The following is a 72,089-nucleotide window of genomic DNA, read 5'->3' as shown; positions in this document are numbered from 1 at the left end:
ACACAGAGGTCTCTTAAATTCGATTTCTGTACTCCTCCCCAACAAGGGGAGTAGCGCTAAATTTGACATGGCCATGTCGAATTAGGGTAGGTGTGGATGGAAATCGATGCTAATAGCTCCGGGAGCTATCCCACAGTGCACCACTCTGTTGACGTTCTGGACAGCAGTCCGAGCTCGGATGCTCTGATCAGCCACACAGGAAAAGCCCTGGGAAAATTTGAATTCCTTTTCCTGTCTGGGCAGTTTGAATTTCATTTCCTGTTTGGACATTGTGGCGAGCTCAGCAGCACTGGTAACGATGCAGAGTTCTCCAGCAGAGGAGGACAGGGCAGCAAAGGGCTGATAGGATTGTGAGAATAAATAGTTGGCTAAGGGAGTGGTGCTATAAGGAGGGCTTTGGGATGTATGGCCACTGGGAGGCTTTCGGGGACAGACACCTGTTCTCGCGGGATGGGCTTCACCTGAGTAGGGAAGGAAATAGACTTCTGGGAGGGAGGCTGGCTCATCTTATCGAAAGAGCTTTAAACTAGGAAGTTTGGGGAGACGGTTGGGAGATGCACAGTTAATCTCCACGCCAGATTCCAGTATTGAAAAGGTGAGTGAAATAAGAGGAGACATAGCCAGGGAGATGAGATTGAACATAGGAAGGACAGGGGGGACGGACACAAAGAGGCCTGCAACATATAGTGCTACTAATGGGAGACAGGCTAAACAACATACATTAGGGTGTTTATACACCAATGCGAGAAGCCTAGGTAATAAAATGGAGGAATTGGAGCTCTTGGTCCAAGAATTGAAACCAATATCATAGGAATAACTGAAACATGGTGGAATGGCAGTCACGACTGGAACACAGGTATGGAGGGGTATGCACTGTTTAGGAAAGACCGGGACAAAGGTAAAGGTGGGGGGGTGGCATTGTATGTCAATAGTGAAATCAGCTGTAAAGAAATAATAGTTGATGGAACAGATAACACAGAGTCCGTCTGGGCAATACTCAGACTGGGTAAAAGGACTACTAGAGCCTCTCCGGGGATAGTGCTTGGGGTGTGCTATAGACCGCCGGAATCGACCCAGGATATGGATAAGGAACTATTTAATGTGTTTAGAGAAATAAATACTAATAGAAACTGTGTAATTATGGGGGACTTTAACTTCCCGGATATAGGTTGGGGAACAAACGCTAGTAGCAATAATAGGGCTCAGATGTTCCTAGATGTGCTTGCTGATCAATTCCTTCATCAAGTGGTAGCTGAACCGACAAGGGGGGAGGCCATTTTAGATTTGATTCTGGTAAGTAGTGAGGACCTCGTTGAGGAAGTGGTAGTAGGGGACAACTTGGGCTCCAGTGATCATGAGCTAATTTGTTTTAAACTAAATGGAAGGAGTAACAGAATTAAGTCAAAGACTAGGGTTTATAATTTTAAAAAGGCCAATTTTAACAAATTAAGGGGACTGGTAAGGGAAGTGGATTGGGCAAACATATTAATGGATCTAAAGGCAGAAGAAGCCTGGGATTACTTTAAGTTAAAGATGCATGAGCTGTCAGAGGCCTGTATCCCAAAAAAGGGAAAAAGATTACTAAGCAAGAGATTTAGACCGAGCTGGATGAGCGACCGTCTCAAAGGGGCGATTAGGAAAAAACAGAAAGCGTACAAAGAGTGGAAGAGGGGAGGGATCAGTAAGGAAACTTACCTTAGTGAAGTCAGAGAATGTAGAGATAGAGTGAGAAAGGCCAAAGGCCGTGTAGAGTTGGACCTAGCGAGGGGAATTAAAAGCAATAGTAAGAGGTTTTACAGCCATATAAATAAGAAGAAAGCAAAGAAAGAAGAAGTGGGACTGCTGAAGACTATAGCCGGAGAGGAGATTAAAGATAATCTAGGCATGGCACAATATCTCAATGAATATTTTGCATCAGTGTTTAATGAGGCCAATGAAGGTATTAGGGATACTAGCACTGTGACAGAGGGGCATACAGGATGGGGGATTACCGTATCCGAGGTAGAAACGAAACTTTAACACCTTAATGGGGCTAAATCGGGAGGACCGGACGATCTTCATCCGAGAATATTGAAGGAATTGGCACGGGAAATAGCAGGCCCATTAGCGATAATATTTAATGAATCTGTAAACTCGGGGGTGGTCCCGTTAGACTGGAGAATAGCTAATGTGGTTCCTATTTTCAAGAAAGGGAAAAAAGTGATCCGGGTAACTACAGGCCTGTTAGTTTAACATCTGTAGTGTGCAAGGTGCTGGAGAAAATTCTGAAAGAGAAACTAGTTGAGGACCTTGAGGTTAATGGCAATTGCGATAAATTACAACATGGTTTTACGAAGGGCAGATCGTGCCAAACGAATCTGATCTCCTTCTTTGAGAAAGTAACAGACTTATTAGATAAGGGAAATGCGGTGGACCTAATATACCTGGATATCAGTAAAGCGTTTGATACTGTACCCCATGAGGAATTATTGGTTAAACTGGAAAACATGGGGATCGATATGAAAATCCAGAGGTGGATAAGGAATTGGTTAATGGGGAGAATGCAGCGGGTTGTATTAAAGGGTGAACTGTCAGGTTGGAGAGAGGTTACTAGTGGAGTGCCTCAAGGTTCGGTTTTGGGACCCATCTTATTTAATCTATTTATAACTGACCTTGGAACCAATTGCAGGAGTGGGCTGATAAAGTTTGCGGATGATACGAAGGTGGGAGGCGTTGCAAATTTGGAGGGAATGGTTTAATGGTAAAACATAGTAGCCAAGGAATACCAAGCAATGGTAGGTAAATAGTATAATGGCTAATAGGGGTCAGGCTAGAGACTCTTGTCTACATGCTCGGGGTCTTACTGATCGCCATATTTGGGGTCGGGAAGGAATTTTCCTCCAGGGTAGATTGGCTGAGCCTCTGGAGGTTTTTCGCCTTCCTCCGCAACATGGGGCAGGGATCACTAGTAGGAGGGTCTCTGCCGATTGAAGTCACTAAAACACAGGATTGGGGACTTCAACAGCAGAGTCCAGGGAAGGGGTAGGGACGGTTTTGTGGCCTGCAGCATGCAGGGGGTCAGACCAGATGATCATAATGGTCCCTTCTGACCTTAAAGTCTATGAGTCTATGAGCAGAGGTGACCATGCAATCTCAGAATAGAAAGAGGGCCCCAGCATGGACTGATTGGGAAGTCTTGGATCTGATCGCTGTGTGGGGCGATGAGTCCGTGCTTTCAGAGCTGCGATTGAAAAGACGGAATGCAAAGATCTACTAGAAGATCTCAAAAGCCATGACAGAGAGAGGGTATAGCCGGGATGCAACGCAGTGCCGCGTGAAAATCAAGGAGCTGAGACAAGCGTACCAGAAGACCAAAGAGTCAAACGGACGCTCCAGATCCCAGCCCCAGACATGCCATTTCTACGAGGCACTGCATTCCATTCTAGGTGCGGCCGCCACCACTACCCCACCACTGACCGTGGACTCTGAGGATGGGATATTGTCGACGGCCGCTTCCTTGGAGATGTTAGCAAATGGGGAAGATGAGGAAGGTGAGGAGGAGGTCAAGGCAGTTGACAGCGCTTACAACACTGATTTCCCAGACAGCCAGGATCTGTTCATCACCCTCACAGAGATCCCCTACCAACCGTCCCCAGGCGTTAACCCAGACCCTGAATCAGGGGAAGGATCAGTCGGTAAGTGTTTTAAACATGTAAACATTTATTTTGAACAGAACGGGAATATTAACAGTGGGTTTTTCATGATTTGTTTGCCCTAGGCACTCTACTTTTTAGTCCTTGCCAGTGCAGCTACTGGAAAAGAAGGTCTATCTGTCCAGGGATAGAGCTGAAATCCTCATGGGACATCTCCACGAAGCTCTCCTGGAGGTAATTGGAAAGCCTTTGCATGAGGTTCCTGGGGAGAGCGGCCTTATTGTGTCCTCCGTGGTAGGAAACTTTTCCTCGCCAGGCTATCATCAAGTACTCTGGGATCATTGCTTTGAAGAGCATGGTGGCATACGGCCCTGGTTTTTGCTGGCTTTCACGCAGCATGCGTTCTTTCTTGGTCTCAGAAATTCTCAGCAGAGTGATGTCGCTCATGGTGACCTGCTTAGAATTAGGGGAATGTTACTATTGGGACTGCTTGCCTGTTCCTTTACAGAACTGTCACCGGAGGTTTACAGCCACGCGGTGGAGGCGGGAGAGGGGCAGCATACAGGGATCTTTCCCGGGGACAGCCGCGAGGGGGTGGGACAGGGGCAGAGTTCATGCTTGCCGGATTGCTGGCAGCAGGAACTGGCCAATGATAGGAGCATTGCTTTGAACGTGAAAGGAGCGCACCGCTATAATTTAAGTTTTAAGCAGCCAAAAGTCTACGGCTTACCATGTCAGCCTGCTATCCACATTCCGCTGTCCTGCCCCGCTTGTCTGATCTCCACTGCAAGACCCCAGGCACTGAATGCGAAGGCCAAAATATCGACCTGGTCCTGAGTGCGCATGTGATAGGTGCTGTGCATGGTCTTATTCACAGAGAAAGATTATGTTCATTGTTCACAAAAAATTATCTTTGTGAGGAATTCACTCCCTTTTTCCCATCCCACAGCTGCGAATGTCTCCAGGCCTACCCTGGCATCCCCCTTACAGAGTCTGGCGCAGATTAGGTGGAGAAAGAAAAGGACATGGGACGACATGTTCTCAGAACTTATGGGATGCTCCCGAGCCGATGCGGCCCAGCAGACCCAGTGGAGGGAGAACATGTCGCAATACCAGCGAGCACACAGCGAACGGGAGGAGAGGTGGCGGCAGGAAGACCAGCAGGCGACTCAAACGCTGCTTGGACTAATGAGGGAGCAAACGGACACGCTCCGGCGCCTCGTGGATGTTCTGCAGGAACGGAGGTAGGAAGACAGAGGCCCGCTGCAGTCTATCTCTAACCGCCCTCCCCCGCCACAAACTCCCAGACCCCCCTCACCCAAAGTCCCAAGAAGGAGGGGCGGCAGAGGCCGTGAAAACTGTCACTCCACCCCTGCAGACTGCTCAAGTACCAGAAGGATCTCATTCCCAAAAATTTGATAAGTCCTTTCCTTCCCGCCTCACCCAAGCCCCCGTCTTAGTTTCATCCCCTAACTGTGTAGTTGCTAATAAAAGATACGTTTCTGTTAATTACTGCTTCCATCATGTTCTTTTAGGGGAGAGTGTGTTTGAAGGGGGAAAGGGGGTTGGTAATTGGAGAGGACAGTCACCTTTACCAGGGTACAGACACGGGGGCAGGTTCAGCAGAAGGTCACACACACATTGCAGTCACTAGGCACCCTGGTCAGTCTGGGAGGTGGTTTTCATGTTCTGTGTGGGGGGGTCATGTGACTTTGTGGCGGGGGAGGGCGGATAGAGATCTTATGCAGCGGTCCTTATCCTGGATCACAGAGCCACGCAGCAGGGGATCTGTAACCGTCCTCCCCGCCACAAAGTCAAATAGCCCCCACACACAGAGTCCCGAAAAGGAGGGATGGCAGGCTCCGTTGAAACAACCAGTCCACCACTGCGGACCACTCTAGGAGCAGGAGCCTGTCATTCCTCGAGTTTAGAAACGTTCTTTCCATCACTACGCCCGCTCCCCACCACAGTCTGCATCCCAGTTTCAACACTTTACCGCGAAATCCTTAATAAAGAAAATGGTGTTCATTAACAAAGTTCCATTTATTTTATTTTTAAACGTGTGTTGGAAGGGGGGGACGGGGTGATCGGGGTATGTAGCTGGAGAGGATAGTCAACAGTAAGTGGGTAAAGAAATGGGGGCAGGTTCAGCTTCTCTTTAAACAAACTTAATAGTCACAGGTTACCCTGCTCACTGAGGAACCTAGCTTTCAAAGCCTCCTGGATGCACAGCATGTCCTGCTGGACTCTTCTAATCGCCCGGCTGTCTGGCTGGGCGTAATCAGCGGCTAGGCTATTCGCCTCAACCTCCCACCCCGCCATAAAGGTCTCCCCCTTGCTCTCACAGAGATTGTGGAGCACACAGCAAGCTGCAATAACAATGGGGATATTGGTTTCGCTGAGATCAGAGCGAGTCAGTAAGCTTCTCCATCTCCCCTTGAGACGTCCAAAAGCACACTCCACCACCATTCTGCACTTGCTCAGACGGTAGTTGAAGAGTTCTTTTTCAGTATCCAGGGCGCCTGTATAGGGCTTCATGAGCCAGGCCATTAGCGGGTAGGCTGGGTCCCCGAGGATCACTACAGGCATCTCCACATCCCCAACAGTTATTTTCTGGTCCGGGAAGTAAATACCTTCCTGCAGCCGTCTAAACAGACCAGAGTTCCTGAAAACACGAGCGTCATGAACCTTGCCCGGCCATCCTACGTTGATGTTTGTAAAACGTCCCCTATGGTCCACCAGTGCTTGCAGCACCATTGAAAAGTAGCCCTTTCGGTTAATGTACTGGCTGGCCTGGTGGTCCGGTCCCAGGATAGGGATGTGAGTTCCATCTATAGCCCCACCGCAGTTTGGGAATCCCATCGCGGCGAAGCCATCTATGGTGACCTGGATGTTTCCAAGGGTCACTACCTTTGACAGCAGTAGCTCAACGATTGCGTTGGCTACTTGCATCACAGCAACCCCCACGGTAGATTTGCCGACGCCAAAGTGATTCGCGACTGACCGGTACCTGTCTGGCATTGCAAGCTTCCGGAGGGCTATGGCCACTCGCTTCTGGACAGTCAGGGCTGCTCACATCCGGGTGTCCTTGCGCTTCAGGACAGGGGACAGCAACTCACAAAGTTCCAGGAAAGTTCCCTTCCACATATGAAAGTTTTGCAGCCACTGTGATTCATTCCAGACCTGCAGCACTATGCGGTCCCACCAGTCCGTGCTTGTTTCCCGGGCCCAGAATCGCAGTTCCACAGCATCAACATGACCCATTGCCACCATGATGTTCACGGTGCGGGGTCCCGTGCTTTGTGAGAGGTCTGTGCCACTCTCAGACTTCATGTCCTCACTGCGCTGCCATAGCCTCCTCGCCCAATTTCTCAGCATCTGCCTCCGGAAAAGGTGGATGATAAGGTGCGAGGTGTTGACAACGGCCATAACTGCAGCGATGGTCGCAGCGGGCTCCATGCTCGCAGTGCTGTGGCGTCCGCGCTGTCAGTCACCAGAAAAGTGCGCGAACTGATTGCCCGCCGGCACTTTCAGGGAGGGAGGGTGGGAGTGATGGTTGGATAAAGACAGTTACCCAAAACCACCCTCAACACATTTTTTTCCCCAGCAGGCATTGGGAGCTCGACCCAGAATTCCAATGGGCAGTGGGGACTGCGGGAACTGTGGGATAGCTGCCCACAGTGCACCGCTTCCAATGTCGACGCTTGCCCCATTAGTGTGGACTCACAAAGTCGAATTACTGTTCTTAGTGTGGATACACAAGTTCGACTTTGTAATATCGATTCCACATATTCGATTTAAGTACAATCGAACTACTCTGATAGTGTAGACATACCCTTAGAATCATAGAATCATAGAATATCAGGGTTGGAAGGGACCTCAGAACCTAGTCCAACACCCTGCTCAAAGCAGGACCAATCCCCAATTAAATCATCCCAGCCAGGGCTTTGTCAAGCCTGACCTTAAAAACCTCTAAGGATGGAGATTCCACCACCTCTCTAGGTAACCCAGTCCACTGCTTCACCACCCTCCTAGTGAAAAAGTTTTTCCTAATATCCAACCTAAACCTCCCCCACTGCAACTTGAAACCATTACTCCTTGTTCTGTCATCTGCTACCACTGAGAACAGTCTACATCCATCCTCTTTGGAACCGCCTTTCAGGTAGTTGAAAGCAGCTATCTAATCCCCCCTCATTCTTCTCTTCTGCAGACTAAACAATCCCAATTCCCTCAGTATCTCCTCATAAGTCATGTGCTCCAGCCCCCTAATCATTTTTGTTGCCCTCCGCTGAACTCTTTCCAATTTTTCCACATCCTTCTTGTAGTGTGGGGCCCAAAACTGGACACAGTACTCCAGATGAGGCTTTACCAATGCTGAATAGAGGGGAATGATCAAGTCCATCGATTTGCTGGCAATGCTCCTACTTATACAGCCCAAAATGCAATTACCCTTTTTGGAAACAAGGGCACACTGCTGACTCATATCCAGCGTCTCGTCCTCTGTATCCCCTAAGTCCTTTTCTGCAGAACTGCTGCCTACCCACTCGGACCCTAATCTGTAACAGTGCATGGGATTCTTCCATCCTAAGTGCAGGACCCTGCACTTGTCCTTGTTGAACCTCATCAGATTCCTTTTGGCCCAATCCTCTAATTTGTCTAGATCCCTCTGTATCCTTTCCTTAGCCTCCAGCATATCTACCATTCCTCCCAGTTTAGTGTCATCTGCAAACTTGCTGAGGGTGCAATCCACGCCATCTTCCAGATCATTAATGAAGATATTGAATAAAACCGGGCCCAGGACTGACCCTTGGGCCACTCCGCTTGATACCGGTGGCCAACTAGACATGGAGCCTTTGATCACTACCCGTTTAGCCCGATGGTCTAGCCAGCTTTCTATCCACCATACAGTCCATTCATCCAGCCCATACTTCTTTAACTTGCTGGCAAGTATACTGTGGGAGACTGTATCAAAAGCTTTGCTATAGTCAAGGAATAACATATCCACTGCTTTCCCCTCATCCACAGAGCCAGTTATCTCATCATAGAAGGCAATTAGGTTAGTCAGGCATGACTTGCCCTTGGTGAATCCATGCTGACTGTTCCTGATCACTTTCCTCTCCTCAAAGTTCTTCAAAATTGTTACCTTGAGGACCTGCTTTATGATTTTTCCAGGGACTGAGGTGAGGCTGACTGGCCTGTAGTTCCCAGGATCCTCCTTCTTCCCTTTTTTAAAGATGGATGTTCACACCTATTCATCCTTATCCTAAGCATTTCTTCTGGGATATCAAATTTAGTTACCCTGCCTGTATCTTGTGGTAAACTGTGATGTGTTCCAACAGACTGCTAGAACACACCAGAGCAGTAGTGCCGAGAAAATGTGTGGCAATGTGTGAATGCCAGTGCAGATGTGTGGTTTTGGTGGACTCTGTGAATATGAAATAGAGTGTTAGAATGGAGTAAAGAATCCTTGTATTCCCTTATCTTTATGACACACCTTGGGCCTCTGGAGCTGACAGTTGCAGCTGTTCTAACAGCCCTGAAACAGATGTTTTTACAATTCTTTCATAGATTTTTGATTTTAGAGCCAAGAGGGGCTATCGTGATCATTTACTCGGACAGTCTGCATAACACAGCCAGTTAAAAAGGGATCCATTACTCCTGTAGCTGCATCTGCATCTCTCCTTGGAACTCAGTATACAATTCTGCAAGCTGCTGCAACAGCCATTGGAGCAATACAAATGCATTTAATACAGTGAGAGTCAGTGAGAGTGGATGAATGATTGCGTAGAATTATGCTGGGTATAAGACAGTATAACAAAAAACAGAAAGTAGCACATTGTGTTAGGAATAGGTCAGATTTGTTTTGATCCTTGAGCCTACTACCAGTTCCAGAGGATCAGAGTTAAGATTGTCAGAGGGTGTGGTTTGATTAATTTCCTTTTTTTCTCCTTTAGCAGTCTGGAAGGGCATGAAGCAGCAACGGGCAATTTTAACTCTGTGTTACAGAAGTTTATTTGTCAGTGAATATAATGTAAATAAAACAAATTACACTAAGAAAATATGCAGACTCCATGTCACTGATTTCTCTTCCAACAGGAAACTGATCTGCTAGGCCTTGAAATCTACTACTGCTCAGAAAAGGGCCAACAATATTACCCAGAATAGATTAAACTGTTTTCTAAAGGCATATTAGATTTTTTTCTCATAGTGTCATCATAGGGAAGAGTTTAGGTTGTGCATATTCATATTTCAATATATTTGAATTTCTCTGAAGTTTAAACTTAACTTTGAATATCCTGGGTTTATTATGCTTATTTTGAAGTTTATTACAACATCCATGTAATGCTTTTACCCCACATTACAGATACATCCTCACACCCTTAACATTTCCTGGAAATTTCCTTCTTACAAATTATTGAAATTTTAACACATGAAGAGTAAAGAAGAAACCCAAAGAGAATGTTACCGTGCACTATTTCAAATGATTTTCAGCTATCCCCATTAAATCATTTGGTAGATGTAAATACAGCTTAACTGACCAGTGTGCTCCAGTTGTATTGCTCTTGATTTTTATATAGGTTTTTAAAACTAAAAAGAGAAACTGGAGAAACACAGTTCATCCCATCTTTGTTTTCTGTAACATTTTTTATGCTAACTAACAAAATGTTTCATAGAATTTAATAAGATATAAGAGCAGACAGAGAGAGAAAAAAATGGTAAAGGTGAGCATTTGTGATTTCAGATGAGATTTGAAAATGCATGGAGAGTCCACGAGGCAGAGAAATAAAGGAAGGTTGTGCTTGTTTGGCAGGTACAGTAAATATGAAGGCTCTTTCATCCACGCTGCCTAGACTGTGAAGGGATAGAAAGGACTCTGTTGTCACTTGAGGAAAAGGTACAGGGAAAAGAATAGAGACAGAGAAATTATGCTATTTGGGTAAGCTGGAGAAAATCCATGGAGTATTTTAAAAAAGATGGAAGCAACTTTGAACTGGGCCCTGAAAAAAATGGGAAGCTAAGAGATTTGAAGAATAAAGTGTTTGTGTCCTTTGTGTAGGAGCAAATAAAGGCAGCTGATTTCTATGTATGGTGGAGTCCAGAACGCTAGGTGATAGAGGAGGGAGATGAGTAGTCCAACAAGAAGGGTGATACGCTGTTGGGTAGGTGGTGATAAGCAGATTTGTAGACATTCGATAGGAGAGATAGGAGGAGAAGTAAAGTTCAGGATCAAAGATGGTAGTGAAGTTATAGGCATTGGAAGCAGATAGGATATCTGAGTTGTAGAGGTAATTGGAGGTGCTGAAAATATATTTGAGGATGCTCCTCTTTTCCAAGGGAAACATCATTGTCTTTAAGATGTTAAATAAAATGTGAGATGAAGCCACAAGTTTATTTAGTTAAGACAAGCAGAGAAAGTGGATCAAGAAGAATCATTAAAGGTGTTCAAAGATATATTGAGTGTCTTCTGTGTAAAGGAGTTAGCTAAAGATAAAGTTGGAAATAAGAAGACTGAGAAAGGAAAAGCAGTAAAAGAGCACGGGGCTATAAGTCATAAAAGAAGGGTCTTGGCACATGGAAGCCATCACCAGAGGAGGATGTATTTAAATAATATTCTCTGTGTTGTTATTATTTCAGAATAAAAGTTGGGGAAAGGGATATCATTGATATACATTACATATTCATTATATTCATATATTTGAAGTAGTCCTATATTAATAATATCAAATAATAAAAGTCTCATTCTGCTCTTAGTTACACTCTTTTAAGTTAGGAAAGCTCCACTGAAGCCAAGGGCATGACTACTGATTCACACTTTCATAAATGAAAGCAAATTTTGACCGTATACTATTATTAACAAATAATACTTAGTTCTGGCACAGAACACCTATGTGATACATAAATATTATCCCCATGTTACTAATGAGAAAACTACTCACTCATTAAGGTTTCACATAACTTTAATTCATTTCACCATTGTGACTAAACTAGGAGATAACCTGATTCTCAACATGATTTCAACAGCTTCCACCCCACCATCAACCTCAGCCTGTACCAATCTACATGGGAGGTCCACTTCCTAGACACCACAGTACAAATAAGCGATGGCCACGTTAACACCACCCTATACCAAAAACCCACCGACTGCTATGCCTACCTTCATGCATCCAGCTTCCATCCCGGACACACCACACGATCCATCGTCTATAGCCAAGCGCTGAGGTACAACCGCATCTGCTCCAACCTCTCAGACAGAGACCAACACCTACAAGATCTTCACCAAGCATTCTCAAAACTACGATACCCACAGAAGGAAATAGAGAAACAAATCAACAGAGCCAGACGTGTACCCAGAAGCCTCCTGCTACAAGACAGGCCCAAAAAAGAAACCAACAGAGGCCATCACCTACAGTCCTCAGCTTAAACCTCTCCAACACATCATCAGTGATCTACAACCCATCCTGGACAATGATCCCTCACTTTCACAGACCTTGGGAGGCAGGCCAGTCCTCGCCCACAGACAACCCGCCAACCTTAAGCATATTCTCACCAGCAACCACGCACCGCACCATAACAACTCTAACTCAGGAACCAACCCATGCAACAAACCTCGATACCAACTCAGCCCACATATCTACACCAGCAACACCATCACAGGACCTAACCAGATCAGCTACAACATCACAGGCTCATTCACCTGCACGTCCACCAATGTTATATATGCCATCATATGCCAACAATGCCCCTCTGCTATGTACATTGGCCAAACTGGACAGTCACTACGCAAGAGGATAAATGGACACAAGTCAGATATCAGGAATGGCAATATACAGAAACCTGTAGGAGAACACTTCAACCTCCCTGGCCACACAATAGCAGATGTAAAGGTAGCCATCTTACAGCAAAAAAACTTCAGGACCAGACTCCAAAGGGAAACTGCTGAGCTCCAGTTCATTTGCAAATTTGACACCATCAGATCAGGATTAAACAAAGGCCTGGTCTACACTACGAGTTTAGGTCGACTTTAGCAGCGTTAAATCGAATTAAGCCTGGACACGTTCACACGACGAAGCCCTTTCTTTCGACTTAAAGGGCCCTTTAAACCGGTTTCTGTACACCACCTCCAATGAGGGGATTAACGATAAAATCTGCCTTTGCGGATCGGAATTGGGGTAGTGTGGACGGAATTTGATGTTATTGGCTTCTGGGAGGTATCCCACAGTGCTTCATTGTGACCGCTCTGGACAGCACTCTCAACTCAGATGCACTGACCAGGTAGACAGGAAAAGCCCCGCGAACGTTTGAATTTCATTTCCTGTTTGCCCAGCGTGGAGAGCACAGGTGACCACGCAGAGCTCATCAGCACAGGTAACTGTGATGGAGTCCCAGGATCGCAAAAGAGCTCCAGCATGGACCGAACAGGAGGTACGGGATCTGCTCACCATATGGGGAGATGAATCAGTGCTAGCTGAACTCCGTAGCAGTAAAAGAAATGGCAAAGTATTAGAAAAGGTCTCCAAGGCCATGAAGGACAGAGGCCATAACAGGGACGCACAGCAGTGCCGCATGAAAATTAAGGAGCTACGGCAAGCCTACCACAAAGCCAGAGAAGCAAACGGAAGGTCCTGGGCACAGCCACAAACTTGCCGCTTCTACGCGGAGCTGCATGCCATTCTAGGGGGTGCAGCCACCACTACCCCAACCGTGTGCTATGACTCCCTCACTGGAGAAACACACAGGGAAGAGGGTTCGGGGAACGAGGAAGATGAGGATGGAGGTACTGTAGGTAGCTCACAGCAGCAAGGAAGCGGAGAAACCGGTTTCCCCAACAGCCAGGATATGTTTGTCACCCTGGACCTGGAACCAGTAACCCCCAAACTCACCCAAGACCCTGAGGGCACACAGGAGACCTCTGGTGAGTGTACCTTTGTAAATATTACACATGGTTTAAAAGCAAGCATGTTTAATGATTAATGATTAATTTGCCCTGGCAATCGTGGCCAGTACAGCTACTGGAAAAGTCTGTTAATGTGTATGGGGATGGAGTGGAAATCCTCCAGGGACATCTCCAGAAAGCTCTCCTTCATGTACTCCCAAAGCCTTTGCAAAAGGTTTCTGGGGAGGGCTGCCTTATCCCGTCCGCCATGGTAGGACACTTTACCACACCAGGCCAGTAGCACGTAGTCTGGAATCATTGCATAACAAAGCATGGCAGCGTATGGTCCCGGTGTTTGCTGGCATGCAGACAACATCCATTCCTTCTCTCTCTTTGTTATCCTCAGGAGAGTGATATCATTCACGGTCACCTGGTTGAAATGGGGTGATTTTATTAAGGGCACATTCAGAGGTGCCCGTTCCTGCTCTGCTAAACAGAAATGTTCCCCGCTGTTAGCCACGCGGTGGGGGGAGGGGTGAAGTGATCATCCCAGAGAATTGGGTGTGGGGGAGGAGGGGGGTTAGTTGGGTTTGTGCTGCATGTTAACCCAGAAACCGCAGCCCCTCCTTTTACATTGCAAACCCATTTTAAATGGACAACCCAATTCATCCTTGATATGGGAAATGAAGGCGCTGCTGTTTGAAACCATTCCCACATGTTAAGAAGGTTAAAAAAGCCAAAAGACTGTGGCTTACCATGGCTGCCTGCAAGCCGAAATCTGTTGCCTGGCACTGCGTGAGTGATCTCTCACACGAAACCGGCAGGCCCTCACTATAAGAGGAAAAATGCGACCTTGTAACGAAAGCACAGGTGCTGTGTAATGTGAACAGCAAAATGTAACGTGAAAGAGTGTACCCATTGTTCTCTAAAATGTGTCTTTTTTAACCACCTCTCCTTTCTCCTCCACCAGCTGCAAATGTTTCTCCTTCACAGAGGCTAGTGAACATTAGAAAGAGAAAACGGAGGACGCGGGACGATATGTTCATGGAGCTCCAGATGTCCTCCGACGCTGATAGAGCACAGCAGAATGCATAGAGGCAGTCAATGTCAGACTTCAGAAAAGCACAATATGAACAAGAGGAGAGGTGGCGGGCTGAATCGCGGGATGAACAGAGCAAGTTGCGGACTGAAGATGATAGGTGGCGTCGGCTTGCAGACAGAAGGCAAGAGTTGATGCTCCGTCTGCTGGAGCATCAAACTGATATGCTCCAGCGTATGGTTGAGCTGCAGAAAAGGCAGCAGGAGCAGAGACTGCCACTACAGCCCCTGTGTAACCAACAGCCCTCCTCCCCAAGTTCCATAGCCTCCTCACCCAGACGCCCAAGAACACGGTCGGGGGGCCTCCGGCCACCCAGTCACTCCACCCCAGATGATTGCCCAAGCATCAGAAGGCTGGACTTCAATAAGAGTTAAAGTTTTAAAATGCAGTGTGTCCTTTTTCTTCCCTCCTCCCCCACCCATCCCGGGCTACCTTGGCAATTATCCCCCTACTTGTGTGAGGAATTAATAAAGAATGCATGAATGTGAAATAACAATGACTTTATTGCCTCTGCAAGCGGTGCTTGAAGGGGGGAGGGGAGAGTGGGGTGGTTGGTTTACAGGGAAGTAGAGTGAACCAGGGGGGTGGGGGCGGAGGGTTCATCAAGGAGAAACAAACAGAAGTTTCACACCGTAGCCTGGCCAGTCACAAAACTCGTTTTCAAAGCTTCTCTGATGCGCACCACGCCCTGCTGTGCTCCTCTAACTGCCCTGGTGTCTGGCTGCGCGTAATCAGCAGCCAGGCGATTTGCCTCAACCTCCCACCCCGCCATAAATGTCTCCCCCTTACTCTCACAGATATTGTGGAGCGCACAGCAAGCAGCAATAACAATGGGGATATTCTTTTCGCTGAGGTCTGAGCGAGTCAGTAAGCTGCGCCAGCGCGCTTTTAAACATCCAAATGCACATTCCACCACCATTCAGCACTTGCTCAGCCTGTAGTTGAACAGGTCCTGACTCCTGTCCAGGCTGCCTGTGTACGGCTTCATGAGCCATGGCATTAAGGGGTAGGCTGGGTCCCCAAGGATCATGATAGGCATTTCAACATCCCCAACGGTTACTTTCTGGTCTGGGAAGAAAGTCCCTTCCTCCAGCTTTCGAAACAGAGCAGAATGCCTGAAGACGCGAGCATCATGTACCTTTCCTGGCCATCCCACGTTGATGTTTGTGAAACGTCCCTTGTATTCCACCAGGGCTTGCAGCAGCATTGAAAAGTACCCCTTGCGGTTTATGTACTCGGTGGCTTGGTGCTCCGGTGCCAAGATAGGGATATGGGTTCCGTCTATGGCTCCTCCACAGTTTGGGAATCCCATTTCAGCAAAACCATCCACTATGGCCTGCACGTTGCCCAGAGTCACTACCCTTGATATCACCAGGTCTTTCATTACCCTGGCAACTTGGATCACAGCAGCCCCCACAGTAGATTTGCCCACTCCAAATTGATTCCCGACTGACCGGTAGCTGTCTGGTGTTGCAAGCTTCCACAGGGCTATCGCCACTCACTTCTCAACTGTGAGGGCTGCTCTCATCCTGGTATTCTGGAGCTTCAGGGCAGGGGAAAGCAAGTCACAAAGTTCCATGAAAGTGCCCTTACGCATGCAAAAGTTTCGCAGCCATTGGGAATCATCCCACACCTGCAGCACGATTCGGTCACACCAGTTTGTGCTTGTTTCCCGTGCCCAGAATTGGCGTTCCACGGCATGAACCTGTCCCAGTAACACCATGATTTCCACATTGCTGGGGCCTGTGCCTTGTGAGAGGTCTATGTCAATTTCCTCAGCACTCTCGTCGCCGCACTGCAATCGCCTCCTCAGCTGGTCCGGGTTTCGCTTTGGCATGTCCTGGCTCTGCATATACTCCAGGACAATGCGCGTGGTGTTCATAGTGCTCATAATTGCCGCGGTGATCTGAGCGGGCTCCATGATCCCAGTGCTAGCTATGGTGCCTGGTCTGAAAAAAGGTGCAAAACTAGTATCTGACGGACCAGGGGAAGGAGGGAGGGAAGGAGGGAGGGCCGAATGACGACATGGCATACAGGTACAGGGAATTAAAATCAAGAAAGGTGGCTGTGCATCAGGGAGAAACACAAACAACTGTCACACAGAATGGTCCCCCCAAAGATTAAACTGAAAACCCTGGGTTTAGCAGGCCATTGATTTCACGGAGGGAGGGGGAAGCAAATGAATACAGAACAAATCTATTTTTTACATCTTAAGCTGGCAGCCGACGGTGCAGCATGACTGATAGCCACTGCAGTACAACGATGATGGATATCAATCGTAATATGCCATCTTCTACCAAAAGTCAAGGGGCTGCTGCTGTGTGGCAATGCAGCCCCATGTCTGCCAGCCCCACGTCTGCCAGCACCCAGATTGCCCTCGGCAGACAATACTGCCTTGCCTTAGCAGACAATACTGGGTGATTGGCAGAAAATAGCATACTACGACTGATAGCCATCATCATCGAGACAGTTGCATGTCTGCCCAGGTGCCCATGATTGACAGCCACTGCAGTACGACGACGACGGATACCAGTCATAATATACCGTCTTCTACCAAAAGGCAAGGGGCTGGTGCAATGCAGCCCTGCGGCTGCCAGCCCCACGGCTACCAGTCATGCTAAACCGTCTACCGCCAAAAGACAGTTAGCTGCTACTGCTGTGTAGCAATGCAGTACCACGTCTGCCGGCACCCAGATGACATATGGTGACGGTGAGCTGATCTGAGCGGGCTCCAGGCTTGCCGTAGTATGTTGTCTGCACAGGTAACCCAGGTAAAAAGGCGCGAATCTATTGTTTGCCGGTGCTCTGACGGAGGGGGAGGGGCCTGACGACATGTACCCAGAACCCCTTGCGACACTGTTTTGCATCATTCAGGCATTGGGATCTCAACCCAGAATTCCAATGGGCGGCGGAGACTGTGGGAACTGTGGGATAGCTACCCATAGTGCAATGCTCCGGAAGTCAACGCTAGCCTCGGTACTGTGGACGTGGTCCGCCGACTAGAGCACTTAGAGCATTTTATGTGGGGACACACACAATCGGCTGTATACAACCGATTTCTATAAAACCAGCTTCTATAAATTTGACGTAATTTCGTAGTGTAGACATACCCAAAGACTGTGAATGGCTATCCAACTACAGAAGCAGTTTCTCCTCCCTTGGTGTTCACACCTCAACTGCTAGCAGAGCACCTCACCCTCCCTGATTGAACTAACCTCGTTATCTCCATACTGATTTATACCTGCCTCTGGAAATTTCCATTACTTGCATCTGAAGAAGTGAGGTTCTTACCCACGAAAGCTTATGCTCCCAATTCTTCTGTTAGTCTTAAAGGTGCCACAGGACTCTCTGTTGCTTTTTACTGATTCTCACAATCACTCTGCCTTTATGATACATCAGTATGCAGCTTCTTTCAGATGTACATAGTTAAAATATCTGATCACAAGTTGTGCTCTACCACCTATGAATGGTAAGTATTATGGATTATTCATCTAAATTTGTAAGCATCCTTAAAGTGCATAGAACTAAATAAATTCTGTTGGTATAATTCCATTTTACCCCATATTGGTAATCTAATGATAGTGCACTCAGCAGCATGCTAAACTTTGATGGCTGTATTGCACTTTGTGTTCAATAAAAGATAACATAAGAGATCATTAGAGTAACTATGTCAGATTAAATGTATTTTCTTGTACAAAAGTAAAGTCCCTTCAGGAATCATTGCGATTTACTTTGTCTCACAGAGAACAATATTTTCCCAGTAGTGCTCAACACAAAGGACCATTACAAAATGTAATTCATATTTAATATGTTCAGAAACGTTCAGCACAAATTACAAATGGAGGCTTTAGTGCAGTATTTATGTTCTGTTACCAACAAGATATGTATAAGTAATATGTGTCCCAAGGCTCCTAGACTACACAGCTTACATTTATTTGTTACAGGGTGCACTTATACTTTGCAGTTGAACACAAGGTAAGTCGTGTTACTTCTTTGGAAACACAGAAATGTGCAGCCTAGAAAAACATTATTGTTTCTCAGATTTTTCAACCACTGCAAAGTAAAGAAGGGTGTACTTTATAATGTCTAAATTATTATGTGCTACCAAAACTTTAACAAGGAGTTGCCACAAAAGTTTTCCCCTTTAACATTGAAAAACCCTTTGTACTCCTGTGGTGAGGGCCAGTAGAAAACTACACAACTTAAGAGATATGATAGTATTGTAGTGTTCTAGTCAAATCCTTTGAAAATTATGTGTATAAACCTATTAGAAGGATTTGAAGTGTTATTCTCCTGGGAAACATTGTTTTTTTATAAAAATGATCTGATGCATTCTGTATACAAAAACTTTTTAACCTGAAACTATTAAACAAATCCTATCTGTATTTTTTTAAAAGCTCTCTTGACAGCCATCGACATTTTTGACAAAAGTTAATTTTATTTTATCTTTTTAGATGTGAGATTTTTAAAAATCAGTTGTCATTTGAGTTTAGGAACCCTTGAGTTTCAATCTCAGGCATACTGTAAGAATTGAAAATTATAGAAAGAGTGAGATTCTAAACTAAATAAAACAGACTCACTGACAAATATAATCATATGTTTTCATTGCAAAGCAATTATAAATTCAACAAAGTAGACATCTGATGCTGCAATATTAATTTCAACTCACACTCACTAGAGGCTGCTGTCACAGTATTTTTCCTTTATTCAGGTAAGTCACCTATCGGGGACCACACTAATGCTACTCTTCCAAGAGTGAGCTAGCTGGTGGGGCTGCAGAGCAGCAGAGCTGTGCCATGAAACAAGTCTATTCCCTAACTTGTTTTGCTCACAGATGTCACTCCGGAGACAGATATCCCCCCTCCCCACTCTCATCCCAGATTATAGGAGTTTGTGTGTGCAACTCCTGTGCACCACCCTGAAAATATATCGTGTGGAATTTGATTCACTAGCCATAGTATAGCAAATCAGTATTCCTATAATTATCACCATTAACTAGTTCATAACTATTATAATTAAGAGTGGCATTAAAAGGCCCTGGAAATAACTGGAAGTCTGCAAAGGTTTTATTTTTCACTGTAAACATTTTTGCCATTTATTGCTGCCAACTTTCATGATTTCTTGAGAGTCTGAAAGATTTGGTGCTTTTCATTTCATTTTATTTTATTTTATTGTTTCACATGACCCTCCTTTTCCTGGCTTTAGAACTCACAAAATTTCCCTAATTCTAAATCAGAGTTCCTAAACTGTGGGCTGCAACACAGTCCCAGGTGGTCCGCCATCATGGGCGGTGTTTCGTGGGGGTGAGAGGTGACACCAGGCGCTGGTGCATCCAGGTCAGTGTCCCCATGTGGGCTGGGTAAGCAGAGGATGGGAGAGCAGCTCCTGACATCTCACAGCACAGTGCACATGGGGAAAATGATCTGGACACACAGAACACCTGGCATTGCCACTTGCCTCCCCCACCCCTTAGGGGCGGCATGGAAGAACATTTGAGGGGGTGAGTGGTGACACCAGATGCTCTGTACGTCCATATAATTTTTCCCATGTGGGCTAGATAACTGCTGTCGCACCCTCCAGGCTCAGATAGGTTAGTCCTTGGTGCCTGCAAACCACTGGGTGCTGGTGGCCACAGTGACTGTGTAAGACAACATGGTCCAGCCTGGCCCAGCATGCACACAGCCACAAAGAGCAGAGCTGCCTCCATTGTGCCAACTAGGTACTGAGCGCATGGCCTGGCCCCACAGTAGTAGCACAGTTCCTAGCTACATCCCTGCCTGCACTCTGAGCTAACCCCCTCTCTCTGCACACAACCCCTAGCTAGCTTCTGCCTGCACCCTGAGCTACCCCCAGGTCTGCACCCTGAGCTGGCTGGAAGGTTGAAAATTGAAGTTAAGATCAGCTTGAGCCTTACTAACATATGTCCCTTTCTGGAAAAAAACTGTGCAAGGAGAAGCAGGCACATCCATCCCATTAGGAAGATTCCTGGTGTCAGGGCCGGCTCTAGGCACCAGAGTTCAAGCATGTGCTTGGAGCGGCACTTTTCTAGCGGCGGCATTTTGGCCCTTTGGGGGCGGCACTTTTCAAGGGGCGGCACTCTGGCTTTTTTTTGCTTGGGGCGGCAAAAAACTTGGAGCCGGCCCTGCCTGGAGTGTAAGTTATACAATATTTGATTCTTTTCTAATTAGCATAGAATAGGGTTGGATCTTTACTTACACAGCACAGAAATTCAGATGTTACACTAAAAATAATTGAAAACACAGTATGGTATTCAAAGTCAGATAATTATTTTGTTTTAAAATCAAATAATAGCAAAATGTTTTTTCTAACAATTTTGTTGACGCTGTTGTGTTGCTTATTGTTCAGTTTTATACAAAATTGTGTTTTCCCTATTTAAAAACCACATTTTGCACTCAACATTTTTTTAAAGTGTAGTTTTACTAAAACTGTTTGGTTTCAAAGATCTTGAAGCAATTCATATTACTAGGGATTTCTATCATCACAATTGTTTATATTCAAATGAAAAGGAAACATACATTGTTTATTTACAGTTATAGTTTATATGTATGTAATAATTAAAATTAATAATTTTCCTTAAGAAGTGTTAATAATGGGTCACAGGGCCTATTGCAGCTGCATAGGTAGCCTCAGGGAAAAAAGGGTGGGAACCTCTGTTCGAAATAATCATCATCTCCCATTACTTCCAGTGCAACAGAAGCCAAACTGTAATGGATATGATCAAGTCATGTGATTTTAGCCCTTATTGGAGCCGGTTTTGGATGAAGCTATAAGCTTGGCCTGCAGAGCATTTTCAGTCTTCCCCATAGAAAAAAAATAACTCTCTGACTGACTGACTTCCTTCATTACTTCTCCACTTTCTGGGGAAGCGCAGCCAATCAGAAATGCTGCCAAAGGCAGTATAGCTGTGCAAGAAATGCTTTCCCCATCCCATGAGAATTTTTGAAATTTTGAACAATTTTCCCATTCTGATTCAGGATGAAAAGTTGAAATTAATTTTTTTTTTTGCAAACAGAAAATAAACAAATAAATAAATAAATAGATTCAGATCGGGTCAATCATAACATTTTGTTTAAACACTATCAAGCCATTTTCTTTCAATCTTTAATATTTTTGCTATAAATTAATTTAAATTCCTAATAAAAAGTTGTTTCAAACTGTAAAATGGAACTTTGCATATTGAAAATGTTAAAATGGAATGTTTCAACAATTTAAAAAAAATCATTTTTTTTTCTAAATTGGAAATCATCAAAACCATCCCTTTCTATGAACAGTTTCAGTTTTGATGAATCAGCATTTTTTGAAGGAAAAAAGTTTAGTTACAAAGTTCTCAAGCCACTCTAGGAGACAGGCAAAGCTCTCCTCCTACTCCCCTACACAAAAACTCCTCTTAAGGGGAAAGGGAGCAGAAAGAGCCCAGCAGCTCAGAGTTGCTCTGTTCCTACCCTCTCCATCTTTGCAACACCAGACCTGGGAAGGGATAGAAAGGGGAGTGAATAACTGGAGCTGCTCCCAGACTAGGCCTGGAAAGGGAGAGAAGAGAATCCTGCTGGAGCTGCCCCAAGACCTGGGAGAGGGGGATGAAGAACATCTGGAGCTGCAGGAGGAGCAGAGGTGCATTAAAGGAGAAAAGGCAGATGTAGGGCAGAAGGGAAAGGGTAAAGCTGATGTGGGGATGGTGGTTCATAATTAATTGCTGGGCTCAGGGATGGGCAGATGTGCAGCGTGATGGTCCCACAGAATTAATTAGTTAGAATGTTTGTGTTTGGAAATTAGCTATAAATTCCCTGAATCTCCAGGCAGAATTTTATATAAGTCTCTGTGATTTGGTTTTAGTTGGGTCTTTCAATGAAAGCTGCTGCAGTAGGGGCCAGAATCATCTTACTCTGTTAATTTGGGAGAGTTGTCAGCACTGCAACTCTCTCTCACTTTCTCTTTCTTTCTCTCTCACACACACATACACTGGGTATGGGCAGGAGGAATTCAAACATCAAAAGACAGACCAAAAAACACATCATCATCTTTAAAAAAAATCTTATTATTTTGGGCAATCTCATGAGTTTTCAGGGTCTGAGTCATGACTTTTGCACTTTTGGTGTTGGCAATACTGAAACTTCCCTCAGACTAGATGAGCATTAGTTCCTATAAGCTTTGCATGTGGAAGTGAGACTGCTTGTAGTGAAGATGATTGCAGAATGGTGATCTCAGGTGGAACTGGTAAGCTGGGGTATAGTGCTTTTTTGGAAGCAGCAGAGCGGTGAATACTGCAAGTGTCCAGTGGACCAGGTGCTGGACACTTCAGGGAGATGATCAGAGGGCTTCGGGGTAGTGGGGTACTTGGGGCTAATGTGCCTATCGCTAACCTGAAGAATGAAAGCATAGGCTAGAGGGAAGTGCTTGTGTTGCATGTGGTCGGTGGAGGTGGGGAGCTGACCACGAGCAGACACAGGCAAGGCTTCCTCATGCTAATGGCAGGTCATAGTGAGGCGTCTCACAGCCCTGGGTACCTCACAATTTCATAAATTTTTCAGCCAATCTCATTAGTTGGGGGATCTCACAATTTCATGAATTCAGAATACTGGAGGTTGGCAATACTGGGAAGGAGGCAGGTTTGTGACCAGGGAAGAGGATGGGTGGGGGTGGAATGGCAGCTCCCCACACACAAGTGGATGGGAGATGATAAGAGAAATCCCTCTTCAAGCTGCCAGTGGGGTGGCCTGCATTTGTGTATGTGCATTTCAAGGTGTATTTGGAACTTTAGATAATCATTTGGGGTTAGGTGAATTCTCCCTCATGTCTCAAAAACTGTGTGGGTATTATTTTTTAAAAGCTTATGATGTTTTGAGGCCGGGCCAGCTCCATGGTTTTTGCCGCCCCAAGCAGCCAAAAAAAAAAAAAAAAAAAAAAAAAAAAAAAAAAAGCCGTGATCGCGATCTGCAGCAGCAATTCGGCAGAAGGTCCTTTGCTTCGAGCGGGAGTGAGGGACTGTCCGCTGAATTGCCGCCGAATAGCTGGACCCGCCGCCCCTCTCCGGAGTGGCCGCCCCAAGCACTTGCTTGCCAAGCTGGTGCCTGGAGCCGGCCCTGTTTTGAGGTCTATACCATGATTTTGGACACCAGGGTTGATAATACTGAAATACTTTGCTAAATTATATTATTTTTCTAGAGGTATAATATATAAGCAAATGACATTCCCACCATGTTCTTAACAAAAGTACAGGTCTAAATGTATCCCTTTCTTGGGAGTTGGCTCTATGGTTAGCTTAAACAATAATAAATCATAATATTCAGTCTATACTTTCCCTCTAAAGTTGACTGTTTCTATGGTCTTCCCTTGCAGGGCTATCTATGGTCTTAGTTCCATATGCCTCAGGGAGAAGATGTAACCCTCATGCACTCTTAGACTGAAGCCAAATGGATAAACCTCAATCAATGTGAGAGTCACTCATCTATTTTTTTAACACCTCTATAAAGGATTTAAATAAGGTCATCAGAATGACTCCACAGACAAACTCTGCATCCCCATATAGGAACCTAGAATCTGTACCCTATTACTTACTGCTGAGTTCATTTTAGTGTATTTTATGTGATGCTATAAGTTTTAATAATTAAATGTAAAACCATAATAAAGAAGGCAGTGAAGTACTGGACTACAATGCAATTACCTTTGGATCAACTATCATGAATTACTTTACCATCAAAACTAACATTTAAAGGCAACACTCTGCCATAAGAAAGATTGGCTTCATTGTGTATTTACATATCTTTCAATAACACATTTCACCCTTTCAGTAACGTTGTCCTTTTGCAAAGCAGTAGCAGTTTGAAACTAAATTATTTATTTATAACAGCTGGAATTTTCAGCAGTCTAAAGGAATGACCTTGAACAGAGGTAGTCTAAACAACAGTGAGACCCTACACAGGTAATTTTAGATGCAGAAACCCCTGCTAGTAATGCACCTCTGTAGTGAGAAAGCTGCTTTCTTCTGTGACTTTGGGTTCAGCACAATATCTATGTTGTCTTGCCTGCTCTGTGAGCTGCACCTGGGAAATCCCTCTGCTACTATTATAATCTTTTGATTTTTTTATTGGATAAACTTCAAGAAATTTTGTAAAATAGTCTGTGGCTGCCAACAAATACTGGTCATTGGATTTTCTGAGGCAGAGGACCAAGCACATTAATAACAATACTTACTATCAGCCACAGACCAAACTTTAGGTGCAAGTTTTGGGGTAGATATTCAAGATATTTCATTTTTTGACTTTTAGTGTGAGGAAAATTGATTTTATAATAGAAATTGAGTTAAAACTTTAACTATGGGGATATTCCTATTTCTCCATAATGCCTGTACTAATCCTCTAAAAACACCCAGGAACCCCAACATGGATTATGAGTGACATTGCATATAAAAGTGAATGACTTTAAAACATATCACTGACATTTGATACAAGATTGTGATAACCTCCTTAGAAAGTATATCTATGTATATACTTTCTGTGATAACCTCTACAGAGAATACATCTGATTACCTTTGTGAGATATATGGGATATGCTAATGAAACCTAACACACCTTTAAGTTCAAAAGGATCATGGAGTACAACTGGGAAGTTCAATGGAAACAAGAGAGGATTGTTTGTGAGTGGGACTCCAGTAGGGTGCCTGCGCTAGAGGGTGAGATAAAAGATCTTTGACAGGCTGAGGGCAGAATAGTGCTAGAGGAAAGAATAAGAAAGTATACTTTCTAAAAATACACGGTTACTGTACTTTACTTCAACTAGGCCTAATGTGAACCTGGCTAGATAAACACAGCAAACTGCTGATCATTTATTTTGCTTTTAATATGATTTTCTGTCTTTGTTCTTAATAAAACTTGTTTTTAAGTGGATCCCTTGAGTCTTAGATAGTTAGGGAATTTCACACAAACAGTATTGCAGAGAAAAAATCCTCTGCCTCTAAGGCAAGGGAAGGGAGAATGTGTGACACACAACCCCACTTGGAAGGCCCAGTTGGATACTTCATGTGTACTCAGGGGAATTGTGAATGGAGAGGTTGATGTTCCATAACCCCTCCCTAGAAAATGTCCATGATTCCCCAGGACCCACTGCCATTTGCAAACTGTTTTCACAATATGGGGGTAAGGGGAAATACTCAGTTCATACTCATTAGTTAGCAGCAGAGTTTTTGGAGCTTAGAATCATAGAATCGTAGGACTGGAAGGCACCTCAAGAGGTCATTTAGTCCCTGAACTCAAGGCAGGACTAAGTATTGACTAGACCATCTGTTGGGGGCTTATTCCTTCACCCTCTCACTTCCCGGTCCTTCTCGCATGAACAGAGAGCAACAATAACCGAAGTCCAAAGGTGCAAACAATTTGATGTTTATTGGGGTGAACTTCCAGCAAGCATGATTCCAGTTTCGTTCCTCAGTGTCCCCCTTCCCAGCTCTGACACCACAGAGCCATCCCTGTTCCCATTCCCTGTTCCCATTCCCCCCTTAGCAAAACATGATTCCAATTTTCCCACCCCCATTCCCTATTCCCATTCCCCCCATTACTTCCTGATTGACTACAGACTATATAGTAAAACTTGAGTTCTGCTTAGCTATACCTTAACCAATCATTTTACTGAAATTTAACTAACCAATCCTAACATACTGTAACATGGTTATTTAACCAATTATATTCCACCACCTTAATTAGTTTACACCCAGATACAGCAGACAGAAACAATTACAGAACCAGACAGAGACCATGCAAATAAACATACAAAACAATACAGAAGTGAGGATTTCATAACTACATCTATACAGACAAGCGTTTTTCAGCTGTGTCTATTGATAAGTGAGTTCTTACCAGACAGAAAACTATCAAACTAAATTTCCTTTTACATGTTCTAGGCTCTTTTTTTTCTCTGGAGGTGATAGGAATATCAGGACAGAATTGTATTCCTAACAGCCCAATAGCACCTTCTTTCCATGTGACTAGTTTGGAATGTGAGGATGTGACCATTCACTTCTCAGCTTATGGCTGCCTCTGCTGCTTAGCCAAAGGCCTTACTTAGCCTAAGAACAGAGCTTTAGACTGTCACAGTACGAGAAGGCCCTTTCCAAGACAGTGATTTTAATTCTTTCTTTTATACCTCTATAACTAGCTAAGTAATAAGAATACACCTAAATTCTTAAAGTATAGGCCTTTACAGATAGGTCTAAATATCTATATCCTAACACCATCCCTGTGAGGTGCTTGTCTAACCTGCTCTTAAAAATCAGCAATGACAGAGATTCCACAAACTCCCTGTTAACAGTTCTTAACTACCCTGACAGTTGGGAAGTTTTTCCTAATGTCCAATCTAAACTGCCCTTTCTGCAATTTAAGCCCATTGCTTCTTGTCCAATCCTCAGAGGTCAAATAGAACAATTTTCCTCCTTCTTCCTTGTAACAACCTTTTATGTACTTGACAACTGTCCCTCCTCAGTCTTCTCTTCTCCAGACTAAACAAATCCAATTTTTCAAATTTTCCCTCATAGGTCATGAGGTCATAGGTCATAGGTCTCTCATAGGTTTTCTAGACCTTTAATAATTTTGTTTGTTCTTTTCTGGACTTTCTCCAATTTGTCCATGTCTTCCCTGAAATGTGGCACCCAGAACTGGACACAATACTCCAGGGGAGGCCTAATCAGCACAGAGTAAAGCGGAAGAATTCTTGTGTCTTGCTTATAACACTCCTGCTAATACATCATAGAATCATAGAAGATTAAGGTTGGAAGAGATCTCAGGAGGTCATCTAGTCCAACCCTGTGCTCAAAGCAGGACCAACCCCAACTAAATCATCCCAGCCAGGGCTTTGTCAAGCCGGGTGTGATAAATGAAGAGCGGGGGGTAGCTCCCTTTTATGGACACCCAGTCAGCCAGTTAGCTACAAAATCCCTGTAAGTAGCTGTTCTCTACTTCCTTTACCTGTAAAGGGTTAAAAAAGCCCATAGGTAAAAGGAAGGGAGTGGGCACCTGACCAAAAGAGACAATGGGATGGTTAGAACTTTTTAAAATTGGGAAAAAACTTTCCCTCTTCCTGTCTGTTGTTCTCCGGAGAGAGGTGACACAGAGCAGTAATGCTGTAAGAAGCTTTAAACCAGGTATGAAAAATCATCAAATCATACCTAGGAATTTCTTATCTGAACCCCAGATATGTAAGTAGATCAGGGAATGTCTAGGAAGATGTGATTAGGGCTTATCTATTTCTTTTATTTCTTTATGACTTGTGGACTCCTCTGTGCTAACCCCCAAATGCTTTTGTTTTGCTTGTAACCATTAAGCTGGACTTAAAGAAAATTCTTGATGCTTATTATTATATTTGCTCATTTTTAAATCTAGCAATAGCCTAAGTACCAAATGTATTTTCTTTCTTTTTGTTTTTAATTAAATTTACCTTTTTTAAGAACATGATTGGGTTTTTGTGTCCTAAGAGGTTCTCAGCTCTTCCCTGGGGAGGGGGGGGTGAAAGGGCTTGAGGGTACCTCACAGGGAGGAATTCTGAAGTGCGCCTTCCTGGGTCCAAAAGGGTTTTTTTTTTTTTTTTTTTTTGCACGTGGCTGACAGCAGCATCTACCCATCCAAGGTCAGAGAGAAGCTGTAACCTTGGGAGTTTAATACAAGCCTGGAGTGGCCAGTATTAATTTTTAGAATCCTTGCAGGCCCCCACTTCTGCACTCAAAGTGCCAGAATGGAGTATCAGCCTTGACACTGGGCCTTAAAAATCTCTAAGGATGGAGATTCTATCACCTCCCTAGGTAACCTTTCCAGTGCTTCACCACCCTCCTAGTGAAAAAGTTTTTCCTAATATCCAACCTAGACCTCCCTCACCTCAACTTGAGACCATTGCTCCTTGTTCTGTCATCTGCCACCACTGAGAACAGCCTAGCTCCATCCTCTTTGGAACCCCACTTCAGGAAGTTGAAGGCTGCTATCAAATCCCGCCTCATTCTTCTTTTTTGTAGACTAAATAAGCCCAGTTCCCCCAGCCTCTCCTCATAAGTCATGTGCCCCAGATCCCTAGTCATTTTCGTTGCCCTCTGCTGGACTCTCTCCAATTTGTCCACATTCTTTCTGTAGTGGGGGCCCAAAACTGGATGCAGTATTCCAGATGTGGCCTCACATAGAGGGGAATAGAGGGGAATAATCACTTCCCTCGATCTGCTTGCAATGCTCCTACTAATGTAGCCCAATATGCCGTTAGCCTTCTTGGCAACAAGGGCTGACTCATATCCAGCTTCTGCTCCACTGTAATCCCCAGTTCCTTTTCTGCAGAACTGCTGCTTAGCCACTTGGTCCCCAGCCTGTAGCAGTGCATGGGATTCTTCCGTTCTAAGTGCAGGACTCTGCACTTGTCCTTGTTGAACCTCATCATAGAAGGCAATCAGGTTGGTCAGGCATGACTTTCCCTTGGTGAATCCATGTTGACTGTTCCTCATCACCTTCCTCTCCTCCAAGTGCTCTAAAATGAATTCCTTGAAGACCTGCTCCATGATTTTTCCAGGGACTGAGGTGAGTCTATAGTTCCCTGGATTCTCCTTCTTCCCTTTTTTAAAAGATGGGCACTATATTTGCCTTTTCCCATCATAGAATAATGTTTGGCTTTTTGCTACAGTGTTACAAACTTGACTCATATTTAATTTGTGATCCTCTATGACCCCCAAATCCCTCTCTGCAGTACTCCTTCCTAGACAGCAGTGGTGTTACTAGCCTGGGACATTTGAGTGGGCCCTGATTTCAGGTGGGTGAGCAATGATAGAGGGCGGGGGCAGGAGGGATTGGGGGGCCCACCTCCATCCTAGCATTTCAGGCCATCCAGCCTTGTGATGTGTGATGGTCACTCTGGCCAGGCCCCTGCCAGAAACCCATGCACGCACCCAGCTCCAGGAGGAGACGCTGCTCAATAGCGTGCACAGATCACGCTCCCAGAGGTGGCAGGCCTATGTTTTTTGAAGATCAGTACCACCTGGTCGGCTGGCCGGCATCTTCCTGCTGTGGCGTGCTCATCAGGCGCTCCACTGCTGTGCCACTACTGTCCCTCCCTCTCTGGTTGGGCCCAGGGGTGTGTGCACCCAGCATGCAGCGTTCTACAGGTTTGGGCGAGGCTAGCACTGGGGCCAGAGCAGAGCCTGAGCTGGGGGTGGGGGACTGGATGGAGGTAGGTGAGTTGCAGCCCACCCAAGCCCACGTATAGCTACGCCCCTGGTAAGCAGTCATTTCCCATTTTGTATGTGTGCAACTGATTGTTCTTTCCAAAGTGGAGTATTTTGCATTTGTCCTTATTGAATTTCATCCTGTTTCATCCTGTTTACTTCAGACCGTTTTGCCACTTTTGTCACGATCATCTGAAAAGCACCTTCTAGCTTGGTATCATCTGCAAACTTTATGAGTGTACTCTGTATGCCATTATCTAAATCATTGACGAAGATATTGAACAGGACCAGACCCAGAATTGATCCCACTTGTTATGGCCTTCCAGCTTGACTGTGAACCACTGGTAAGTACTCTCTGGAAATGGTTTTCCAACCAGTTATGCACTACCTTATAGTAGCTCCATCTAGGTTGCATTTCCATAGTTTGTTTATGAGACGGTCATGCCAGACAGTAGCAAAAGCCTTACTAAAGTCAAGATTTACCACATCTAACTCTTCTCCCCTATCCACAAGGCTTGTTACCCTGTCAAAGAAAACTGTTACGTTAGTTTGACCAGATTTGTTCTTGTTCTTAACTGATGCAGCAAGCCCAGAGGTGCTAGGGCTATGAACTCCCAAGCCTAGAGGTGCCAGAGGTCGGCCCTGGCAAGCCCCAGCACTAATTAAGCACTGGAAAATTTGTCTGTCCTTCTGGGCACACAGAGGAAATGTATGAAGGCACAGGAGGACTATCAGCACTCAAGTGAATTAGCCTGTGCCCTCACTGCATAATGGGCAGTTACCAGCCTGAGTGAAAGTGAAACCCATGCTTTAACCCAGGCTGTAACTAGAAAGTCTGGACTGAGAGCAGCACTATACTCAATTGAGGGAGTTTTGTGTGTGGATAAAAGCAGTATTCCAGGTGTGGCCTCACCAGTGCTGAATAGAGGGGAATAAAAGCCTGAGCTAATTGCATAAAAGCCTGAACTAACTGTAGTGAGTGGCTAGCAAAAATGTAAATCTCTCATACAATATGCTACCATCCTGGAGGGTTGAAGGGTAGAAAATGTTATGCCTACATGTTAAAAAGGTGTGATAAAGCTTGTACATGATCAATTGATTGAAATGATAATTAAAAATGGAATAATAAAACAATTGAAAGATCATGATCTGAAGGGTCTAACCAGTATCACTCTGCAATAAAAAATAGAGCCTCACGAATCGCTTAGAAAATTTTGAACTTTTCAATAAAGAAGAAACCGATGACAATTTATTTTGACTTTCAAAGGGCCTTTGACAATATCCCTCACAAGATGTTATTAAAGAAACTAAGTAGTCATGAAATTAGATGCAAAGTGATGTCATGGATCAAAAATTGTCTAAGAGACAGAAAACAGAAAGAAGGAATAAATAATCAAATTTCATCATGGGAGAACATTAACAGGGTGTCACAAGATTCCACTTTAGCATGAGTATTGTTTAATATATTTACTAATAATCTGAAAAAGGGGCGAGCAGTCAGGTGACAAAATTGGCATACAGTACACAATTATTTAGTTTTGTCAAGTCCAGACAAGACTGTGTGGAATTTCAGAAGGAACTCGTAAAGCTAGTGAATTGGTAGCATGAGGGCAGATAAATTGAGTGTTGACAAATCCAAGCTATTATCCCTCGCAGGGAAACATTTGAACTATTCATACACCTTCTAGGGTTCTAAATTAACTACCAACTTAGGGAAAGGATTTGGGAATCTCCGTGGACTCTTCAGCTCGACATGTGACACAAATGAAATGGGGAATAATATGGAAAATATTATATACCTCATTGGTTGGTCATACTGTGAGATGAGTTGTTCAGTACTGTCACCTCATCTTCAGATCCTTTTGGGAAAGGATATTGAAGAATTAGAGGGGACTCAGAGATGAGTGCTAAGAATGATTAGGGGTACGAATAAACCCTCATGTGGGAAGAAACTGAAAAGATTTAGATTGTTTACTTTAAAGAGAAGATGAATATGAAAATAATGAGTGGCACAGAGAAGGTAGACCAGGAACTTTTATTCACCTTGCCTTATACTACAAGATCAAGTGGACAGTCAATGAAATTGAAAAGTGGCAAATTCATAAGAACATAAGAATGGCCATACTGGGTCAGACCAAAGGTCCATCTAGCCCAGTATTCTGTCTACTGACAGTGGCCAATGCCAGGTGCCCCAGAGGGAGTGAACCTAACAAGTAATGATCAAGTGATCTCTCTCCTGCCATCTCCATCCTCTGACAAACAGAGGCTAGGGACACCATTCCTTACCCATCCTGGCTAATAGCCATTAATGGATTTAACCTCCATGAATTTATCCAGTTCTCTTTTAAATGCTGTTATAGTCCTAGCCTTCACAACATCCTCAGGCAAGGAGTTCCACAAGTTGATTGTACATTGTGTGAAGAAGAAATTCCTTTTATTTGTTTTAAACTTGCTGCCCATTAATTTCATTTGGTGGCCCCTAGATCTTGTATTATGGGAACAAGTAAATAACTTTTCCTTATTTACTTTTTCCACATCACTCATGATTTTATATACCTCTATCATATCCCCCCTTAGTCTCCTCTTTTCCAAGCTGAAAAGTCCTGGCCTCTTTACTCTCTCCTCATATGGGACCCGTTCCAAACCCCTAATCATTTTAGTTGCCCTTCTCTGAACCTTTTCTAATGCCAGTATATCTTTTTTGAGATGAGGAGACCACATCTGTACACATTATTCAAGATATGGGCATACCATGGATTTATATAAGGGCAATAAGATACTCTCCATCTTATTCTCTATCCTCTTTTTAATGATTCCTAACATTGTGTTTGCTTTTTTGACCGCCGCTGCACACTGTGTGGACGTCTTCAAAGAACTATCCATGATGACTCCAAGATCTTTTTCCTGATTTGTTGTAGCAAAATTAGCCCCCTCATATTGTATGTATAGTTGGGGTTATTTTTTCCAATGTGCATTACTTTACATTTATCCACATTAAATTTCATTTGCCATTTTGTTGCCCAATCACTTAGTTTTGTGAGATCTTTTTGAAGTTCTTCACAGTCTTCTTTGGTCTTGACTATCTTGAGCAGTTTAATATCATCTGCAAACTTTGCCACCTCACTTTTTATCCCTTTCTCCAGATCATTTATGAATAAGTTGAATAGGATTGGTCCTAGGACTGACCCTTTGGGAACACCTCTAGTTACCCCTCTCCATTCTGAGAATTTACCATTTATTCCTACCCTTTGTTCCCTGTCTTTTAACCAGTTCTCAATCCATGAAAGGACCTTCCCTTTTATCCCATGACAACTTAATTTACGTAAGAGCCTTTGGTGAGGGACCTTGTCAAAGGCTTTCTGGAAATCTAAGTACACTATGTCCACTGGATTCCCCTTGTCCACATGTTTGTTGACCCCTTCAAAGAACTCTAATAGATTAGTAAGACACAGTTTCCCTTTACAGAAACCGTGTTGACTTTTGCCCAGCAATTTATGTTCTTCTATGTGTCTGACAATTTTATTCTTTACTATTGTTTCAGTTAATTTGCCCGGTACTGACGTTAGACTTACTGGTCTGTAATTGCTGGGATCACCTCTAGATCTCTTTTTAAATATTGGCGTTACATTAGCTAACTTTCAGTCATTGGGTACAGAAGCTGATTTAAAGGACAGGTTACAAACCATAGTTAATAGTTCCGCAACTTCACATTTGAGTTCTTTCAGAACTCTTGGGTGAATGCCATCTGGTCCCAGTGACTTGTTACTGTTATGTTTATCAATTAATTCCAAAATCTCCTCTAGTGACATTTCAATCTGTGACAATTTCTCAGATTTGTCTCCTATAAAGGACGGCTCAGGTTTTGGAATCTCCCTAACATTCTCAGCCGTGAAGACTGAAGCAAAGAATCCATTTAGTTTCTCCGCAATGACTTTATCATCTTTATTCAAAATTGATATAAAGAAATGTCCATTCAGGCCACTCCGACAATGCCAGAAATGTTCAGGAACAAAGCAGGGGGAAATTGCTCGGAGAGGAATGTGGTTAGATGTTCGGCTGCATGTGTGTGTTCTCCCAATGTGCTGCCCCAGCTTTGCACAGACAGCTGGCACAGCAGACCTCGAGCGAACCGCCTAATGACCACAAGATCCATTAAGGTACAAAGGCACCAGGCCAGATTTATTGTTGACAAAGCACGGTAATAGCACTTGGTAGACTCTATGAGGATACTAATACATGTATGCCTGTGATAGTAGACGCAGCTCAGTGAATGGCAGGACTTTCCATTCCCTCCCTCGGCAGGGCAAAGATACTCCCTCTCAGATACACCTTTATAGCCTGATAGAAACAAGTTAGTACTGCTCCTCTGACATAGTTAGTCACTGCTTCCCGACGTTGCTAGTTATCACCTTCTACATGTTGGTTCAATCAAAACATCTCTATTATGTACTGTCATCCTGACCTTATATTTTAGAAGGGTTCAGTGTGTTCCTGTTATTCTTGGCTAATGTTTTTGTACCATCCTTGATATCAGGATGTTCTGGTACCACTTGATATTGGGATGTGTTTGCATGAGTATTCTGTGACTAGGACTTCTGAGGAATGTGTATGTCTGCAATATCAGCCCTGTTCTTGCCAGATTCTGTGAGCAGGTCCTGCCTCATTCCAGGCTTCTGATACAAGGGCTTATGTCTCAGGCTCTCTTCCTACTACAAGGAGCTAGGGACATTAGTCTGCCCCTATGGGCACATTTCCATCCATGCAACCCCCTTTTCTATTGTCCCCCATCCTCCAGTAATGACCCTTTTCCCTCAGAAACCTTCACCTTTCTCAGTACTTCTCCTGATGATCTGACTTGCCTCCTCTGGTTCATCAGAATTCTCATACTATAGGCAAGGTTACTGAGGTTCCCCAGGCTTCTCCTTCTGGCAATCTGCCTCAGGTTTACTGGCAGGGAGACACACCTGACGAGGCTGAGGAGAGGCATTACATAGGGCATTGTATTCGAAGGTGTGGATGTTGTGATGAATGGTGAACATGAGATCAGTAAATTCAAAAAATCCACCTGGTAGAGATATGAAATATCCCTGCAAAGTAATTAACAACAATACAGCATCACAGGATGGACTGTTTCCCCAAAACTCTGACACCAACAGAGTTAAAGAAGTTGGACAAAGATATGTGCAGCTAGAAATGTGCAAAATCCCTGGTAAGTATCCTGTAAGGGAAGAATTTAAATAAACCAGACAAGTTACAGACAAGGATTTGGCTGTATTCCTCAAGGCTGAGACCATTAATGAACATGATACAACCAGTTAATTTGTGTGAGTATATGACAGAGAAAATATTTTTAAAACTGACCTTAGGCTATAATGTTTTTATTTATAGCCTAATTATTTTAGCAGCGATATCTCAATTAAGGCTTGCTTCAAGTGGTCGAGGGGAAAAATAAAAGGTTTTAAATGTTCTAAATAGTCTCTAATCCTGCTATTTTAGCTTGTGTCTACTCATAAATTGCTCCCCCCCTTTGCCTGGAACAGAGGTTCCCAAACTTATTTGGCCTACCGCCCCCTTTTCAGAAAAAAAATTACTCAGCGCCCTCCTGGAAATCTACCTTCTTTAAGCGAACAAACAGAAAGATGTAGTGACAAATTTGTGTTTCTTTTATGTATCTATATTTCTACCTATGTCCTACAATATAGTAAAGAAAGATTTTGTTGTATATAAGACACCTTGAAGCTTGAAATTATAAAATTATTTATTAAAATCAACCATAGTAACATTCGCATTACACACAGAAAATTAAGATAACGAAGGATAATATTAAAATAAAAATTACGAATAACATTAAAAATAATCCTAATGAGAAGGATGAACCTGGTGCGCTGCTATCAATTTATTAATGTTCGGCTCTATTTTTGTCAGCAGCATTCTTAAATCACCGCAATTAGCTATTTGCAGTCGGTTTCTTTTTTTAGTTAACAGATTTGTGACCACACTGAACCCACGTTCCACTAAATATGATGAAGGAAATGCAATTAAAAACTTTTGTACTATGGCCCATAATCCAGGATAAAGTGTAGGTATCTGCTTTTGCAGCCAGAACTGTCGGTAGTCGTCTTTGAATTTAAATTTCAATTCCTCATTTGTTGTTACTTCTATCAGTTCTTCTTGTAATTTTGGAGATTCTTCTGTGTTTCTACTTGAAAAAGGGTCCAAAACCCAATCGGGTATGTTCATTTTAAGAATATCTTCAAATCGTTGATTGAAGTCAGAATGGAGACCCTCCAAGTGCTGACAATAGGTAAGCAAGTCTTCATCATGTTTTTCTACTGTTGATAAATTTGGAAACTGGCTGAATTCTCCTTGTCCTAAATTTTGTTTGTACAGAAGAAGTTTTGCCACAAACGCGGAAATAACAGTTTTTGTTCTGATTAAATTCAGCTCATCGCCTTGGAGCTGTGAATTTGTTTCATTAAATTTATTAAACAAGTCTGTCAAATAAGCTATGTCATTTTTGGAATCAATCAAGTTGGCTCGTAAAGCATCATCTTTGTTTTCTAGGAACTCTAGCACTGAGTCAAAGAGTTTATAAAACCGATCCAAACAGGCACCTTTTGATAGCCAACGAACTTCTGTATGAAGCAGCAAGCGATTGAATTCTTCATCGTTTTCAATACAAAGTTGTCCAAACAATCTGTCATTCAATGAATTGCTTCTGATTTTGTTGATTGCTTTAATGACATAATGTAATGACCTATGTAGGCATTCACTCAGATTTTTGGCAACTAAATGTTGACAATGAATGACACAGTGTACAGCGAATACTGTACCGACACAATCCTGCTACGATTTTATTATTAGTAAGCACTAGAGACACAGAAACGTATGGTAGATATGTAAGAAAATGTATAAAAATACTTATGTTTAAATTGCTGTTTTATTGAAGCAACAACAATACAATTTGCTTTTTATGTGATCCGTAATCCGTAAAGATCGAAGGTATCGAATATGAATAAAAATTTTTAAATACTTATTGCACTATTGTTAACTGCTTTTTACACAATTCAGAAACAATCTAAATTAGATTTCATACATGTCACCTATTTATAGTATCGTATTGTAAACAAGTCATTACACGCACATATTCCTGCCGATGCATGCTGGACTTCCCGACAATGCGCGACACGCTCGCCTGCCAACACTTGCTTGTTAAGAGCTGTTGGGGGACTTGACACCTGATCGGTTATAATTTGTGAATTTATCTGGAAAATAAAGTAATCACTACAACTTTAACTCAATGTTACACAATAGATGAAACATGTATGAACTTTTTTTCAAAATTTTCTTATATTCTCTTCTTTCTTTATGCTTCCACTGCCCCCTTATTTTTATTCAACGCCCCCCAATTGCACCTGAGGCTACTACTGCCCCCCTGGATCGTTCCAGCGCCCCCCAGGGGGTGGTATCGCCCACTTTGGGAACCTCTGGCCTGGAAGAAACAAAGGTTGAGTGGCCAGTCATACATTTATAGTAACAAGCAAATAGAGTTATTAGTAGACAAATAATTTCAAATATTGAATAAATCTGTAAAAGTCAAAATTTGTTCATGAAACAATTTATGAGTAGAATTGCAAAGTTCATTGAATGTTTTGTTCAATATACACAGCTCTCCTACAGAAGAGATTAAAAAGGAAATATGAATGGATGAATTTAAATGTTCTTCAATTGGTCTTAATTGTTCACAGCAATTTACTGATGAATGAATTTGTATTCTCTGTCTACAATGTGTGTGCATCTTTCATCTCTTTTATTATATATATGGATCATTGGCGGTTAATATAACTCTTAGGGATTTTAGGCATATGAAATGGAGAATAAACCTGCAATGAAACTTTATTGATGAACACAGTCAGGTTAGTACATATGTATGTGACATTGACTTTATGGGGAAAATATCTTAATAGCTAAAAAACACATATTCAGTGTTTAATAGAATAAAATCTTATAAATGAGACATTCAGAGAAGTCAGCATTCTAAGAGCAAGAGACTCTGGAGAATGCAACATAAAGGATACAGCACAGTGGCAAATGAGAACTATGGCAAAATAGACAAAAGAAGCAGAGGTTGGTCAATGACAGTTCAATTGTCAAAAAGGTTCTGAATACTTTGAAATGATGATGATGAAGCTATATATAAGAGTACAGGATCAAGACAACAAGCAGAACAATGCAGCCTCAGATCAGAGAGAGAAAATTGAACATGAACAAGAAAGACTACTTAGAGATTCTTAAAAAGTTACAACAGTGTGCAGGTCTGGTTCTGAATCTTTTATGGTTTATGGTCAAACTGATAAAAACCTGAATTTATGTCCCATAGGAAATTCTGAGATTTTGATAATTGTTTTCCCTAAACTGTGATGAATAGTCAAACTATCAAAACGCTTTGTAAAAATGAATTAATAACGCAGAAAAGGCAAGAATGTTCAATAAATGTTTTTGTTCCGTGTTTCGAAAAAAAAACAGATGATGTAGTCAGGGTTAATGATGACACTCTTTCTATTCCAACAGTCACTCATGAGGATGCTAAACAGCAGCTACTAAAGTTAGCAGGTCCAGATAACTTGCATCCAAGGGTTTTAAAATTGCTGGCTGAGGAGCTTGCTGCACCATTAATGTTGGTTTTAAATAAGTCTTGGAAAATTAGGGAAGTTCCAGAAGTCTGGAAGAAAGCTCATGTTGTACCAATATTTTAAAGGGTAAATGAGATGACCTGGATAATATAGCCTGTCAGTCTAACATTGATCCTGGGCAAGATAATGGAGTGGCTGATACAGGACTTGATTAATAAAGAATTAAGGAAGGGTAATATAATGACAATTAACCTGGGTTTATGGAAAATAGAGTCTATCAAAATATTTTGATATATTTTTAGATGATTGATTTGATTGATAATGTTAATAGTGGTAATGTAATATACCTAGACTTCCATAAGGCATATGACTTGGTATCACACAATATTTTGATTAAAAAACTAGAATGACACAAACATGACACACATTAAAGGGATTAAAAACTGGCTAATTGATAGGTCTCTAAATGTAACTGTAAATGGGAAATCATAATCAAGGGGGTATTTTAGTGGGGACCTGAGGGGACCTGTTGTTAGCCCTGTGCTATTTAACATTTTTATTAATGACTTGGAAGATAATATAAAATTATTACTGACAAAGTTTGCAGAAGACACAAAGATTGGGAAAGTAGTAAATATTGAAGAGGACAGGTCACTCTTACAAAGTAATCTGGATTACTTCATAAACTGAGCACATATTAAAATGGCTAAATGTAAATGTATACACTTAGGAACAAAGAATGTAGAGCTTACTTACAAGATTGGGGAGACATTGTGGCTACACACATCCCAGCCATGGTTTTCACAGGTCAATTTATGTGAAGCTGTGGTTTTCTTTGCTGTCCTCTGGCATAGATGGTAGGGATATAGATGTGGCCCTTGATCCTACGTGGTGTGTTGGCAAGTATAGGGTGCTGCCGCGATGGAGTTTTCTATTGATTGCAAAGGGTGGAGCATCTGAGATTTTAGACCTGTAGGCCAAACAGGGTCACTATCATTTGTGTTTGCTGCCTGAGAAGATCCGTTATCAAAGAATCATAGAATATCAGGGTTGGAAGGAACCTCAGGAGGTCATCTAGTCCAAACCCCTGCTCAAAGAAGGACCAATTCCCAATTAAATCATACCAGCCAGGGATTTCTCAAGCCTGACCTTAAAAACCTCTAAGGAAGGAGATTCCACCACCTCCCTAGGTAACCCAGTCCAGTGCTTCACCACCCTTTTAGTGAAAAAGTTTTTCCTAATATCCAACCTAGACCTCCCCCACTGCAACTTGAGACCATTACTCCTTATTCTGTCATCTGCTACCACTGAGAACAGTCTAAATCCATCCTCTTTGGAACCCCCTTTCAGGCAGTTGAAAGCAGCTATCAAATCCCTCCTCATTCTTCTCTTCTGCTGACTAAATAATCCTAGTTCCCTCAGCCTCTCCTCATAAGTCATGTGCTCCAGACCCCTAATCATTTTTGTTGCCCTCTGCTGGACTCTTTCCAATTTTTCCAAATCCTTCTTGTAGTGTGGGGCCCCAAACTGGACACGGTACTCCAGATGAGGCCTCACCAATGCTGAATAGAGGGGAATGATAATGTCCATCTATCTGCTGGCAATGTTCCTACTTATACAGCCCAAAACGCCGTTAGCCTTCTTGGCAAAAAGAGCACACTGTTAACTCATATCCAGCTTCTCGTCCACTGTCTAGGTCCTTTTCTGCAGAACTGCTGCCTAGCCACTCAGTCCCTAGTCTGTAGCAGTGCATGGGATTCTTCCGTCCTAAGTGCATAACTCTGCACTTGTCCTTGTTGAACCTCATCAGATTTCTTTTAGCCCAATCCTCTAATTTGTCTAGGTCCCTCTGTATCCTGTCCCTATCTTCCAGCGTATCTACCACTCCTCCCAGTTTAGTGTTATCTGCAAACTTGCCGAGGGTGCAATCCACGCCATACTCCAGGTCATTAATGAAGATATTGAACAAAATTATGTCCTCGTGCATCTCACACTCCTTTTCCTGGGCCTTTCTCCTGTCCCCTTTTTCCTTCTTCATGCTGTCTTCCATGTCAGCTCTCCAGGCCCTTTGTTTGTGGTCCAGTGCAGCACTGGCTTGTAGGATCTCACTGACCATTCCCTCTCTAGTCCTCTTTCTCCACCTCAGAGAATCAGGCATTCTGCAGGTGTGGAGGGAGTAACCCTCAAGTCTGCCATACCAGAGGTTGCTGATAAAAACAGAAAGATGTACTACTACATATTACTGATAGTGTGTGTATGACTACACACAGTCATAACAGAAAAGGAAAGATAAATTTCAAAACTCCCTTCCTTGATTGTCATAAAAACTTTTAATAAGACATACTTATTTACACTTCAGTTTTGGAGCACCTATGCACAGCACCACTCTCCAGCCCCAGTCATGGTGAATATGGCCTGCCAAGGGTGGGAGGTGGGGGGAAGGAATTTTGGTTGCATGAAACAATAAAATTTCAGACTCTGTTCCGTGGGTAAAGATATAGGGGAACAGCCCTACATATTGGTGCTATTTTCCACAGGCATTGGGGGTTTCATTTGTAAAGGTAAAAAAGGCACAGAGAGCTCAGACGCTACCTTTGTCCCAAAGTCACCCAGCCCTGCATGCCACTAGCCTATTTACTGTGATGGTGCCAGCCAAACTCACCATGGAGCAGTGTGGGAAAGTGTTTTGCCACAGTGGAAGAAACAGAGCAGATATCCCTAGAAAACTTTGGGAGAGGATTGGAAAGAATCTCCATGAAAGTTTCATCAAAATCTTTCTTGACAATAAAAGAGACATCCCTATGTACATAAATAAAGTAATCCTGACCACATGTAGCAGGGTGGTCACCCCGCTCTGGCCCTGAAGGGGTTAAAGCAGCCCTGGAGAGGGCTGCAGCTGGGAAAAGGTAGGCTGATGGGGAAAACAGCCACAGCTGTGGCCAGCTTAATCAGGGCCCAGCTGGCCCTTATAAGAGGGCTGTGAGCCAGAAGTTAGGACCCACACTCTCTCTCTAGCATCTAGAGAGAGAAGGACCTGGCTGCCTAGGAGTTGAGAAGGGTACCTGAGGTGAAGCAGTGCTGGGGAGCTCCAGACAGGAAAAACCCCAGGCTGCAGGCCTTGTTAAAAGGGCCAAATAGGTACTGGGCTGCAGAGGAGCAGCCTAGAGATAGGCAAAGGCAGCAGTTCCTAACCCCCTTGCTGATGGTGAGTGGTTTACAGACTGCAGTTGGCCCCAGGGAGTGGGGGCTGTATGATGACTGACAGTAACAACTGAGGCAAGGTGGGTTAGAGGGTTGGGGGCCCCTCTGGGAGGGGAGACCCAGAGCAAGGGGGTAATGTGGTGGGCAGAACCCCTGGGCAAAGGGCACTGGGGTCCGGGAGGAACACGGGGGATCAGCGGCAAGCGAGACACCGGCCTGAAAAGGGTGATCTGGGCTGGAAGAGCTAATTCCCAGGATGACCAGCAGAAGGCACCGTGCCAGTGAGTCATTGCCCTGCCACACTATGGCTGATCCTTGGCTGTGCAGGCACAACTTCTTCTCCCCACAGGCTCTGGAAAGCTAATACCTCCTGTCTACTCCATGCAAGAGCATATCTAATGCGGGGAGCTGGCATGGTTGGGTGAGCTGCTTGGAGAACTCCCCAAGATGGGCAATCAGGAAAAGGCCTTTCAGAAATACCTAGCCCCAGACAGTGGAGTTTACAATTGTGACCAGAGTGGTCATTGTTGCAGGGCATGGGACATTGTGGGATAGCTGCTAGAGGATTGTTAGGGTTGACACAGGATGTTCAGTGTCTATACTTGCAATGTGTTGTCCTCAGTAGCTTGACCATGACTTCACACCATTCAGGGAGGTTGTTTTACTGTATTGCCATAATGAGGAGCTTTCACCAGGAAGGAATTTTCCCCTGGGTCAGATTGGCAGAGACCCTGGAGTTTTTTAGCCTTCCTCTGCAGCATGGGGCACAGGTCACTTGTAGGTTTACACTAGTGAAAAAAGTGAATTTTCTGTAACTTAAAGTCTTTAAATCATGATTTAAGGACTTCAGTAACTCAGCCAGAGGTTATGAGTCTATTACAGGAGTGGATGGATGAGGTTCTGTGGCCTGTATTGTGCAGGAGGTCAGACTAGATGATCATGATGGTCCCTTCTGGCCTTAAAGTGTATGACTCCAAGAACATAGTTTGGTTGATACTTTAGTATCGAGATTAAGTGCTGATTAGAGGTTTTAATTTTTAAAAATAATTTGAATCCTTACATTATATCCCCTGCTTAAAAATGTTTCACTATAGAGAAAATAATATTTTGTTAATATTAAAAATGGTATATCCTGTTTCTGAACCTTTATCATCTGGGCTAAATTCAGTCTCACTAATGTAAATTCACAATGAAGTCAGTGGAACATAGGATATGTCACTACTTCTGAGTCCCACACTACTATACATACTACTGTAGGCAGTGTCACAGACTCTACATATAAGGGAGAGATGGTATTCCGCAGCCATATAGCAGCTTCAGGTCTACTACTAATGTAAGACATTTCTATTTCTGATCTATACTGTAATTACTTAACACACCTTAGCTACATGCAGATAGTCCAGAGGGGATTCACAGGGAGACCGTAGGTGCTGAAAATCTCAGCATTTCAGTGCCTAACTTTTAGATGTCCTGTCACCTAGTGGAATTGGAGCATCCAGGCTCCCTGTACTATTCATGGGGAGAGTTAGGCATCCAAGAATGGAATTTGCAAAAGCCAGCAAGCTTAGCAGGGAGCCACCTAAGCTAGCCAATAGGAAATGACAAGGAGTGCGGCCTAAGCCCCATCCCTCAAAGAGAGCTAAGTGCCTAACTGTGGGCTGGAGGGGGGGTACCACCCTCTCTATGGCATTCACAATTGTGAATCCTCTCCTTGAGCTGGGTGCCTAAGCCAGGTCAGCTCTTTTTTTCATGGGGGAAACGAGGACAGAGAGTAAGAGTGAGTGTTTGGGCATATCTACATTACAAACTTATGTCGATTTCAGTTAAGTCATCATTCAGCCACCACAGTAATTAAGTCAGTAATGCATGTCCACACCACACTCCTTTTTTCGGCTGAGTGTGTTCTCACTAGCAGTGCTTGCATCAGTTCACCACAGGTAGCTAACCCACAGTACAACTTGCTGTAGGGGGGTTTGGGAAGGGCTTGCAATGCCTCCTGGGACCAAAACATTTTCATGGGGGGAGAGGGAAACTGGGAACATGGTATCAACATCCATGACACAGTTTTCTGCCCCCCTCCCCTGATCTCAACTACACCTTATCCTGCAGTATTTCCAGAGCAGCAAAAGGAGCCACCGCATGGAACATGGCAATGTCCATCAAGCAGCCCAATGATTCAGGATTGCTGCTGGCAGTTGTGCAGCAGCTGAACACAGAGGAGCGGCTGGTTCTGGTCCCAAGAAACAAGCAGTGATTGCTGGGATTGCATCATTATGCAGTTATGGGATGATGATCAGTGATTGCGGAACTTTTGTATGTGAAAGGCCACTTTCCAGGAACTGTGTGCCGAGGTCTCCCCAGCTTTGCAGTGCTGCGACATTAAAATGAGACCTGCTCTGGAAAAGCGAGTGGCGATCATTGTGTGGAAGCTTGCAACACCAGACTGACCAGTGTCTTTGGGGAATCAATTTGGAGTTGGTAAATCCACCATGGGAGCTGTTGTGATCCAAGTGTGCAGGACTATTAATCAACTTCTACTAAGAAGGGTAGTGACTCTTGGCAATGTGCAGGACATACTGGATGGTTTTGCTGCGATGGGGTTCCCCCTAACTGGGGTGGGACAATAGATGACAGGCATATCCCTATCTTGGCACCAGACCATCTTGCCAAAGAGTACATAAACCATAAGAGATACTTTTCAATCATGTTGCAAGTGCTGGTGGATCACCTTGGGTGTTTTACCAAAATCAGTGTTGGATGGTCTGGAAAGGTGCATGATGCCCTCTTCTTTAAGAACACAGGTCTATTCATAAAGCTGCAAGCAGGGTCTTTCTTTACTCAGTGCAAAATAACCATTGGTAATGTTGAAATGCCCATAGTGATCCTGGGAGACCCAGCCTACTTCTTGCTCCCATGGCTCATGAAGCTGTGCACTGGACACCTGGACAGCAGCAAGGAACGGTTTAAGAATAGGCTTAGTAGTGGTTGAATGTGTCTTTGGATGTTTAAAGGGTTGCTGGCACAGTTTGCTTACTAAGTTAGACCTCAGTGAAAACAATATCCCAATTGTTATTGCTGCCTGCTGTGTGCTTCATAATATCTGTGAGGCAGAGGAAGAGAATTTTCTGCAGGTGTGGGGCATGGAGGCAGATAGGCTGTCCGCTGATTTTGAGCAGCCAGATACTAGGGCAATAAGAAGAGCTCAGTGTGTAGCACTGTGTCTCAGGGAGGCTTTGAAAACCCAATTTAGTAATGATTTACAGTAATGTGAGCTGATTACTTGAGTTGTGACTTCCCATACTGTGAACCTTGCTGTGCCTGCTAGGTTTCTCTCTCCAGCTAATCCCCTCCATTTCACCAGTTTCCCTGTACCCCCCTTCCCTCATGGTGTGAAGTAATAAATATTATTTCATTCTCAGGACCTTGATTTACTGCACAAACATATTGGAAGTGTAGGCTCAGGAAAGGAATGTAACCTTGGACAGTCAGTAGAATACAATTGTGAGGAGAAAAACACAGTGATCTTGTCTTTTAAATATAGTGGCCCTGCCTGTCAAAGATCATCATATGTGCTTTTTACTGCTAGTACCCTCCACTGGCGTTGAATGGAAGGGATACAGCATTTTCCCCCTCAGCTCCTGGAATATTTCGGAGAGGGAAAGGAGGAAAATGGTGACACAGGAATGCCATTCTGCAGCGGTTGCAGAGGGAATCTAGCCTCAAGGTGTTTCGCCAGAAGGTCTACCAGATGCCTCAACCTGCCTGTTTGCTCCTTCACAATCCCCAGGATCTCTTGCTGCATGCCACACTCATGTTCCTGGGCTTCTCTCCTGCTAGCAATGTCCATGACCAGTTTTTCATACACAGAAATTATCCGTGGTCTCTGCTCAGTATCAGCTGTCTCTGCTCCACACCAAACAGAAGGGGATTTGAATCCAGGTTTCCCACATTCTAGATGAGAGCTTTAACCACAGAGGTAAGCATCTTTCCAGGGGGCTTAAGTGTGCCCTTCAGACCTTGAAGGCAAGATAAGCAGAGGAATGCCTAGTTTGCAAATGCCACCGGGGCTTAGATGTGAGTTTGGCACTGAGCTACTGTGCAATGTCAATATTAGGACATTACCAGTGCAGTGTCATAAGTGAAATCCCTTCAAGCTACATGGAAACTTTCTAAAGACACCATAATAGAGGCTCAATTTAAATGTATGCCCCAGATTAAAACTCATAGTAAGAGTATGAAAAAAGGGCTACCATGGCTAAACAACAAAGTAAAAGAAGCAGACAAAAAAGCATCCTGTAAAAAAAAAAAAGGAAGTTAAATCCTAGTGAAGCAAATAGAAAGGAGCATAAACTCTGGCCAATAAAGTGTAAAAATATAATTAGGAAGGCCAAAAAAGAATTTGAAGAACAGCTAGCCAAAGACTCAAAAACTAACAGCAATTTTTTTTTTTTTGAGTACATCAGAAGCAGGAAGCCTGCTAAACAACTAGTGGGGCCACTGAATGACTGAGATACTAAAGGAACACTCAAGGAAGAGAATACCATTGTGGAGAAACTAAATGATTTTTTTGCATCAGTCTTCATGGCTGAGGATGTGAGGGAGATTCCCAAACCTGAGCCATTCTTTTCAGGTGACAAATCTGAGGAACTGTCCCAGATTGAGATGTCATTAAAGGAGATTTTGGAACAAATTGATAAACTTAAGAGTAATAAGTCACCAGGACCAGATGGTATTCACTCAAGAGTTTTGATGGAACTCAAATGTGAAATTGAAGAACTATTAACTGTACACTGTAACCTATCATTTAAATCAGCTTCTGTATCAAATGACTGGAGAATAGCTAATGTGATGCCAATTTTTAAAATGGACTCCAGAGGTGATCCCAGCAATTACAGGCCAGTAAGCCTCACTTCTGTATTGGGAAAACTGGTTGAAACTATAGTAAAGAACAGAATTATCAGCAGGGCCGGCTCCAGCATTTCTGCTGCCCCAAGCAAAAGAAAAAAAAAAAGCTGCAATCGCGACCCGCGGCGGCAATTGGGGAAGAAAAAAAATAGCTGCGATTGGCGGCAGTAGTTTGGCGGCAGGTCCTTCACTCCAAGAGGGAGTGAAGGACCTGCTGCCCCCGAATTGCCGCACATGCCGCCCCTCTCCCTTGGCTGCCCAAGCACCTGCTTGTTAAGCTGGTGCCTGGAGCCGGCCCTGATTATCAGACACATAGATGAATACGAGTTGTTGGGAAGAGTCAACATGGTTTTTTTTAAAAGGAAAATCATGCCTCACCAATCTACTAGAATTCTTTGAGGGGGTCCACAAGCATGTGGACAAGGGGGATACAGTGGATATAGTGTACTTAGATTTTCAGAAAGTCTTTGACAAGGTCCCTCACCAAAGGCTCTTAAGCAAAGATAGCAGTCATGGGATAAGAAGGAAGCTCTTCTCATGAATCAGTAACTGGTTAAAAGATAGGAAATAGAGGGTAGGAATAAATGGCCAGTTTTCAGAATGGAGAGACCCCAGGGGTTTGTCCTGGGACCAGTGATTTTCAACATATTTGTAAACGATCTGGGAAAAGTGGTAACAGTGAGGTGGCAAAATTTGCAGGTGATACAAAACTATTCAAGATAGTCCAAAGCAGACTGTGAAGACTTACAAAGGGGTCTCACAAAACTGGGTGACTGGGCAAAAAAATGGCAGATGAAATTCAATGTTTATAAATGCAAAGTGATGCACATTGGAAAACATAATCCCACCTATAAATATAAAATAATGGGGTCTAAATTAGCTATTACCGCTCAAGAAAGAGATCTTGGAGTCATTGTGGATATTCTCTGAAAACATCCACTCAATGTGCAGCAGCAGTCAAAAAAGCTAACAGAATGTTGGAAACATTAGGAAAGGGATAGATAATAAGACAGAAAATATCATATTGCCTCTATATAAAGTCCATGGTACGCTAACAACTTGAATACTGTGTTCAGGTGTGGTTGCTCCATCTCAAAAAATATATATTGGAATTGGAAAAGGTTCAGAAAAGGGCATCAAAATTGATTAGGGGTATGGACCAGCTTCCATATGAGGAGAGATTAATAAGACTGGGATTTTTCATCTTGGAAAAGAGGCGACCAAAGATGGATATGATAGAGGTCTATAAAATCATGACTGGTGTGGAGAAAGTAAATAAGGAAGTGTTATTTACTCCTTCTCATAACAAAAGAACTAGGGGTCACAATGAAATTAATAGGCAGCAGGTTTAAAACAAAGAAAAGGAAATATTTCTTCACACAAAGCACAGTTAACCTGTGGAACTCTTTGCCAGAGGATGTTGGAAAGCCAAGACTATGACAGGGTCCAAAAAGGAACTAGATAAGTTCATGGCAGATAGGTCCATAAATGGCTATTAGCCAGGATTAGCAGGGATGCAAAACCATGCTCTGAAATGTCCCTAGCCTCTGTTTGCCAGAAGCTGGGAATGGGTGACAGGGATGGATCACTTGATGATTACCTGTTCTGTTCTATCCCTCTGAAGCACCTGGCATTGGCAACCTCTCAGTGGACAGGACATTGGGCTAGATGGACCTTTGTTCTGACCCAGTATGGCCATTCTTATGTAGGAGGTTGTGTGCATGTCCAGACACTGAAATTCAGGTGCCTCAGGGACTTTTACTACAGAAACTTAGGCACTCAGGGACTTTAAGTGCCTCAGAGTTAGGTGGCAGCTGAGCAAGGGTTTTGTGAATGCTAGTGGTGTCTAAATGTTGGACTTTAGTCACTCAAAGTGGCAGTTCAGCACCTACGTCCCACTTGTGAATCCCACCCCCAGCGCATAAGACAAAAATGTACAGACACTTTCTCTCTTAATTCATCTCTAAACACACTTGTGTGTATGTGTCTACACATTCATACAGAAAAATCCACCAGCCCTGCCTGCTGGCCTTAAGAACTATATTATTGTAATGATATTATATGCTTTTGAATTGCTCTTGACTGGATAAAAATCCTAAGGCAGGTTTGAGTGGAGGGAGGAAGCTACTTCTCTCTCAAACTTTTGGGGGAGATTGTTTTTTTTTTTTTTTAATATTTCAGAAATATTCCACATCTGGAACCGAAATTAAGATAGCCAAAACAAAGCATTACAGGCTAGAAATTTTGGAAACTTTCCCCCTGAAAGAGTGAATGCAGGTCTTAGCAGTTCCTGTAGGTGCAATGTATATTTTGGGGAGAAAATTTAATAGTGCCCTGGTAAAAGAACTATATTTAGATAAACAAAAGCTTGCTTGCAAACTGAATGTGAGTTAATGGAAAACATAGTTTGATAACAGAATGATTGGCTCTGATAAGATTTTATTACCCATATGCAACTATCTTTCTTTCATATATCTCCTTCTCAAAAAATGGGGATGAGCAAATATGAATATTACCGATGTTATGGTGGAGATTGAGGGGAAAGAACACTTCTACTCCTCATGCTGTTTGGAAAAACTTGGAGTTGCTATAAGATCAGCGATGGAAAATTTGCCTGTAATGCCTCATTTCCCTCTCTCCCTCTTCTTTGGTGTCATAATGGTGAAAAGTGGATTTCCTTAAAGCCAAGAAAAACTTTAAATTAAAAAAGTTAATAGCACCCTTAAAATACAATTATGTCTCTGTGGTGGGCACTGCTGCAAGTTACTCCTAAAGGGAGGGAGAAAAATACCCAGTCTAAAAAGAACAAAAGGAAGGGTTTCTTTTAATTTTGGAAAAAGAAAATGAAAGGGTAGATCTCTTAGCATCAAGTGGGCAGGGCATTGAAAGAAGTAGCACACAGCTGATTTCCAACAGCAGCAGGAGGGAGAGGGAATGAGGCTTTTGACTCTTTTGATTATCAGGTTGGCAGGAAGTGGATAGAAGCAGCCATAAGCTTGTTCCTGACATCTGCAGAAGCTAGTGAATTACAGCTAGATCAAAAGCCAGCAGACGTCACCAGAAAGACTTCCTCTTGCTTCAGTGAGCTTGGATTAAAGACCTTAAAATTGGTTTTAAACTTTGCTCTTTCAGTATTCTTCAAATGTGAAGTGGGTTCCAGAAAGTAAGTTCAAAAGTTGTTTGCAACTGTAAATCAAGTAGTTAGTTGTATAAAGTCTATAGTTTTTAGATGCAATATTAGAGGGTGGTTTGAGGGCCATTTTTAAAATTTGGCTCTAAACAGTATATGTAAAATATTTATATTTCATATAATAGTTTATTATATTAATCACAAAATATATTTCGCAGGCCAATTGTAATTTTATTGAACCAACTCACATCAGCCTAACCATAGTGGAAGTAAAGGCTTTTGCTAATTGTGACCTTTGAGTGCAAGCATCAACCAGCTCGTATTAGATACCTACCCAGCTTTAATATCTAGAGTGCCTATAATATTTGCCTCTAGGGTTTGTGATGTAGTGGGCACAGCTCTCAACACTAATCAATTCCTTTGTACATTGGATCAAGATCAGTTCTATTTGAATGAGAGGGGGAGGGGTTACATCATTATTATATTAAAGGGTCTAATCAGTGCTTAAACTTTATTAAATTTAGTTTTTGTGCTATAATCAGAGCTCATATAGCATTCATAGTGCTAAACTTTTATCTAAGTTGTTCAAATATTACATTTTAAAGATCTCATTTACCTGTTGGTGAAAACTGCAGCCTGTATTATAGTATAAAGTGTTTAGATTAAGACTGAAGCAGGCCCTCTAGGATTTTAGTCATTTAATCTTTCTTTATTCAGTTTTGGGATTCAATTATTTAAAACATTTTCAGGACAATATAATGCAGAATTATGAATTTACACCAGGTCTCTATTCTCAACTGTTCAACAAAAATTTGAAGAATGCTGTAGTTAAAAGAAAATAACCCCTTTTTTTTTTTTTTTTTTTCTGGGCTACAAGGTGCAAGTCTGTGTGGATTCCTGGTCACTCACTGTATAAAGATCAGAATAAAGTAGAGCTTTATTGAATGCAAGCATATTCTATTCAATAATTAAATAAGGGGTTTTTTGGCCTTATTCACATCTGTTGTAAATATCTCTAGATCCAAATCCTCCTGGCCTTACTCAGGTGAGTAATCTTACCGAGGTAAGTGGAGCTATTCACCTAAATAAGTCCATCAGGACTTGTCTCAGAATAGTTAATAAATGCAATGTGTAACTAATTTGAATCATATATTCTTATTTAGGGAGCTGATAAAGCAAGAGACAAGTGAGGATATAATCCTTTGGGGAGGCAACAGAAAGTCTGAATAGATGAATGACAGAAGTAGATGTAGACAGGAAGGCTAAGAACATCCAATCTGATAATATAAATCCTTATGCATTATTTTAGACCATGAAGCTTTGTTTTGTCCCACAGTGCCAGTCAGAATTTTGTATCATAACATGGTATATTCTAAAAGCATACTGTATAGTCTACATGCATCAAATTTTTCTATTTATTTTGTATTGCATATTGCTAAACAACAAGAAATAGCATAGCAGCTATACCTTAATGGGAAACAATTGTTTATTGAACCGGATACCCATTATTAATTTAACAATGGAATACAAATGCTTCTGGCAACCAGTGCAATAATTCTGTTTCCTTGTTTACTGAAGGTTTTCCATTGGCTTCAATTGAAGATGAATCCTCCTCCCAGATGGAAAAAGTGATGCTTTTATAACATCTGGAAAGAAACAGCAAGGACATCTTCCTTATGCTGTTATCTTGTGTGCTTTTACTCTCTCTCTCATTCTCTCCCCCTATATATATATATATATATATATATATATATATATAAAAAAATACACACACACACACAAACCCTCTCTAGGTTCTTTTAGTAAGAAGTCAAAAGGATTCTCAATCTTATCATTATCCTAGTCTTTTACAACTCCTTTATGTATGTTTAATAAAAGTAGCCACAAATAATTTTTGTAGTGAGTTATCAGAGAAATGCACACTTTTGTCTCAGAAGTATGGTGTTGTTTTTGAAACAAACATTTATTTCTTCAAATAAAGATGTGCAAAGGTGTTGGGCCTGTAAAAATAGGTCAGTTATAAAGATGTTTTGGCTCTACTTGAGTTATAACAAAGATGAATTTGGCCCACTGTGGCTACAGAGGGCAATCTTGATATCGTGAATGATAAATATAGTCAAAAATAAAGTTTAGTTCATTAGAAACTTAAGTTACACATTGCCAGCACTATAAATTCAACATCTGTCTTGTATTAAGTTCATAAATTGTCTTTTTGATACTCCTATTATATGTACTTATTTTAAATACAAATAGTACTCCTTTGCTTGATATGTAATGGGTATTGTTTTGAAATAAAATGTAACTACAAAGTTTGTTTTTTTTCTTATTGTAAAGTAGGATGTGTAATATTGTACTCCACTAGATTAAAAAGCAAAGAGTCAAAAACAGAGCTATAGCTAACTTCTAGGTTTTACTTGATGCAAACAATCACACTACAGTCAATTTAGATACTGTATTTGCACTTGCATTTATAATTTGACTCTTCCAAGTCTACCAAAAGCCCTTTTTATGTGAAAAACAGAATAAAGTCAAGTCCAATAAACAGTGAAGATGCAAATTTAATGTCAGTTTTAAATAGATGTGTATAAGGATTAATTACTTATAAAGTAAAACACGAGTTTTGACTATTGCAGACAGAAATCAAAATTGTGTGTATTGTTAATTTTTCATTAAGGAATACTTAGATTCAAAAAGTGCATTAGTCACTTTCAATGTTTAATATTTTACAAGAAGTTGTTCTGCAAGAAAACAAATCATCGGTAATGAAAAACAATGTGCAGCTTATAAGTACTGTGACAAAGTTCCTCCTCTATCTTGGTGGGTCCCGCGCTTATTGGCGGATTTTCTTGCCTCAGAGATTCACCATGTGGGTTGGGGAACAGCCCAGAGACCTTCATCTCTGGAAGAACCCACAGTCCAGGTCAATTGGGAGGATTGGGGGGAACCTGAGCCCGCCCTCTACTCCAGGTTCCAGCCCAGGGCCCTGTGGACTGCAGCTGTCTATAGTGCCTCCTGTAACAGCTGCATGACAGCTACAACTCCCTGGGCTACTTCCCCATGGCCTCCTCCAAACACCTTCCTTAATCTCACCACAGGACCCTCCTCCTGGTTTCTGATAACGCTTGTGCTCCTCAGTCCTCCAACAGCATACCCTCTCAGCTTCTTGCTCCCAGGTCCTCACACTCAGACCACAAACTGAAGTGAGCTCCTTTTAAAACCCAGGTGCCCTGATTAGCCTGCCTTAATTGAGTCTAGCAGCTTCTTCTTAATTGGCTCCAGGTGTCCTAATTAGCCTGCCTGCCTTAACTGGTTCTAGCAGGTTCCTGATTATTCTAGTGCAGCCGCTTCTCTGGTCACTCAGGGAACAGAAAACTACTCATCCAGTGACCAGTATATTTGCCCTTGACCAGACTCCTGTACCCCACTGGTCTGGGACTGTCACAGTACTTAGTGTGCAAACTTTTGAGACATATGACCTTTGTTTCTTAGAAGGCAAACCACATTGCTCCTATCTAAAAAATATAGGGATGTTCTAAAATAATAATAATTAATAATACCTAGCTCTTATTTAGCAGTTTTATTTGTAGTTCTCAAAGGCCAAAATCCATATAGAGACAAGGTGCCACAGCCTTACCTTGGAAGTGCTGACATTTCTGCCATTGAAGTCCCCAAGGCAGCTACATTTGAGCCTGTGCACAGTTGTCTCAGTCTAGGCACCCGGGTGCCTATCTCATTCCTATGCCTCAGGGAGATTCTCAAACTAGGCATTCCCCTGCCTATTTTGCCTGCAGGGCTCAATCCAGTAGATAACTTCCTTGATGGTAGGATTGCCAACTTTCTACTCACACAAAACCGAACACCCTTGTCCTGCCCCCTGCCCCACCCATCCTTCAAGGTCCCGCCCATGTCCTGCCCCTTCTCTGAGGTCCCACCCTCTGCTCACTCCAAATATTTAACAGTGAGGGTAACTGATCATTGGAGAATTCACCATGATCCTTGGTAAATTGTTCCATCACTGGCAATTTTTAAAAATTAATTTAATTTTTTTGGAAGATATGCTCTAGCTCAAATAGGAATCATTTCAGGAAGTTCTCTGGTCTGTGTTATATAGGAGGTCAGCCTGGATAATCACAGTGGTCCCTTCTGGTCTTAGAATCTATGAATCATTGCACCAACTCCATAGAGAAAGTTAGCCTGAGTCATGATGATCAAGCAACCTTAACTTAGGGTCTCCCTTTGCTCTGTGTAATCCCTGATTTCCTGTGTAGCTGTGCTGCCAAGGACTTGGAGATCTAGGAGCTAGTGCATGGACAGAGGCCTCCACATAGGCAGGCCTTTGCCTAACTGAGTTCCCCAAAATGTCCATAGGGATCTCTTTGGAAGCAGATGGTTTCCTATTCTCTGAGAAGGGAGGGAGAACCGCATCCTCTTAAGGAAAAACTGGCCAACTCTGAAAGGGAACATTGCAGAACCACCGATTTCAGATGCAGGCTATGCCTACCTCATAACTTTGCTTGTAGTTTTTAATTATCCTGAAATTGAAAACATTACACACAGTCCCCAAGATCAGTAATGTAATTAAACCAGCCTGAGGAGAACTAAAGACATCAGGGAAGAATCTATGGCTGGCAGGGACATGGACAGCATGAAGGTATTCTTAAAGTGTAGTAAGAATAAAATAAATTTTAAATAATGGTATAAGCCCATTACTAGATGGAGATGGTAAAATTGTTAATAATGATGCAGAAGTGTTAAATAAATTTTCTCTTCTGCATTTGGAAAGAAGCAGAATAATGATTTGTATCACATGAGGATGAGAAACTAAGTTCCAGTCTCTTAGTGACTAAGGAGGTTGTTCAACAACAACTACTAGAGATATCACCCGGGACAGGAGTCCTAAAGAGCTGGCTCAGTAGAACTCTGGCCCATTGGTGTTAATTTTTTAATAAATCTTGAAATACTTGGAAAATTCCTGAAGGCTAATGTTGTGCCAATATTTAAAAAGAGCAATTAGGCTGACCCGGGTATCTATAGGTCAGTTAATCTAATATCAGTGCCGTGAAAAAATAATGGAAAAGCTGATATGGGATTCAATAAATAAAAAATTAAAGGGTGGGAATACAATCACTGCCAGTCAACATGGTTTTATAGAAAATAGATCAGACAAACTAAATCTCTTTTTTAGGTGAAACAGACTTAGACTTTTCTGAGTTATTCAACTTAATATCACACTACATTCTGAGACTCTGGACAGCAATTAAGTGGCCTGTCTAGTCCTTCCCAATCCTTTGTGGGGTGAGCTCCTCACTTTGGGAAATACCAATTTAGCTACTAGAACACCTGAGTCATTATTCTCTAAAATGGTTCAGGAGCACTGGCTCTGCCATTTGCTAATCTTTCTGAATAGCTCTTTGTTAGTTACATGTTCACAGGAAATAATTTATATGAAACCTGTTCTAATGCCATCTGCTGATATGCTTGTTATAGTCTGGCCCACATGACCTCTCTGGCCACATAGAATAATAACTAGCCTTTCAAGTGTCCTATTAAAGCAAACGAAATTCTGATTAACACTAATGTTAATTGAACCCCAAGCCTCATAGAAAATTAAATGACTGAATTCATAAACTGTTCAAAATAGTGCTGATACTAGAAATACAGGGCTATTATACTCATTACAGTGTATCACAAAGTAATTCTTTTAAGAAGTTAAGACTGTTGCTGACATTTTCTTTTTATTATGTAAAGCATCACTTTTAAAGAATGTTAAAAACCAGTTTAGATGACAAGACAAAAGAGGGGATGAATTTGCAATTCCCTTTTAAGAACAAAATAAACTATCGGTTTATGAAACTGATAGCCTTCTTCAGAAACTAGCTACTGACCTTGCTCTGAGCCCACATGACATTTTCATGAACTGGACTCTATACTTCTTACCTGAACTCCTAAACTGTATCACCACTGAGCAAAATAAATATCACTGTAAACAAGATAACCGGAAAACCAAAGCAAACATTACATAAAATTCAGGAAATAGTCAAGGTAATCATTTTCTTATATGAGGGAGTGGGAAACAACCAGCTTCAGAAAATGGCTGTTTTTGTCATTTTGTTATTGTTTGTTTGTTGACCCAGACTATCAATAGTATTTGCTCATCCTTAGAGTGAGATGGATGGGAGATGTTCTGTTCTAATTGATTAACCACATGAGGGGGGAATAAAGGAACTCCTGTCTCGGGTACATGTATACTGGTGATCTTCCTGACAATAATTTACAAAATAACCATGTAGAAATGTTTTTCACTAGCCTGTTTTGTCTTTACAAGGGTTAACTAAGGCTGATTTTTGTAAAGTTGATTATGGGATTTGTACCCCAATTCCCTAGAAAGGGAAAGAAACAATAGTTTTAAGTTACGTCTGAACTTTGAGATGGCAGTATAATTTCTATCTTGAAGAGACATACTCCCACTAGAGTCATTAAGCAAGCACATTAAAATTAGAGTATAGCTGCAGCAGCATGAGCAGCAGAATGGACTATCCATGCCAAGTCCGTTTCTATGGTCTTGGGGTGGCTAGCCCCTTGGTCATTCTACCTCAAACAGAGCTAGTGTGGGTATGTCTTCTCAAGCTAGGAATCACATCCCAAGCTATAAGTGTAGACATACCCTATGATTCCTTGTAAAACCTTAAAAATATGGTATTAAAAAGGGAGGCCTATAAATGCCAAACATGAAATCATATCTAAAATAATAGTAGAATTCCAAGAAAGCTGTAAATAGTCTGCAAAAAGAAGAACAGGAGTACTTGTGGCACCTTAGAGACTAACAAATTTATTAGAGCATAGTACATAGTACAAGTACTCCTGTTCTTCTTTTTTGCGGATACAGACTAACACAGCTGCTACTCTGAAACCTGTAAATAGTCTGGTAATTACATCACCAATGAAGTCTCCTGTTGTTTGGGACAATAAACATATGAAAGAGATGAAAGGGCTTTTGCCATCTCATTCTAAGATAGAGGATGTTATGGTAAGGATATGGATTAAGGATATTTTGGAGATGAGTTAGGCTTTCCTAACAATGAAGCTAGCTATAAAGTTAAGTGCAAAATTCTGGTTAAAAATTAGCCTAAAAGAGAATCAATATACTACATATTAAAAAGATTGAAAATTGTGTTATAGATCTCAAAAAATAATTGTAAATGGAGCTTAATAATCAAATGGGTGTTTTTCTAGTGGGGTCCTGGCTCAGTGCTACTGAATGTTTATATCATTGATCTGGAAGAAAATATCAAAACGTTGCTTATAAAGTTTGAAGATAACACAAAGATTGGTGGAGCCTTAAATAATGATGAGTATAGGACACGTAGACGGAGTGATCTGGATTTCTTAGTAAATTGCATGCAATAAACAATGCATCTTTTAATTTAGCCAAATACAAGATCATACGTCTTGGAACAACAAATACAGAACTTACAATGGGAATATATCCTGGAAAACAATGACTGTGAGGAGGACTTGGGCATGATTGTGGATAGCCAGCTGAACCTTAAAAGTCCAGTGTGATACTGGGTCTAAAAGAGCTAATGTGATCCTTGATATATAAGCACAGGCATGTTGAGTAGGAATAAAGAGGTGGTATTACTTCGGTATACAGCATTAGTAAGACCATCCTCTAGTCAGAGGACAAACATTCAAATGGCCTGTTGTAGCCCAGGACTGACAATGCTCTGCATTGTCCAAGACAGGAATATATCACTACCTTGGTCTTGAAAAGTATTTTGAGCTAATGACAGAAAGTGTGTATAAATAGCATTTTGGTAACAGGTGCAGGTCTCTGAAAGTCAGTTATATAGTGTTTTTGATATTTCTAACTTTGGGATATGTTCACACAAAACTCAATTTTTGTTGTAGTTAACTGTTTCTGCAGCTTGTTGTTTTGGAGAACCTTCATGAAACACTATCTGATATCTTTAGATATTGACATGTACAACTTTGTGGCTTCATTGTCCAGTTTATAAAAACAGACTGTCTTCGTTGTAAAAACTTGTCATCCTGTATTTATAAGGAGAATGAATGAACAAACATTAGGTTCATTTAGACTCAGGTGTAACTGCATTAACTTTAATGGAGGGATGAATTTCATGGATGAATTTGGTCCCCAATATTTTCCCTACCTGTTATAATTTTCAAATCACACATATATAAGCACTGTGTATTGCCTGGTTTACCTTCTAGCATGTATGGCTGAGTCTCTAGGCAGGAGCATCCTTTTTCTCTCTCCTTCTATGAAGAAAGAGGAAGATTTTAGAAGACCCATGTCCTGAGTGAGAAACTGAAAGAGGATAGAGGTGCATCCTACTTCTAGTACACAGATATTGATATTAGGTTTGGAGTGCAAAAGAGGGTATTTTTATTAAGATAGTCTACTCAGCTGTGTACTCATTAAAGAAACCTTTAGACAAAAGTAATGGGAAGCTAATGCTTTCATCAGTCAATTCATGGCGTCCCTAAGATTATATGCTGTCTGGAATATTCTTTGGGTGAAAACCCACCACCACTGAAGTCAATAGGAGTTTTGCTATTGACTTTAATGGGAACAGGATTTCACTCTTTGACAGGAATGATCTGCAGTCAGCTAAACCTGCAGAAATTATAATTTGGATTAGGAGAGATGTAAACCATCACAAATTAACATTTTGACAAGGTGGCTCTGAAATTCAACATTGCTCTCTGATGAGTGTATACACATAATACAGTGAGTACCAATTGATTTTAATTTTAAGAGACTCCTTTTATGGGTCATTAATTTTCATACTATTGTAAAATGGTTTACTCCACCAGGAAAATGTTTACCAGGCCAAAGTTGCACATTTTCAACTTGAATTTTAGAAAACATCACAAAGATTTAGATATACTTATAGGAAACACTTGGGTGAGGAGACAGGGATTGCTACTGTGCAAACGGAACTTTGGTAGATCAGAAATGTAAAATCGTCTATATCAATTTAAAGTACCTCTAGGAGATTTCTTTTTGTTTAAGGGGAAACCTTAGCTGGGAAAGGGCTTCAGAATAATCTTCCCAGGTGTAGGGGAACTGTTTCAGGAAATGATTAATTATGAAGGAGTGGCTGTGCTTCTATCATGTACAAGATAGAGGACTATGTGCCTTGCTCCTCTTGGTCAGAATGATTATTCACGGTTGAAAAGATCTGAGTGCTAGCAGGGTCAGCATTATTACTTTTGTTAATCTTGGTATAGTGCAATGTTTCTTATTTAATGCTTGTTATCTGTATTCCTTTATGCTATGAAAAGAAAAAAAAACTGCTGCCTTATCTTCCAATTATAGAGTGCAACTGAGATCATACGAAGTGGGACCACAGGAGTGGGAGTATGCCAGTAATGATGAGTTCTTTTTTTCTCCCATCTGCTGTTAAGTAGTTGTCACCTTGTTTATTCTCTAAAATTACTAACTGCCACAGTTCAATCACATAAAAGCAAAACAACCCTTCCCTCCTCCAAGCACTTTCACAATTTTTGTCTGTAATATGTTTAATAGATAAATGAATTAAGGCTTAGATTTTTTTTAAGCTCTAAATTGTGGGCACCCTCCCACCTAGGCTCTACCTTCCACAAATATCGAGTCCTATCAGGTCTTTTAAAATCTACTAGTATGCTCTTGTTAGAAGAGAAATTTTCTGGACCATCAGCAAATCATTTTCAGTAGCAGGCCCTTACCTGTGGTGTTCACAGGGCTGGCGCTTCCACTAGGCAACTCTAGGCAGTCACGTAGGGCGGCAGGATGTGGGGGGCAGCATTTCGCCGCCCTCTGCAGAATTTCGGTGGTGAGGGGCTTCTTCTGCTCCAGGTCGTCAGCGGATATTCGACGGCGGGTCCTTCACTTGCTCCGGGATGCGCCGCTGAAGTGCCCCGAAGACCCGGAGCGGAAGGACCTCCGCCGCTGAGAACGCAGCTTCAGAGGAGGAGCTGCCGCTGATTACTGTGGAGGAGCGCTGCCGCCTAGGGCGGCAAAAGCCCTGGTGCCGCTCCTGGATGTTCACCACCTCTAATGGCATGCCAAAGCGTGAGTTTGGTGGCCCTGTGGGCACAGAATAAGGTCTATCTATTTACCCATGCTTTTAATTGAAAAACATCAAAACACGTTTCAGGGGAAGTAACTGTACTGGGTCAGGTATATGAGTGACTCATACTATTGTATTTATCTCTTTAAATGAATGGTAGTAGTCTGGATGCCAGATGATGATGGGTGCCATAGACAATAATACATACAAATAGATAATTCCCTTTGGTACATCTATTTTTGTAACAACTGCCATAATTATAAATAATTAAACATGCCTTACATGCAATGCTATAATTCCTATACTGAAAAGCAAAAATAAAAAACAAAAACCTCTAGTAATTCTAAATAATCACTAATAAATTACAATTACCCTGTTTACGTATACAAAATTTCAACCATTTTTTATAGTAATAGAAGTATGATGAAAAATGGAACTGAATTTAATTTGGTGTAGGAGTGTGTGGCCATCTCTTCCAGTCAGTCTTGGACAGAAGCCATGCCCCCTTGCTCTCAGATCGACAGCAAGACAAGGGTTATTGGGGAATTACCAGTCTCTAAGGCCTGGTCCTCTAGGCCAGTGGTTTCAAACTTTTTTTCTGGTGACCCAGCTGAAGAAAATTGTTGATGCCCATGACCCAATGGAGCTAGGGATGAGGAGTTTGGGGTGTGGGAGGGGCTCAGAGTTGGGGTCCAGGAGTGAGGGGTGTGGAGTGGGGCCAGGAATGAGGGGTTCACAGTGTGGGAGGGGGCTCTGGGCTGACGCAGGGGGTTGGGGTGTGGGAGGGGATCAGGGTTCTGGGCTGGGGATGCAGGCTCTGGGGTGGGGCCAGGAATGAGGGGTTTGGGGTGCAGGAAGGGGCTCTGGTATGGGAGGGGCGCTCAGGGCTGGGGCAGGGGATTGGGGCACAGGGTTGGGGCACAGTGTTACCTCGGGTGGCTCCCGGTCAGTGGCGCAGCAGGGGGGCTAAGGTAGGCTTCCTGCCTGTCCTGGCACCGCGGGCCACGCTGCACCCCAGAACCAGCCACCAGCAGGTTCGGCTCCTAAGTGGAGGCATGCAAGCTCTCACCCTCAGGCACCGCCCCCCCAGCTCCAATTGGTCAGTTCCCAGCCAATGGGAGTGTGGATCTGGTGCGGGCAGCACGCAGGGTGCTCAGGGTGCGGGCAGCACGCAGAGCCCCGTGCCCCCCTTCCCCCCCCCCCGCACCTCGGAGCCAGACCTGCTGCTGGCCGCTTCCAGGGCATAACGCGGTGTCAGAACAGGTAGGGACTAGCCTGCCTCTTAGCCGGGCAGCACCGCCGATGGACTTTTAACAGTCCGGTCGGTGGTGCTGACCAGAGCCACTGTGACCCAGTGCCTTACATTCCATGACCCAGTACTGGGTTGCAACCCACAGTTTGAAAACCATTGCTCTAGACAAGGCCAAGCAGCAGTAGTCCAGGATTCTGGCCTCAGGCAGGGCAGAGCAAGAAACAGTCTAGCGAGCTCAGGCCTCCAGGCAGTGCACGGCACCAAACAGACAATCTGACAACCTGGCTCTGGCAGATGGCAGACAAATGCCGGCCTCCTGGCCTAAGGTGGGGAGGCTGCCACCCCAGGGTGGGGTTGGCAGCAGAAGGTAGGGGGACCCAGGCCCACCCTACTCCACCAGGTCCCAGCCCAGGGCCCTAACATTGGAGGATGGTTCTGCCACTGGGTCAGCAAGAATCCGGTCAACACACGCTGACCTGGATTCAGGCAACAACCCAAGCAGACTATAGTCTAGTGTCCCTGGGCTACTTCCTACAACTCCTTCGTTCAGTACCTTGGTTCCATGGGTGTCCTCTGTCTCCCTGGGGTAGATAGCCAGCGACACTCCTAGCAGTTCCTCGGCACCCGTGTTGGCTGGTGGCTCTGACAAGTCTTCAGCACTGCAGGGATCCTCTTGGGCTCCAGCCCCTCAGTGGATGGGAGGTATCTGTCTCTCTGGTGGTTCCAGCCCAACTGTGCTGCAGGGCCCACCTTTTATACTTTCTGTTCTGCCCCTCTTCATCTAGTAGGGCAGGCACTGGTGTCCTGAGTCTGCCCACCAGGATGGGGGGTGGGGGTTCCTCCTCATCAGTAATCTATTGTACACAGTAAATTTGAATTAAATAAATACAGATTTTGTTGATCCTGTCTGAAAACAAGCTTCTTTAATGCCAAACACTAGCAGAGGAATAGCTGGTGAAGCTTGTGCAGGTGTACAGGGGCCCATATGTTTTAGAGGGCCCCAGGAGGCTCAAATATTTTTATCATTATCAAGGTTTGTCACAGTATGAAAAAGTCATGGATAGTGTTTGTTTGTCCATTACATTTTTATGTACACCCCTCACTCCTGCACCCCAACTGTGACTCACCTCACAGCAATGGATCTTGAGTGCCATGGGGCGGGGCCCAGCATTCTGCTCTGGGCATTGCAATCTGGCACATAGGGTTGCAGCACTGCCCAGGTTTGGCCCATTTGACCCTCCATTATGAGGTGTGTGGGGGAAAGGCCAAACTTCAGGGAGTGGTGTTTATATGGAGCACAAGGTCTCAGAAATCATAGAATATCAGGGTTGGAAGGGACCTCAGGAGGTCATCTAGTCCAATCCCCTGCTCAAAGCAGGACCAATCCTCAGACAGATTTTTGACCCACATCCCTAAATGGCACCAGTAAGGATTGAACTCACAACCCTGGGTTTAGCAGGCCAATGCTCAAACCACTGAGCTATCCCTCATCAAGGCAGAAGGTCAGGTGGACCAATCCTGAGTGGTACTGCAACCCTCTGCGCTAGAGTGCAATGCCCAGAGCAGGGGACACAGGAGCCACTCGGGCTGCTGTTGTGAGTGAGTGCAGGTCAGGCCTACTCTTCAATCTCCTCTCCCTCCACCCAGCCCTCCCCTCTGCACCAGGCCAGGATTAGGGTTTTGATGCCAGTCGGGGGAGGGAAAGGGTGCTACTGCTGATGGTGCTGCTGTGGGACAGCCTAGGACCCACTTTTCTGTTCCTCCACCACTGATGCCACATAATTCATGAGAGTTTTTATGTACTTAAAAATATGTGACTGTTTACCACTTGTGAATAACACAAAAAATGTATATTGGCATTTATCACAATAGTGCAATTTACACATAAGATGAACAGGAATAGGCAACAATCAGCATCTTGCTCTCATGACTGTTATGACCAGCAATGGCTCCAGAACCGGCTCAAAACTCCACTTACCCTTTAAACTGAATCTCTATTAATTACTATTGTTATTAATTGAGTGCTGTCCATATACTTTGTGTTGTAACCTGTCCTGAGGTTTGGAAGTTTAATAATAAATAATACTAAAAAATTGTTTACTGCCCAAAAACCCACGGACCACTTACTAGAAAATATTTAACAGTAATGGGTCACATGCAGCTCTCATTGATATCTTTACAAACCCATGGGTTTAATGGGATTACAGAGGTGTGACTGAGAGTAGGCAATATTCAACTATCTTGCACCCAGTCTGCAAGTTACGTAAAAACAGATACAGCACTAAGAAGGCATCACTGCATCTGGACGAGACAGTAATATGGATATGGGCATTGTCAGTTCATTAATAACACCTCAAACCATACCACCTTACCAATGTGATTCCAGAACTTCAGCATGTAGAAATAGATTTCATGGAGCTGTGTGAGAAGTTTGCCCCAACTCTCCAGTGCCAGAACACATGAATGAGGGAGGCCATACCACCACAGAAGTGGGTTGCAATTGCCTTCTGGAAGCTGGCTACTCACACTGCTACAGGTCCATGGTAAACCAGTTTGGTATTAGCAAATCAACTGTTGGGATGCTGGTAGAGGAGGCTTTTGAGGCAATTCTCACTGTGGTTTACCTGTGGGTGGTGGGCATAAGACATATACCTGAAATAATAGCTGGCTTTCAGACAATGGGGTTCCCAAACTGCACTGGGGCCATTAATAGCACACATGTGCCCATAGTTTGCCTGCCACAAGGAGCAAGCAAATATGTCAACCACAAAGGGCACTACTCCCTGGTTCTGCAGATCTTTGTCAGCCATAGAGGCAGGGTCATAAACACCAAAGTGAGAAGTATGGGAAAAATTCATGACACCAGGGTGCTAAAGAGATTTGGCCTTTGCCTGCTGGAAGAAGCAGGACCCTTATTCCCTCCTAATGACATTGTTATGAATGGGGTACCCTGTGCCCACCATTCTTTTAGGGGACTGTGGTGGGGCAAGTACCCCACCCCCATGTGAGATGGGGCTAGAGTAGGCCAGAGAGGCTGTGCAGGCCGGCAGCCAATCAGGAAAGGGCTTACTGAGGGCCAATCAGGGCTGAGATTGGAGACAGCCAATCAGGGCTCAGCTTGGCTCTATATAAAGGCTGTCCAGAAGAGCAGCAGGCAGTCTGTCCCAGGCCTTTGACAGGGGAATGTCTGTCTCCAGAGGTGGGAGACTAGCACCCAGGGCAGGGCAGGCCTGGGGGAGCAGAAGGGAACTCCAGCCCGATATCTGCCAGGCTGCAGGCCCTGAGGGGAAGGGCCTAGCTGGTGCAAGGGGCCAAAGGGCAAGTGGCCCAGAGATGTGGACAGAGAGAGGGGAGAGAAGGAGGACAGCGAGACTGCTGCCAGAGGGTCCCTGGGCTGGGACCCAGAGTAGAGGGCGGGCCTAGGGTCTCCCCCCCCCTTGCAGTACACCCAGCCATAGGGAGTGGCCCTTATAGACTATGCCAGATCCCTGGTGGGTGGGGTGCAGAGAGACTGCTGATCAAACCCTCTCCCCCCCTGCCCCCTGGAAGGGGGTGTGGATGGACTAAGGGGCACTGCTGGAGGGCAGCGGCTCGAAAAGGATGCCGCGAGCTGGTGAGTGATGTGGGCTCAGATGCCAACTGAGGGCGAGATGATGGATGGGACACCACCAGGAGGGGGCGCTCCACTGGACAGAGCTAATTCCCAGAGACAACTAGCAGGAGGTGTCAGGTGGTGAGTCCCAACACTGTCGCAGGGACCCTGTCTACCTTCTCCTACCATGGTTCATGAAACTGTGCCTTGAGCTCAGATGGTCTGACAAGAGAAGCTTCAATAACACACTTGGTAGTTAAAGGACGGTGATGGATTGCACATTTAACAAAGTCATTGCAGGCACCCTAGCTTCCAGTTTACAAATTGGAATTAACATGTATGAAGGCTGAAGTGAAGTGCAAATGTATGTATTCAAAACACCGAAAACATGCTAGATGGTGAATGTATATGAACTGTGAATACACATTCTCAGAGGACAGTCTCACTAGTAGTGGGAATGTCTCTTTTAAAAGCACCTCCTGTTTTCCTTCCCCCTGGCAGGATGTGGCACATGGCTGCACAGCTTGTGTGGGTTGTACAGGGTTGTACACCTATGCACTCCAGTTCAAAATGTTGTCCATTGACCAGGCAAAGCCAGAGTTGTGCAGTGCTTGCACTGGTTGTAGGATGATGTAGTATGGCAAACATCAGCAATGACATAGGGACCAGTACTGGAGCTGGTGGTGAAGGCAACTCTGGAACTGCTATTGGAGCTCGTAGCTAGACCCTGTTGGCAACCAGTTGATCAGCCGTTCCATCCCCTACTGGTCCTGCTCCCTATTCCTACTGACTTCCTCCAAGGATTTGTCTATCAGTCTCTTCTCCCACAGCATGTTCCACTCCTCCTTCACCCTCTGGTTCTCCAGGTGAACATCACTCTTGTGAGCCATGTCCTCACACATCTTGTTACTAGCCCACTTCCTTTTCCTCCACTGATGGACAGTCCAGTCCCTGATAGCAATGGATGGGAGTGTGGGCCTATCTGAGCTGGAATTGCCAACAATGAAAGAGAATATTATTTTTTTCAAGGGGGAGGAGGGGGAGAATTCATCCCGCTTTACATTCTGCATCAAGAGAAGACCACAGTTTGAAATTTTATCATTTTTGAATGGTTTTAATACTCCTTTTACTCACTGTTCTGTTCCAAAACTGCTCCTAACACTGTCATCTTAAAGAAACACCATGGTCAGAATTATAATTTCATTTAATAAATAAAATAATGTTGTGCCTGCCTCTTGAGGGGAAGGGGGATAAAGATAAAATCTTAAGGGCACTGTTGCTGGTATTGGTCAGTGAATGTCTGGGGAATTGGTCTGCACAGTTTATGCATTCTGTGTGAGAGTATGAACTCTGTATCTTTACCAAACTGAAAAGGTGCAGTTTTTTAATCTTCTCTGTGGTTTTATCTCCATGTTGGACTGCAAGGCCAAAGGTGGGTGATACAGGTTCACAACAGAGTGTTTAAATAGAGGTCCATTCTGATTTAATAACCAACATCCTAGACAATAGATGGGCTCCCCACCCAGAAGAACTGGTTTGTCAAGGGAGAGGTCACTTGACAACAAAATCAACTGGTAGGGGTCTGTGATCACCTGAGGAGACTGATCTGGGAGTCACCTGACAGAGAGGTTGGAAGGTTGTAAAAGGACAGGAGCTAATCTATTTGGGTGGTTTTCAGCCACTTTCACCAGCTCAAGCATAGAAAAGCTGCTGCAGGAGCCCGATGAGGTGGGGGAACCCTTCCTACCTGAGCTCAGATGGTTCCCCACGGACTCCCAAGGGTGAGGGGCATCACATTTGGGATGCTTGTTGTATATTATATGATCTGTACTCTCTGTGCTTTATCTGTTAAGTAAGGAGCAATGGTAACTTAGAATTTTGTGCAAAGTCAATCTGTGTGAATTAAGTGTTATACCTCCCATTCACCCCCTTGAAGAGGTAAACCAGAAAGCACTCATCTTCAGGTGAAATTCTGGGAGGGGGTAAGTTAAGCTATGGCAGAGTCTAAAGTAATTTTCAGATTGAGGCTCATGAGCTGCAAGTGGCTCTTTAATGTGTGTCCTGAAGCTCCTAGCTAAGACAACCGCATAACTCTAGGCAAGTCAGTGATGAGCTGGGAAGGGCCTGGAAGAAACATAACCAGGGCAGTTGGTATCCACCCTGCTACTTAGAGGGCATGGTATAGACTTTGATACCAGACCCCTACAGCAAGAGGATCATTTTCAGATGAGAGAATGGGCTCCCCCAACAACATGGTGATCTGTTTTTCAAGTGGGCAATCATGATACATATGAAAAGAATACCCCCCCCCCAATGTGTGAAAAGGGGACAGCATAGCATGCCCAAAGGACCCACCAAAATAACGGTCCCTTCACTGGGGCTGAAGGGATCCCAAGGAAGATGATCTTCCTGCTTGTACTTTTACAAGGATGTGAAGGCTTAACCCTGCAGACAACTATGCTTTTGTGGGGTGGTATATCTTGGCTCTCCCTGTAGTGCTGTCCTCACCATTGCTCTGTTCTGTTATTAGTTGGGATTGAAAGTACTTTCAGGAAATTCTCTGCAAGCTAGAAAAACTGGAGACCATGGGCAGTCAAGGTGCGGGTCCTGGGCTAGTAGGATTAGCCAGAGTAGAAGAACCAGAGGACCCCCTTGAGGGCAGTTCAAGATCCATGGGGCATCCATCAAGTTAGAGACAGGAACAGTAACCAAGAAATTGCCAACATAGGCACTGACTCGGTGAGTGGTCTGGGGCTGGAGCACCCACCGAGAAAAATTAGTGGGTGCTCTGCACCCACTGGCAGCCAAGCTCTGCCCTTCTGCCTCTTTCTCTGCCCCCACAGCGTGCTACGTCCCCACTCCTCACCCTCCCTCCCAGTGCTTCCCACACCCCACCATCTAACAGCTGTTTGGCAGCGCTTAGGATTTTCCAAGAGGGAGGGGAAGGAGGCAGAGAAGAGGTGGGGAAGGGGTGGAATCAGGAGGGGGGGTTGAGCACCCACTGGGAAGAGGGGAAGTCGGCGCCTATGATTGCCATTGCCAGATTTAGAAGCCCCGACTCATGACTCAGATTTTATCTGCAAACAAAGGGGAGACCTTACATTGAGCAAGGCCTATGATCAAATTGCTGCTGTGAGAGAACCCAACAGCTGAGGCAGTGGCCCAATTTTATACTCCTTGAAGAATGCCTATATCACATCAAGTGCGATAAACAAATGGGAGGTGAGGACCAATTACTGGTAGCAGATAGCACATGCACTTAGCACTCATTTTTACTGGCCCAACGTCCACCTGGACGTTAGAGAATACTGTGCCTCTTGTACCAAGTGCCAATTAACTACCCCAAAGAACCTGTGGCTGGAGCAGTGCCCACTTATGGACTTTCCAAGTACCCCAACTCACCCACAGATCTCCCCAAGGGGAAGAAGTCTTCGTCTCTAATGTCTACTGAAGCGGGCTCTGGCCCACCAGCTAATTGTTCCTTCAATTCTATCCCATTCTGGGACAGTTGGAAGGGCTTAGACCAGAAGTGTTCTAAAACAAAAAGTAAACGTAACTTAATATTGGGCCATTCACCGGTCTTAACATGGGGCCCATTCCATCAGGCTAGGTTGCCAAGCATTATACAGGCATTAGCAGCTTCCCAGGCTTTTATTTAACCCATACATATCCCAACAGGGTCCACCAATGTTCAAAATGTAAAGCTTCAACAACAAATCAATGAACTACTATCTGCAACTGCAATGGGATGAAAAAGGGAAGCAGAGGCGAACCTGCGGTTAACTCAATAAACAGGGAATCTTGTAACATGGGTGGGGGGATGGCTTCAAAAGGCTAACTTGAAAATAAAAGGTGTGTATAAAAATGCAAAATGCTCAACTCGGGCTACCACCTGGGTAATAGTTGCAGTGGTACCTTAAAATGGCAACTAAGGTGGTCCCCATAATCCCTATGAGAATAAGAAGAAGGGAAGCGCTCACTGGAAACCACTGAAATAAATAAAAAATGAAATGGTGTAAAATGAATAATAATTCAATTAAGTAATTGTTTATAAAAAATATTTAAATATGCCCCTCCCCAATGGCCATAAAAAAAGCAGACCCAATGGCTTGTGCCAGTGATAAACAATTGGGTGTAATATATATGGGGTATAAAATGTTCTGCTAAAAGTATGCACAATTCTGTAATATAACATGTGAAAGTACAAGTGCACCAGCATCTGGCACAATTACACACAGTTACATGCTGCCATTGGGACTTTGTTCACAGCAATGAGTTTCACAGATCCATTTATGCACCAATCGAACCAGTGCATTACCCAATTCCATACCAAATGGTCAAGCTGGTTTGGACAATACCCCATTTTTCTGTACATATTCAATGAACTCATAATATAAACAAGAGCACATGAACACTGTAGGGGCAGCACCAGGCCACGCAATGCCCAACTCAGGTCTTGGAAGCCCAGGCCCTTCAAGGAATTAATGCCTTCCAATTGGCTACTAAACTGCCTGCTTGAACTAATGTTGCCTGTGCCCTTTGGACAGGCCTAATGGATGGACACTCATTCACTTCATGGTCGTATTACTCATGTTGTAAAAATATTATTCCTATTAATTGTAATATTAATTTATAAGGTGTTTAAAATTATGTGCTACCTTAGCCTCTCCCTAAAGGCTATATTTGTAAATTCAGTGGTTTATTCCTTTTTATAACCTACCTTCTCTCTCTCCTCTTAGTATGATCAGTGGACCAAGGTATCAGGCTAGCTGGAGCTAGGGCCTCCAGCCGGAATGCCCCACCGTTCAGTGTGTGAGAAGGAGGGGCACCTGGGCCCTTCTTTGAAGAGAGTGGGGGAGTGTTGGGATATGTATGGGTTAAGTAAAAACCTGGGAAGCTGCTAATGTGCTAACATGGCATTAGGGGACAAAGGCATAAGAAGGCTGTATTCTTTGTTTAATAAATAAGTTGCCATATTTTGCCCTTCCCTGTTGCTTGTAAGAATTGATAAGTGTTGCAGCTGCATAAGAAATGTGGGGATCTAAAGGATACCTTTTGGGTAAAGCAGTGTTATCTCCTCCTCCCTTCCTTTCCCAACTACATAAACAAGCCCTGGCTTATGGCCCCTTCCTCCCTCCCCTGAGAATTGCTAACCAAGGAGATTTGTGGCAACAAATTGTTGCAAAGAAATATATTTTCAAGGTAAAATGCCTGTGTAATATGTGTAATGCTGTGCACAATAGATAGGGTAAGTTTACTAACAAAATGGGTGTTTTTTTATTACTTAATAAGGGTTTTTGGGGTGTTGTAATGGATGTAGGCATGTAAATACTAACAGACAAAAAAAAAATGTGCTGTAACTAATTCAGGGCTTACTGGACACTTGGGTCCAGTGGAACAAGTATCGCAATAAAGAAGCCCTTCTACTCAAATCTGCCTCTAGGTCAGCCTGCTCTTTCTTTCTTCTAACAGACCTGGGCTCCCTGGACCCTGAATTTGCTGGAGCCCGGGCACCATGGGCCCATATAACTCGCCACTCCTGCCGGAGTTGGAGTCGGAGACCACAGCCGGAGCCCTCACCCCCCCCCCACCACCCCCCATGTCCCACCCCTCCTGCCCCACCATGGAGTCCACTCACACACCCTGAACTCCCTATTTCTGGCCCCACCCCAGAGCCCACTCACCCTGCAGCCCAACCCCAATTTCATGAGCATTCATGGCCCGCCATACAATTTCCATACCCAGATGTGCATAACTTATTGAAAGACCATATTCGAAGAGTAGTTATCAGTGGTTCACTGTCAAACTTGAGTATCAAGTGGGGTCTCACAGTGGTCAGTCCTGGGTCTGGAACTATTCAATGTTTTCATAAATTACTTGCATAATAAAGTAGAGCATATACCTATAAAATTTGCAGATGACAACAAGGTGGTAGGGGTTGCAAGCACTTTTAAGAACAGGCTTACAATTCAAAATGACCTTGACAAATTGGAGAAAATTAGTCTGAAATCAACATAATTAAATTCAATAAAGAGAAGTCCAAAGTACCTCACTTAGGAAGGAAAAATTAAACACACAACTACAAAATGGGGAATAACTGGCTATGTGGTAATACTCCTGAAAAAGATCTGGGGGTTTGTAGCACAGCATTGACTCACCCCTGCGGTGCCTCCTGCTGGTCATCCTGGGGAATTAGCTCTTTGACCCAGAAGCGCCCTCTGCAGGCTGGTGATCTGCTTGCTGTTGGCCCTCCCGTGTCCCTCCCAGGACCCCGGTGCTCTTGTCTCAGGGTTATGCCTCCTGCAGTACCCCACAGTCTTACTGGGTTTCCCCACCCACTATCCCCACTTTGCCTCAGTTTTGGCTACTGCCCAGTTTCCATCTAGCCCCCATTCACTGGGGCAGACTGCAGTATCAGCTTCTCATCATAGGCAAAGGGGTTTGGACTGGCTGCCTTTACCCACCCTCAGGCTGCCCCTCTGCAAGCCCAATACCTAGGTGGGCCTAAGACTAGGAGACAGTCCAGAGGAGGGCAATAAAAATGATAAAAGGTTTAGCAAACCTGACATGAGAAAAGGTAAAAAAAAATGGCATGTTTAATCTTAAGAATAGGAGATGGAGAGGGGACCTGATAACAGTTCTCAAATACATTAAGATATGTTATAAACAGGACTGTGATCAACTGTTCTCCATGTCCGCTGTTTTTAGTGTAATCCCGTTTTTCACTGGGAAATTTTTTGATCAGAAAGTTTCAACCAGCTCTAGTGGTATTCATATAACAACAAAATTAAGTATAGGTTTCAGAGTAACAGCCGTGTTAGTCTGTATCCGCAAAAAGAAGAACAGGAGTACTTGTGGCACCTTAGAGACTAACAAATTTATTAGAGCATAAGCTTTCGTGGACTTTCGTGGACTTCGGATATGCATCCGAAGAAGTGGGCTGTAGTCCACGAAAGCTTATGCTCTAATAAATTTGTTAGTTTCTAAGGTGCCACAAGTACTCCTGTTCTTCTTTTTAAAATTAAGTATATAAGTGTTGCCGTCCCAGAGGGCCTGAGGGGGGCAACAGGGTTCGTTGTCCGGTGTGCGTCGCACCAATAGACACACCAGGGTAGAGAAGCAAACCAAATTTATTCAAGAGCTCTAAATAGGCACTAGGAGACCAGCATGTCTCAAATCAAGCGCAGCAAATACAAGCAAGTGTCCCATTTTATATTCCAAGCTGTTTGAGTAAGCCTTTGTTCTGTTTCTCCCTTATCCCACTCTTCCCAACAACGGTTACAGCAGGCAGTACATTGTGGCATGTGAGAAAAGTTCTCGTCCGCATGTTTATCTTCGACCTTGCAAGCTCTACGTAGTAGGCTTTTCCCTCCCCTCTTTTCCCCCTCGTTATCACTACTGCTTCTGCTAGTGTGAGCGAAACTGCAGTTGTCTGCTAAAAAGCTAACCATTACATATTCTGCTTCAGCATTTAGGTTGTTAGCATGGAGGCT

The 72,089-nt window shown here is 43.4% G+C and overlaps 1 protein-coding gene across 1 annotated transcript; it reads right to left on the bottom strand.

Moving 5' to 3' along the window:
* Positions 1 to 35,576: 35,576 nt before the first annotated feature.
* Positions 35,577 to 65,498, bottom strand: LOC117871747 (SCAN domain-containing protein 3-like). Its single transcript, XM_034759512.1, has 2 exons — positions 65,388 to 65,498; positions 35,577 to 36,650 (listed from the first exon to the last, which is right to left on the bottom strand). Exons 1-2 carry the CDS (start codon positions 65,496 to 65,498, stop codon positions 35,664 to 35,666), a joined length of 1,098 nt encoding a protein of 365 aa, XP_034615403.1. The 3' UTR covers positions 35,577 to 35,663.
* Between the last annotated feature and the right edge of the window lie 6,591 nt (positions 65,499 to 72,089).

The sequence above is a fragment of the Trachemys scripta genome, chromosome 2 (genome assembly GCF_013100865.1).
Source record: "Trachemys scripta elegans isolate TJP31775 chromosome 2, CAS_Tse_1.0, whole genome shotgun sequence".
Taxonomy (NCBI): domain Eukaryota; kingdom Metazoa; phylum Chordata; order Testudines; family Emydidae; genus Trachemys; species Trachemys scripta.
This window is presented reverse-complemented; position numbering and strand designations above follow the sequence as displayed.

What these genes read in the sequence shown, in the direction of transcription:
- LOC117871747 (XM_034759512.1), bottom strand. Translation starts at nt 65,498, where the DNA reads ATGTGTGAGGACATGGCTCACAAGAGTGATGTTCACCTGGAGAACCAG. An exon ending in TAGACAAATCCTTGGAGGAA is followed by an intron (nt 36,651 to 65,387) that starts GTCAGTAGGAAT and finishes ATAAAATCGTAG; the next exon opens with CAGGATTGTGTCGGTACAGT.